Source organism: Polyodon spathula, chromosome 15, assembly GCF_017654505.1.
Source record: "Polyodon spathula isolate WHYD16114869_AA chromosome 15, ASM1765450v1, whole genome shotgun sequence".
NCBI lineage: Eukaryota > Metazoa > Chordata > Actinopteri > Acipenseriformes > Polyodontidae > Polyodon > Polyodon spathula.
Window position 1 is genome coordinate 9,698,396 of NC_054548.1, and position 72,089 is coordinate 9,770,484.

The following is a 72,089-nucleotide window of genomic DNA, read 5'->3' on the forward strand; positions in this document are numbered from 1 at the left end:
CCGAAGCTAGAGTGCTTGGTGATCATCTTGAGGGGGCTAATATCCATTTCCCGGACAGAGAAAAAGCAGTGCTGAAGAGAAGGAAAATGGAAAAGGCTGGGAGAGAATTTATCAAATGAAACCAGGCACACTCACAGAGATACACTCTATACTGACATACACACTCAGCATGAGCAAAGAGGCTTGCCCTTGTAATTATGGCCCCCCCATTATCGCTTGTTGCTATGGCGCATTAAAGAATAGCACGGATCGCTGGTAAACAGGAAAGGTCATTGCTGCTACACAGGAGAGGCGCCAGTTACACTTGTGTAAACTTGAAATTCAAATACGCAGCCCTTTATCAGTTGCTTACTGTAAATGTTCAAATATATCACATATGTTGATCTTAGTGTGGAAAAGCATGATAAAAAAGTACTGTAAACACATGTTGTAAGCAAGAAACACCATTAGCGGCTAGAAAATTGACTGTCATGATAAAGCACAAATGGTAAATGCTCATGTAAAAAATGACATTGGCTCTGTACTTCTAAACTTAACTTATTTGTAATATAAAAACAACAACTACAGTGACTTGTGCTTGCAAGTTCAAGAGATGTGCAGTTTGACTAGTTACTTCTCCAAACACCATCATTAAGGTGCCTGAATAGACTGGTCTGCTTTTATTTCTGTGACCTCCAGACCCAGCAGTTATAACAAGAATCTTAGTACAAAATAATGGGGACCAATAATAATGTTGTCAATGCTAACAACAGGTAAGAACAATGATTTGAATGCCTTGGTCGTCACTCCTTTTAAGAATGGTGGGAGGCAAGGGGATCTGCACACACTTCTGTTATCTGAACAGCCCCTTGTCAACCTGTCTTGATATGTGCTGTGCTCTTCAATTTGGCTGTCATAGAAAATATACTATTCAGCCTTCAATCTGGTATTTATAGAACAATTTAGTATTGTCAAAATCATTGAAGTGTGAAGAAAAATGACATTTAAAGCTACATGTTCTTTAAGAATTTCGCTAATTTCTTAATGTGTGCGTTGAGGTGTGTAAAAGAACATGCATTAACTTTGTTCTTTCACCTTGCAAAATATACTAAAAAGATTTCAAATGATTTCCTATATTTTTTTTTACTTTAGTGTATGATCGATGATGATCCGAGGGATACATTCTCCTATTTTAGCACATACTGACTCCCATTTTACCTGGTGCATTAAACAGGATTCATCTGACTGTGTGTAGTGATGCTTATGTTTTTATGATATCTGAAGCTGAGTAGGTCTTTCTCATAAAATAATAAATAAGAATACAAACACAAACTCCAACCCATGCAAGCAAAAGTTTTTAATAAGTAACAATCCTATAAATTGTTATTAGATTTTAAATACAAATCTTCTTATGCATCTCCTGTCAAAGAAACACTAATGCTGCATTTACTAGAGTACATTGCATTGATTTATTGTGAAGCGATCGTCATCTCTCATACTACCCACAGATAAGCAGAGTGCCTCATAACTGCTTTTAATTCTTGTTATCATTTTAATACAGATACAGATGACACATAAGAAGACACTGGTGCTTGTTAAAAATGACTATAAGCTGCATGAACACAGCTAAGGAGAATGATCCACCGTAATGGGTATTTAAGTTTATTTGGTTTAAAAACAATATCTAGATTAGGATGTGCTAGTGCATTTTCTTTTTTTGTAATAAAATGGCTACAGTTAAGGGTCTTCAATGTAAACCCAATTTAAAGACTACTCTTAGTTTCGATCCAACAAGACACTCTTGTTGTTGTCCTCTGCTACTTTTTAATAGTTTCTTTGAAGGTTCAGTTTGTTTGAAGCACTCAGATCTCTGAAGACTTGTGCCTCACAGTGAACAGCTCCAGAAGTTCTGTGATCCAGCCCCTCTGCAACTGGAGCGTGGAAGAAGGACGAATGTGTTTCTAGTGTACTGTAAGTGTTGAATTGAGAATATGAAGGATTCCTAATAAAGTGGACAAATGGACTTTTGATGGTTCACTTTCATGTGGCCTCCTTTGACCATTCCTTACTTTGTGTTTGGTTCCTAAAGCCTGAGTTGACAACTCACCCTTAGCCCCGAATTCTTAATAAATCCGCACCTCTCTGACTTACTTTGGCTCCTTGTATTATCGTTGAATCACACATGGAGCGTTCTAAGACAGTATTTTAAAGGGGTGTGGTAATGGAAGCCAAAATAATCAGGCACCCTCTATCATTGACTACAAGCAAGAAACCAAGGATCTCTGTGTCATTTGCATTACTGTTTTACAGTGTTTGCAATATTTCTGAGTGGTGCTGGTTTCTGTTGATTCATTATTGAGTTATTGACATGTTTCTCTAAAAATGCCTTTACTTGGCTCTGAGCTCGTCTGAAGAACAGAACAGCCTTCCTCATCCTATTCAAATCGTGACAATATGACCTTTCAACTATGCCAGCCCCACCTACTCTACATATACAAGGTGATGATATGGTGTGTTGATGTGGTAAACTTACTTTCTAATCACCCTGTACATAGACGGAGATGAGGTGGGGCTGAAGTTCACATTGTCAGACCACTTAAATGGAATGAGGAAAACCTATTCTTTGCCGGCACTTAGGATTCTCCAGACAAGCACAAAAGCATAAAGTCAGATAAAGACACATTTAGAGACAAATTATAATAACTCAATATGTGTGTGACAGGACCACTCAGCAAGATTGCAAGCATCATTAATTAGTAAAAAAAAAAAAAAGCAATTAAAATTTTAAGCTACTTACTCTTTCGTGGCCCTCATTCCAGTGTGTTTTTACTGTCCTGATAAGATGGTCAGTAATTCACCATAGGGGTAGAACACCAGGATGATTAAATGCAGAGCTGAAGGATGAGTATTTTGATGTGCCACTGTCACTGTGTTAGACTGATTTTGGAGTACTTTAGTTGTGGATATTTAATGTATTCAAGCTCTGCTTACACTAAACCCCTCGGCTCTGTTGTTAGAGTCTTATTACATCTGATTTAACATCTGTACAGTCCTGTATTACACAGACATCCCTGTCACACATTTTTGATCTCGCCTTTAGTGAACATTGCAACAACAGCACAGAGTTTTATAAATAAAGGATATACAATGGCCTTCAGCCTGGCATCACTGTTACCTCCACACATTGCGAAAGACCTATACTAACGAGTGGTGTTAGCCAAGAGTTAGTGTTCAGGCCTTTCATAACAAGTGGAGTTAACAGCGATATCAAATGGAAGGCCATCATGCAATATGTTTCTACAACATTTATGAATTATATATACTGTGGTTGAATTTCTATTTTCAATAACGTTTTAGCACTATTTCCAAGCAAGGATATTTTTGCTGGCGGAAGATGGTCATTTAAAAAAAAATTCTATGTTTGCTACTGTGTCATATTATAGCAGTGATCGGTGTGATTGGCTTATTTATGTTAGTGGGTGGGACTTATTTTAAATGGTTAAAGGGAATCTAATTTTTTTTTCTACAGCTTATATATATATATATATATAATATATATATATATATATATATATATACGCGGAACAAGACACAAAGTTTGTTCTGTGTTTCTGGCAACTCATTACTAAAATTGTAGCAAATGAAATGTGTCAATCCAGTGGCACTGGAACAATTTTTAAAATGGGGGTGCTGAAAGCCATTGAACAAAACTGTAACCCCTGTATATGATGGAAGGCATGCAAAGACAAGGGGGTGCTGGCACACTTCCAGCACCCTTGTGTCAATCATACTCGATGCTTTCCTTTGTTGACATTGAATGCCAGAATCTCCACCCAACTCAATCACAACATGTCATTAATGAAGCTGGTCAAAAACAACTCATAAATTGAAAGGGTTAAAACCTGTTAATTAACAGGTGTCCAAATAATTTGATTGATTTATTAGTGTATTTTGTAAATATCTGAAAATTCAAAATTCAAGTCTAAAAGCAGCAAGCCTAATTATAAATTTCTTTTATTAAAAAAAAAAAAAAAAAAAATCTCCCATGTAAAGACAAAGTGATGGAGGCTCCCAAGTGGCGTATCCAGTAAAGAATGCACTCTATAGCTTGGAGATCAGCAGTTCAAAACCAAGCTATGCCACTGCCATAGCAGTTGTTGTCATAAAATAAATAAACTTGTTCAACTTTGTAAATTGCTGCTTAAAAACACAGAATGTTATTGTTTCCAGAAACTGTTTTATTCAAAGCTTAGTTATAACCAATGTCATACTTTGCAAAGCAAAGCCTCATTATGTCATCTCTGTGCCAGTCACTCACTTGTGTCTCAGATCTCCCAGGTGTAAAATTGGATACTCAGCTAGAAATGGGATTTTGCATGGCAGCCTAGACTAATAATGTACACATGTGGACTTATCTGTGGATTCCTGTCAGCCTGCTTTCAGGCACTTTTATGTTCAAGCCTGTATACAATTAATCAAATCACCAACAGCAATTGTAACTATGTGCTTTTTATTTTTTAAATGTTCTTGAAAAAGGCTATAAAGTCAAAACATCTACTCTTAACCCCAGCAATACACAAGAACACTTTTGAAAAAACATGTCCTGGAGTAGGCCTGGCTTCTACTTTTTGTCTTGGGCCTATCTGCAGTCTTTGAGCATGTGACTCATCAATCATGTGACTGCAAGCTGGCAACTTGTTTTCACACCAGTTAAACATCCTTTGCTAAACTGGAGCCCTCCACTATAAGGTAACTAAAATGCTGGGTTAACAAATCCAGGTCAGGTGCAGAAACTGGCAGCAGCCACAAACCCCTGTAATGAAGGGAGCTGCCAATAACCTTCACTTGCTTGTGAAGGATCTCTTTTGAGAGCAGGAAGATGAGCTCTTTGAAGCAGCAGCAGCAGGAGCAGGGACTGTGCTGGCGAATTAAAAATTACTAGTGCATATAAAAATAATAATAAAAATAATAAAATGAAAAAGAAATCTAAGAAAACATTAAATCACAAATGAAAGGACCACTGGACTGGCGGCTGGCGGCAGCCACATGTATTAAAATGATTCTGAATTTCCACTTTAATGGGATTCTGCTGCACTCAGGGGTTAATCAACTGGGACACAAATAGCTTCAGAGAGATTGCTTCCTCCATGTTAAAATCAAATGAAATAATGCACTGATAGATAAGCTTTCTGTTTCCCCCGAAGACAAAGGGAGGGGTCCCCATTTTTATAAATATATATATATATATATATACTAATATATTATATATATGTTATATATATATAATATATATATACTTATATATATATATCCTATATATATGTATTATATATATCCTAATAGTATCCATGTGGTATTTTTATAGGATTACTTACTAACAGTTTGTCCATCTTACTCAATCAGTGCACACTTCCTTTAAACACCTTTGATTAAAATCAGCTTTGGTTACATCACTTTAGCATTTCACAAGCTGAAATAAAAAGTCCAAATCCACCTTTTACTCTACTTGATCATGCTTTTAGTGCTTAATCAAGTGTCTTATATTGGTGTCTGATTTAAGAAAGTGGAAATGTCCATCTGTCAAGGTTTTATTATATAGGTACTAATTCTGTGCACAACTATTATAGATTTAAATAATAAAAGCATAGGTATATATAATTTTTTCTTGTATTTTACAGGGTTAATCGTTTGTGTGAGGGGACCATTTATGACTAGGTAAGCCCAAATAAATGTCTTCCAATTTGTGATGATGCAAGACGGAGATAAATACAACATTTAAATGCATGTGATGTCTAATTGTCTTATGTAGATTCAATTTAACTTAAATGCATATAACCGACATGTGATTAACCTCTTTTCAGTAATAACTTGCAAACTGAATGCTCAAAAGGTGGGAAACATGTTCTGTCTTAAAAAAAAATCAGTCTTGAAAAATATTACTGCCAGAAAAGGGTTCATTTCTCTCGTACGAGAGAATCGTAGAACAAAAAAAAGGCTTTATATTTCAGGCAGACATCTTAATATGAAGCTGGAATATCAAACAGTTTAGTGCCTAAGGGTCTACTCCAGTCCAGATCTTTGTTCCAGTCAAGTCCAAAATAAGTTAATTAACCCTTTGCAGGTTCAATTGGACTAATTTAGGACCTGGTTGAAATAAACACCTGTACTGGAATGAATCTAAAAGGGCCAAAGTTGGTAACCACAGGTCTAGGATACTTTCTGCTCACAAGAAGTTCAGCATACTACATTTCTTTCAATTCTCAAATATTCAGTACAGGATAAACAACGATAAGTATTGAAATGCTTAAAAACAATCTACTGTTTCGAGCGCCGTTAGACATGAGAAGCTGCAGATTATTTTCTTACCAATTCAAAGTTGTTTATGTCACTTAAAACATTTCTTCCTAATTTGTACTTTATTTTAACTCAGCCACATGACTAACAGACTCACAAATGATTTGACCTTCCTTGAACGTTGGAGCCTTATCCAGCTGTGAAATTACAGCTGCGAGTACTAGTAAAAAAAGTTGATGCAGCTCAGATACGCAGTGCGCATTTTTAAAAAGGGAAGCAAATTACCATTTCCTAAACCACACATCACTAAGAATAATCTGAAGTTAAAAACCATCAACACAATGACTAAGACAACAGGGTTTTACCCAGAGTAAATTAGAAAATGCATTAACGTCGCAGCAATGGGTTCAGGTTGGTGGGTTTAACAAGTCCAGTTACTGCATGGCAATTCAGAGCAATACAACACTGCAGCAGACAAAGAAGTGTAATCATCACAGGTCACAGCCGCATACAAAAGCCATCAAAAGAAGGGCAACAATCATAACCTGATGCAATATGAAAAATGTAGTTTACCCAGCATGCATTCAGTAGCCCGGACAGTTCTCTCTCTTCAATTAGGATTACCTGCAAGTCTACACTGCACTATATCCTTCTTAAACAGTCTACAGATTGAGAATACAAATTACAGATGTATATCACACAATTTTCTTCTATCTAGAGAACCATATCTTCCACTGTGATGAAACTTGCTTAAGACCTTCTTTAGCACATGTTATGGCGTGCATTATAATCTGGCAATGCATGGAGACTGCAACTATACAACTATTTATTTCTCATTTACATTTTTTACGTATCTATCTAGAGGTCTGCTTATCCAGTTGACAGGCTGGAATTAATGTCACCAACATGCTTGTCAGACGATAGACATACTGATAATTGTTAAAATATATAGTCACACTTCATTACATCAAGTCCTCTCTTCTAAGGTCAGAACAGAATACTACCTTATTCGCCTGTCCAACAGTATAATCATTAGTTTACACATCCTTATACATCTGCCTGTGTTTCAGGGAATGCCCCCCCCCCACACTCTACAGTTTATATTAAAGGAAATTCTAATTGAACAAATAATTTTCAACCTCGGCTTTTAATGCCACATCCTTAGTAATTAAAAAAAATCTTTTGCGGTCACTTCTTGTTGCTCCTTTTCATTATCTGAATTAGTACTGTCCTTCAGAGATGGAAAGGGGGATTCAATAACAGCCGACCACAGCAAAACATGGAGAGTGGAAAATTAATAAATACATACCTGTAAATAAAAATCAGTCAATACCAATCACATCTGAATTATTTATCCTGATCTTGAAAATACATTCATGGCAATACTATAAATAAAGAATGTCTTTGTTCTGAAGGTTATTTTTCTGAGTCTGAATAAAAAAGGTATGATAAATAACTGGAATTAACTGTGAATTTAGAATGGGAAATTAATGATACATAGTAGGTCACCAGAGTGAATGATAAACTCATGATGGAAAATAACAGCAAAATGAATGTTATGAATCTACTGTATCCTTCCACTTGCAGAGAAAAAAAATTGCATTTTAAAAAAGGGCAAAATGAAAAGTAGGAAAGGTCAAGAAATAGAGCACAAGCACTTCCTTTGAAAAACTGTTGAAAGAGCTTCACGCACACTACAATAGCTATTTAAAGATGCACAAAAGAAGCTACTAGAAAATGCAAATGTTTTGATTCCACGTTATTTAAAACTCATTATGACAGCAGAAGAAATGGAAGTAATCAGTTCTCAATATTCAATATTAAAGCAGAACCATAAGCAAAGCTCGACTACAAAAGAGCTCACTCAACTAGGACAGGCAGGACAACCACGGAGCAGTGCCTTCACAACCGTAACCAGGGAGCAGTGCCTTCCGCTGCAATTCTTAATGGTTCAAAAGTTTAGAATGGGCCAGAGGTCTTAATGAGCCCCTTGACATACATTTCAGATTGCACGCTCCTTATAAGCAATCATAGTTTGATGGTAATCCAACTTGTTTCACCAAACTGGTGTTCAACAACGGTTTAGGTTTACTTCGTTCACACAAACCTGTGATGTTAGCTTTTTAAAATGCAGGCAATTTTAGTAGCACTGCATTTCAGCTTTCCAAATCCCCATCCCTCCACCCACAAAGTTAATTTAAATGTACTTCAAGAGTTCTCATTGATTTTATGTCCTTTTATGTTATGAATTGGATCCTTGATTACTATCAGTATATCCTCTCAAGTACCTGCATTAATTTAAATTGATTCAGGGATTGTAATTTAAAAATCACATGGGAGTTCTGATGCTGGATGCTTGAATTTACAATGTCTTCAAATAAATGCAAACAATGTAAGCAAATAATAAACAAAACATTCAAATAAAATGAAAGAGACTGAGGATGTAAAAAAAAAAAAAAAAAACTTAACATAAATTAAACAAATGGCAAACGCACTCATTTATCCAAGCAGGAGACGACTTCATATGCTACCTATGCTCTACCCATAGAGAATTATAAACCAAGAGGTGGCTTCTGACAGCTTTTTCAAATAAGTCCACCCTTAAACATGCAGCAAGAATTACCATACTGCTCACTCCTATACAGTCACTATAACAAAGCACAGCAATGCTCTGCAAAGAACGTACACTTCTTCACACCATACCATGAAACTTCTACAATATTCCTTACATCTATCCATTGGAAAAACAATCAAGAAATACAAAATACAATGTCGCTGCGAGAAACTGAACAGAATTAAGCCCTTAAGTAAAAATTGTAGTACATGGCCTAACCAAGAATTAACAAAATTTGACACTTATGAAATCGTGAATTAACGAGGAAGCAATGGAGAACCAGGTTTTTATAGCCAGGAAAACATTCCTATTTCTAGTACTGTCATACTACTACTTCATACTGGAGATGTAATTAGTGACTCAAGAGCTGGTGATTGATGCAAATGAATATGAGAGGTGCCAGCACCACTCTATTGTTAAAATTCTGGTTAGTTGTAGTGATTGGTTCTGATCTGCACCCATCATGAGAGCTGTAACCACATTACAATTAACAATGTTTAATGGGAGAGGAAAAAAAAAAAATTAAAAAAATCATACAAATGATCAAAAAGGGAAAATAAACTGGAAAATGTTACCACCTGCGGTGGAATAGCTCAGCAATGATTTGTCACTATTTGGAGAGGAACTGCCATGGGTCCTTAAAACAGCAGAAACTAATAAAAAAAACACCAGAATATAATTTGTGAGAGACAGCATTTTGTATTTTTACCTATAATGTAAAACTGAGATGAGACCTGGCTAAATAAGGTTGTTGTATTTGAATATCAGAACTGCAGCTTGCACTGCATGATGACTTTAATGACACGTTGACAATAAACAATCAGTAGCAGGGGAAAATAAACAAAACACCTTTTGATGATTCAAGGTGCATTGTGGGTTGAGTTAGGCTGCCAACTCTGGGCTAATTAAAAATAAAAGGGGTTAACAATATCTAGGCCTGCCATCTCTTTTACAACAGAGGTGAAAAGCTAGTGAATTCATCTGCCGCCAAACTATTGATTTAGTAGCTTTAGAGATTTTTCACCATTGATACCAAGTATTAAAACAAAACAGAATTTCAGAAGCCACTTAACATCAGTTTAATAACTGATCCATAGGCAACATTCACTTAACAGTAAGAACAGTGCATCTTAAAATACTTTAGCTCATGAGTAAAAAAAAACAACAAAAAAAAAAAAAAACACAAAAATCTTTTAAGCATCTCTCAAAAGATTTTGCAATTAGTTGACAATACACTTTTGAGATCACAGTTCTTAATTAAACAAGTTTTATACAATTCACCGCGACCACAATACGATGAACTGGATCCATCTCTAGGGAAATGCATTTAAACAACGTGAGTGCAAAGGACAGCTTGCAGCCTAGGAGACACAAACTTCAGTTGGTACATTTGGCTGTGAAAGGGTGCTGCTGCTCTCAGTCTTTTCTCGGTTTGGCACTTGGCATGCCATCTTCCTCTTGAACAAACGAAGACTCAACTGGAGTAACTCATTGTCCACCACCGGGGGGTTTGTGTACATCTGCTTTGTTGTGCCCTATTTATGCAACAAAACAACTGTATTAAAATCTTACACTGACTTGTATTATGTAACATCAAGTGATCAATAAAGACAGACTATTTTGTTAAGACAAAACTTAACACTTAAAATACTGTGCATGGGGTATTTTTAAAACAATGAATATCAAAACCGCACTCATTGTTGAGCAAATTAATATATAGTACATCTAAAATCGTCTTACAAATTGACCTTATTTTGGGGTGTATCGCACACCATTTTCAAATAAAAGAGGACTAATATAAAATACCTTTTCATTCTTCAGCAGCTGCTTGCGGATTGCAATGTCCCTCCTGGAACACAGTGCTTTACAACAGGGGCCCAGGTTCCTTAGCAGACCAGCTCTCTCCTCCTTCCTCTTCAGTGCTGCCATGTTGAGGGCACCCAGCTCATGCTCAAACAGATTCTCTGCATCTGGCCTTCCCTGTTGGTCTAGACGTTTAGCGTTGAAGTTACAATTTTAATAGTGAAATAATATATAGATATATATAATATATATAATATTAATATTTATAATATATATAATATATATATATATAAGTCTTAGGTTACTACAGATCAATGACAATTCAAGTATTATAATTAGGACTTCTGTTTATTTATTTATTTATTTATTTTAAATTTGGGTATTTCTGACAAAGACAAAACTTAATAAACACATTCAGTAAATTGCGCCATGCAGAAGGTAAGATAGTCATGTCCAGTGTTCTTCTGGTGTTTATAGAAGCACTGGTGAAACTGACTTAAGGGTTGTTTCACTGTGATCTGTTGGTTAAGATCTAACAGGAGAAACTTTTGACAGAAAACCCCAATTGTTACGTCACTACAGGAGCCGTTAAGGTAAAAACATAGCAACTTACTTAAATGCTTTTCCCAACTCCACAGGCCCAAAAAGATACCACTGGCAAAACATAGAGCAGCACAGTTGCACCTAGCCCTTTTAAGGAATTTTCTGCTATTTCACCGCATACCTTTTGGGTCTTCCAGTTCCCCACGACAGGCCTCCTTCACCCTAGAGAAGAGCTGAGGGCCTGCAAGCCTCTTGGAAATGCCAGTTCTCAACAGGACTGCTCCGGGTGTAAACTTCAGCAGGGCTGCCCCGGGCTCTCGAGCTTCTACATGCTTCTTGGGCATCAGGCTAGACCAGTCCACGTCGATTGCATGCATAGGGTCTGCAGCACATTCAATCAGTGTCAAATTAATACTCATGTAAGGGAATACCAGAACAAATGTTTGAGGTTTTCCAATTGTTCTTAAATATTTAACTGTTGTCAAATACATCAGCTGTGGTGTGTATACAGAAAGATATGTACAGTGTATGGTAAGTGAGTAAATCCCCCCCCAAAGGGGGGGGGGGTCAAAGGGTTCATAAAAGGTGTTCGTGTTTCCACCATCTGTGTATCATCAAAGTATATAATGTTACAACATCATCGTAAAATTTTTTTCATAGCGTGATAATATTTTAGCTCCCGAAGGTTTCCCGTAAACTACCAATGTTTTTACAAAATGCTCAATTTGGAATTTGCAAAGTCTTTCAGAAACTAACTTAGAATCCAACCGTAATAGAAGTTCCTATATATATATTATATATATGTTCAAGAATATATATATATATATATATATATATATATATATATATATATATATATATATATATATATATATATATATATATATATATATTTTTTTTTTTTTAAAAGGTGTACCCAGCATCTTGTCATCATCCTGCTGATCCTCCCTTTTTTCAGCCTCTTCAGCCAGGATTTCATCCAGCTCATCATCACTGATGGGCTCATACTCCTCTCCACCTGATCCAAGGGACTGGACATCTGCTTTACCATCATCATCCCCTACACAAATACAACAGTTAAAGGATACATGAGGTGTTCCTTCAGTTTACACACAAATGGTTCAGCTACCCACTGCCCTAGAGAAATGTAAAGAAGCATCCAATGGTCTAGATTACACTGTGAGAAACCAATTTAGGTGTTGCCAGTCCTCATTTGATCATATTCCAAGGACATAATTCAAATATCTCCCTGCAGCTATGTGCAGACATAATGCTATCAGACACTTCATATATAAAAATAAAGAAATGAAATTGCTTCTACAATGTAGCACAATTGATATAGAAACAACAGCAATGACAAAACATATTTGTATGATTTACATAGGATACATTTGGCCATTTTGTGTATCATTTTCTTAGTGCTGCTATGGTTTTTCTGAATACATATTGACAAGTGTCATACATTATGTATTTTGCTGTAGAATTTCATGTTCTCCAATCACTTCCAAATGGAAAATGTCATTTTTGATTACTAAAAACCAATTGAATTCAGTTTATATTATGGGGAGGAGGGAAGTACAACAGCCAAACACTAAACACAAAAAAAACGCATCCCTGTGTATGAGCCATGAATATCAAAATAAACCACAAATAACCTGCAATGCAGAAACACATCCATAATGTGCAGCTTGTATTAATTATTGCATAGACTGACTCACTGTTTCAGGAAAGCCATCATATTTCTGGAAGCATCTCAGTACCCTACCTTCCAAACTATGAGGTTTCTCTGCTTCATTTGCTTCCTCCAGCTCTTGTAGGCTGTCTAGTGTCTTTTCCGTTCTTTCTGCCTCAACGGGTACAGCTTCACACAGTACCGGTTCAAAGTCTCTTTCCTGCTTAGGCTCTACCCTCTTCACCTCCCCATGTAAAGAAATGTCCCAAACATGTCCCTCTGGCATGTGTCTCTCTCGATCAGGGTCTATGTCTCTCCTGCGCAGCTCTCTGTCCCTCTCTCTCAGCTCCCTGTTCCTATTTGCCTCCCGTCCTCGAGACCAGTCCCGGGTCTCAGGCTCTCTGTCCCAGTCCCGTTGCCTCCCGTCCTTACGCTCCCTCTCTCTGGACAGCTGCTCCTGCTCCCGCTCCCTTTCTCGCTCCCTCTCCCTGCTGTCGTAGGATCCTGCTCGGGAACGTGCCTGTCTCTCCGACTCTGGGGAGCTTCTTCGAGAACTGTGGCTTTGAGAGTCTTGACGATCTAGAAACAAAAACAAAGCAAGTGTTTAACTCCTAAAAGACATCTTCCTCCAGCCAACTGCTGCACATGCATTTACTTAGGAAATATGTACATGCACAGCTAGCAATGCTAAGAGGTAGTCACCTGAAGATGTGCTACGACTGGGCTCCGCTCGCTTCAGCTGATCTATACGGGACTTCCTCTCTACAGTGGGCTCCACAGCTGGGTTCCTCTCTCTCTCGCATTCCCTGTCTCGAGAGTGCCCCTGGAGACGCCGCCTTCTGGCACTCTGGTCATCCCCACTGGGGTGTGACTCGTTTGAGGGAGACCTGAGCCGGCTGGAGGAAGTACGGCTCTGGTTACTGCCCAGACTGCTGCTGCGCTTCTGGTCTGATGCTTTGTGGTGGTGCTGTGGGGCTGGAGGCTGTGCTGGGGGCAGCTGCAGTGGGAGCTCTTCAGCTACTATCAAAGGAGTGGCCGCTGCAGCCGCGGCAGGCGGCTCAACCCTATCCCTTCCTTTGCGCTTCTGTCCCTTCTTGGGCATCTCCACAGAGGGCTTCTTCTCGGGTGCTGCAATCTCAGCACGTTCAGGGACATCCTCATCAGACCAGTCACTAAAGTTGGCCCCTTCTCCTTTGGTGGGCTGCACTGCCTCATTAGTACTACCCTTCTCTGCAATATGCGCTGGGAACTCCTCCTTGACGGCTGACTGGACAACCAGAGGTGGGGTCCTGGGCCCTCGTTTCTTTTTGCTCAGCGGCTGGGCAGCAGCGGAGGCCTCCTCGTCCAAGATGTCCGACTCCCCTCCATGGGACCGTTTGCGTTTCTTTTCTACTGCCTTCTTTTTCAGCGCCTTCCTGGGGGACAGCACGACTACTGATTCCTCAGCAGCCGACGGCTCTGGGTTGTACTTCTCGGCCCCGCTGCAGCCATCGTCGTCCTTCCGGTTCTTCTTCAAACCCTTCTTCTGAGACTTTGTCTTCTTCTTGCCGTCATCGTGGGTCCGGTCTGTGGTCCCCTGATCCTCTGCTGGTGGTTGGCTAGCTGATTCTGGAGGGGGTGGTGGCTCCTTGCTCCTCCTGGACCCCACAGCAGTGCCGTCTGAGAGATGGTCCCTCTGCCTTGCAGCTGCTCTCTCCCGGTGCTCTGGCTCATCGTGTTTCGATCTCTCCTTCTTCTCCACCTTCCTGTCCTCTTCTTTCCACCGGCTTGGTTTCTCCTCTGCTACAAGTGCCGGGGAGCGTGAAGATTCTTTCGGACGCACAACCTGGCTCAGCAACCTGTGCTTCTCAGCTGCCAAATTAAAAGAAAAAAGCTCTGCATTTGGTCTTTAAAGGCTTTAATTAGAGCAAAAAAAAATTGGACAACAGCAAATTGTGTCACCTTGTCCAGTCTAATACAGAGCTCAGCAGTAACCCATAGTGGGAACAGCAGTCAGATATACTCTTACTTTTCTCCTCTGTGCTGTTGCAGCCTTCACTGTCAGGAGAGGCATCACAGACTCTTTTTGGAGAAGGATGAGGGCTGGGACTGCTTTCTGCACGGTGCCGCTTCCTGCTTTTAAGGAAACACAAATAAGCTCAATAAAAATAAAAAACAAAGTTGCTCTGAAGCTTGTCCTTTAGGGTGCAGGGTTAAGGCAATGCATTTTTATTTGTTTTAAAAATAAGAAATATATTTAACAACCAACAAATCTGAACGGATGAAAGTCTCTCCAAAGTAATTTAACATTTAAACCACACTTCTCTCATTGTAATGCTACCTTGATCTGTATTAATTCTGAGGACGTATGCGTTATAATTGAGGTAATTAGAATGCAGATGGGACATGGAGAGTAATAGCTTAAATGTCACAACAGAAAATGTAGTTTGAAACTAGAAGACTACACATTGTTAAAGAATAGGTGCTTATAAACCTTATACCTGACCTTGCATAACTGAACAGAAGCATCTACTCATGGAGACCCAGTGTGTAGGAGTCTGATCACTGTCGAAGTTCTGGTATTAAATCTTGCCAGTGTTTCAGAAAAGTTGAAGTAACAACATATAAATAGTTCCAAATAAACTCATATTTTAGATGTGGCTGGGATACTAGGTAGACCCTAAAAAAAGTTACCTGTATGGCCTTGACACATCCTTTACTTTCTTTGCACAGATTAACTTACAAGTTACAGGTGGTGGTCATGTTTTCTATGCAAGTTGGGTAGCAGAATATTTAGGCAGATCTCTCACCTGGCTTTCCTTTCTTCATGTGGGTCTCTTGGGGTGCGCTCCTCTTTCTGGTCGTCCCTCCGGTCCCTGCGCTCATCACGGCCCTTCTCTCTGTCTTCCCAGTCTCTTTGATCTCGCTGCCTTTCCCTCTCTCGTTGCTCACGTTCCCTCTCCCTGGTCCTTTCCCGCTCCCTCTCTTCCCTCTCCCTTTCTCGCTCGCGCTCTCTCTCCCGTTCCCTTTCCTTCTCTCGCTCCTTCTCCCTCTCTCTTTCTCTGTCTCTTTCCCTGTCCCTTGCTCGGTCACGCTCCAGCTCTCTCTCCTTCTCCCTATCTCTCTCTTTCTCTTTCTCTCGTTCCTTTTCTCTCTCCCGCTCCCTCTCGCGATCACGCTCCCTGGTTCTCTCATCCCTCCTGTCATCTCCTCTGTCTGGTCTCCGTTCATCTTTTCTCTCGTCCCGCTCAATGTCATCATTCCGACTCTGGTGTCTTGTTGGAGAGGCGGGTCTCTGATCTGAAACAGTCACATTGTCATACCAATGTGTAAATGTAAAACTAAATTTCAGAACACCCGGTGTAACAAAGAAGCTTTCAGTTACCCACCCCACTCCCCCAACCCCATCCCACATTTAAACAGGAAACAATGATCTATTCAGTAATGCAGAGATGATCAGTAAGGGGTCTTAAAGGACAATTTAAAAGTAGTGCTGGGACCAACACAGGATATTTGCATACGTATTTATTCATTTTCAAAAACTAATAAAAGCCATTATATTGCTCTGAACGCAGGCAGAGACAGCGTAGCAGCAGCAGGGGCAGGGAGACGTGGCCCCTGTGTGTGTACCTTTATTTTACAGTAAGACATTACAATATGCATGAGTAAAGAATGCATTGTGTAGGCCTTACTTTACCCCAGTGAATTAACTACAAAACAAAGGAGTCCAAAGAGCAGTTCAAGTTAAACCTCGTTTTGTTTGTTCCCAAAATAAAACGGTATATAAAGTTGACACTGCATTTTATTTATTTTTTCCATTCCTTACCATAGAAACGTTTTCATACAGTTTCAACAGTTTACTTGTGCCTTTTTGTAGCTGAACAAGCAAACAAATTAAAATTAAACTTAACACTTCAAATAAAACAAAAACATGGAAATGGCATTGTAAAAGGAAGGGGAAAAAACTCACCGTTTTGGTTCTCGTTTATTACATGCCACAAAGTTGCAACAAAAATTACAGAATTTAAAATTTATATCAATCACTACGCAAAAAAAGCAAGGCATTTCAGAAGGATGTGCTTGCCTTTTCACCTGTCCCATGAGATTCTGACTCTGACTGATTCTTGACCCTATGTTTTTTTTTAAATATATTAAATCTCACAAATCACACATAGCTCTTTTCATTTGCCATTTCTGAAACTGTTGCACAACTTCTGTTAAGGCGGTAAATAAGTGCAAGGTATTTCTAGCAAATACGAACATCTGATTTTTGTATCCAAATAAACACATCAAAAAATATTAAACTTGAACGTTCCGGTATTTGTCCCAGCACTAAATAAAAGCCCCAGTTTTTCTGCTTCATGGTTACTGTCTGTAAACCACTTTTGTGAGCAACTGTACTTTCCAAGACTAAGAAATTCCAAACATTCATTTGAGCAAATCTGTGTCTGTACCTCTATCTCTGTTCTCTCTGCGGTCCCGCTCTGCATGGCCTCCTCTTCTGTCAAAGGAAGAGTCTCTGGCTTGCTCTCTCCGATCGCCCTCATATCGATCCCTTTCAGGCACTCTCTCGGAATAGCTGCTCCTGGATTCCCAGTTCTCATTGTAGTTGCTGGTGTTGCTGTCAAACTGACTCCCTCTTGCCCCACGGGTCCCTTAAGTAGGAAAACCAGAAGGTGCATGACGTTTCAAGACTAAACTAAATGTCCCTTTTCTTTGCAAGGGACAACTTTAGAAGTGATTTTAGCCCGATTTGAAAAACATATCACTCAAAGGACGAAATGGTTATTCTAGCCTTTGGGGAAAAAAAAGGTACGACGAAATGAGTTATTTACACCCATTCATTATTTACAAATTATGCATAAAAACGCCACAGCATCGCATTTCATTTTGAATTTACTTTCCTAGATAAAAACTAATCCAAGTCTGAGAGCTTAACAGACTCCTCTGCATTTGACCAAATGATGACACCAGTTTTTTAATCCCATATGAATCATGCAATTATCACTTTCTGTTTGATTCAGTTATTGATTTCATTGGACTCCACTAGTGGGAGGGCACAAAAGTCCAGTAACAACACCAAAAAAACACAGTAAAAGTAACTTGGGATACAGGAAGGTCTATTGGTAACTGCAAAGCCCTTACACGCATGACATCCTGGTTCTGAATCTCACATTAGCCCATGACAACGATGTTCAATTTCCAATAAAACTGAAGAAAATGTCCCTTTTGACCCGCCACCCCCTTTTTTATTAACTAGCACAGTTACAAAATACCCTTTTCTGGTGGCTCGGGTCCTCTGGCCCTTCCTCTCCCGGCTCTCTCATTGCGAGGTTCATTCCTGGAGTCATTCCGAGTCTCATTCCTGGTATCCGAACGATTGCTATCCTCCTTGGTGTGGCCACGTCCGTAGCTCCTGTCCTCTTGGAAAGGTTCATCCTTCCTATGGGCTTCCCCTCGGTCCCTCTCTCTCTCCCGTTCGCGATCTCTCTCCCTGTAATCGTGCGAGTCGCGGGTGGAACGTGTCTCTGCTCTCGGATCCCGAGCGTCTTTGCTGTCCCTGTAATCTCGGGTCTCCCTGGCGTCACGAGTTTCCCGTGTGTCCCGCGTCTCTCTAGTTTCTCGTGTGTCCCTGCGGTCCCGGGCCTCCCTCCGCTCTCGCACCTCTCTAGACTCTCGATCATCCCTTGGCTCACGGGAGGTGCCCTGCTCCTGTTCATAATCCCGCTCCTCATGAGTCTCCTTCTCTCGTTTACCTCGACCCTCTATCCCACAAATCAAGACACTAGGTTACATTAAATGGTTAAACTAGATTCAATTCTGGTGAACGTGCACACATTAAATGGTACACAGTTGTAAAAATGCCTCAAACATGGCATACATTTATTGTTGGAAAGTATATTCAAACAGTGTGTCTGGCAGACAAAGTAAACGAGCAAAACTTCTACAAACATTCTGCTTCATCAATCTAATTAGTTTCTCAATGTTAGAATCTACAATCAAGTGTTTTAAGTCATGAACGATCAGCTTTACCATACCTTCCCTCCGGTCATGTCGTCGGTCATGTGCAGGAGGGCTCCGACCTCTCTCCTGCTTTGCTTTGTCTCTGCCCTGGGAGTGGGTCCAGCTAGGGCTAGCCCTGCGTTGTGGGGAGGATGGCCGGGCCAGGTATGGGGAGCAGGAGCGCCTGGGGGAAACTGCCTCCCGCTGGCAGGGCGAAACTGAGCGCTTGCGTCGGGGAGAGGGAGAATGCCTTTGAGCCGAGGAGCCAGAGTGGGATGAAGGGGAGTGGTGCCTAGTGGGTGTTGGGCTGCGATGTCTTGGAGGGGTGGGTGATCTGCAGGAAATAAACCAATTGTGTTACCAGCCTATATATAGTTACCTTACAAGCACAAGGAAAGTAACTGGGTCAAGTGGTTTGAGCAAAGCATTAGGATCAAAATTCATGCTCTGCCCCCCATTTTTAATGTCAAGTCCCCATCTCTTCCCAGGATTCTAGAACTAGTCCACATAATTTAGTTTTCCAACAGTTTTATATTCTCTGAATGGATGAGGTTGAGGATAACACATGTTGGCGTTCCCCCCCAAAAAAAAAATAAACACCTGCGAGAGGGTGAGAAGGCAGTTTTCTGTGTGGCAGATCTTGTTAGTGATGGTGACGATGATTTCCTTCTTGAAGGAGAGAATTCCCTGGAAGGGGAAGAGTTACTGCCAGAGCGGTCCTCTGGCGACTGGGATATTTTCTGTTTATGGGAGTTCTCTGAATGATCCCTGTACAAGGCAAGGATAGGGATTTGAAATACTGTGCAATCTAACAGTGGGCTTTAATTGACAATTTATTTGGATGGGAGAAAGGTATTGTGAGGTTGAGACTTGTACATTGTTCCCCCTCTCCCCCAAGTACAAGTTTTATATTTCATATGGATACAGAGAAAGTGGCACAGGTTCTCGGTATGCCCAGCTGCTTACCTGCGCTTGTCCTTCCTTTCTTTGCTTCTTTGCTTCTCGGAATCCCTGCCCCTTTCTTTGGTCTCCCTTGATTTGTCTTCCATTCTTTCTTTAGCTTTGTGTTTTTCTTTGTGCTTCTTGACTACAGGACTCTTCTCCTGGACAGTGGGGGGAGGAGGAGGAGGAGGAGGACTTGGGGTACGAGGGCCTTTCTTTTTACCCTGGACAGCCTTAGAAGACCTACAGAGAAATCAAATTCAATCATAAACACACGTGAGAGTTTTAACAAAGAAAATGCACTAATCTCATCTCTTCTCTGAACATTAGCAGGACAATGACTGTGGGAGCTCATCTCTGCAATTACCTGGCCCGTAGCTGTTTTGTACATTACATCAACAGTGTCATCATTCAGACACTGTCAGTGAAAGATGAAAATTTTAACTGTTCATTTTGGGATAGTAACAAGCACAGACTGTTGTACTACAGCACAATCCCAGATAAGATGGTGGTGGTAAATATCTGCATGTGTACTCAATCCATACAGTACATTCTAGAGAAGAAAACAATCCCATCTGTTTCACACGAGGGCTGTCAGTTAAGCCTCCAAATAGCAATCGACTAATTGTGCACACACAATGTTTCATCTAGACACGCGAACCAGTTCCTGCTTTGAACTGACGAACCACATACAAACATCAAGGATCCGGTTCCAGAGAGTACTATTATGTATTTAATAAAACAGATTAAAAGAACATAACACAATGAATTACCAAAGACTTAATTTCTGTCAAAAATACACTGGATAACTATAATGGACACGTTCATACGTTTATCTTGTTTTGGACTACTGTCTGATCACGGCTGTGTTTAGTTTGACTTATTTTTTGCTCGCAGGGGTTGCGAATCTGTGGCACACAGGGCTACTAGCCCTGGCACGCCTTTGTAGCGTCAGGAGAGAAAGAAAACAGACAAACACACATAACATTTGCAACAAGCCTAAAGCAAGTTTAACATACTACAAGTGCCACTAAAATATTTATTCTAAACAGATTACAGTACTATAATGTAATCTGTATAAACCAGACACAATTTTATGAAAAACGTCTTTAGTTACAGCTACAGTATCACATCTTGTTAATACTGTACCACCTAACCGTCACCATCTGTAAAACACACACTGTGGAAATATCTGCCTAAAACATAATAATAATAATAATAAATAATAAATTGATTTACTTACGACATGCAGAACCACTATAGTTCAAGTTGATCTTTACTCCAAAATTGCGTTTAACCATTTTTTTTTTTTTAACATTATTTAACACTGTTAAATATTTATTATGTAACAGTTAATTTCAAAACTTCAAAAGACATGCAAACTAAACACAGTCAGTTCTTCAATGTGCACAATTTATTTACAGGCTGTTTGCCAGGAATACAAACAAGCCTGTTGTCCTGCTCTGGATCCAAGGTGGCGCACTTTTTGTTTACATCGAATACACAGAGGGTGCGTACTTACAAAGCATTTTCAAAACTGATTTTCTGGTTGGATGGGACCAGCAAATCAGACGCTAGTTAACACAAGCAGGAAAAGAACAGCACGCCCACTGCTTGTCTTTGGCAGAAATAGCGTAAATAGCAAGACAGTGTGTTTGTGCATTTTCGTTGACAAACTTAATGTTACCAACTATGCACGTTTCAAAAATGCAATTGCCGAACAAACTATGGTATCGATTTCCAATTCCCTTCCACATTCTATACAGTACATCGATTATAAATACCGCATCATTGGAGGAATCCTATTTCAAGTACAGTTCACATTGTTCACACTGACCTCTGCTGGTCTGTGCCTGGTGAAGATAGCCCAGCTACCTTTTTTTCTTTCTTGCCTGAAGCAGCCTTGGGACTTGCTTTGTGTTTAGGGGAGCCACTGGATTTTCGGGATGAAGGAGATCCTTTGGATTTGACTGGCTCAGGAGACGTCTTAAAACAACATGGAGAAAAGTCAACACATGCAACACAGTGCAGGTATTGCAACCTTGTTAAGCTAGCTTTCCCACCCAAGATGGTCACCACTATGCCTAGAGACTGACAAATAGTCTTACCTTTGAATAGTTGCTACTCCTTCTCTTGCTGATGTGCTCCTGTTAAAAATGTTATAGTGTGTCATTTGTTTGATACTCTACGGAGTGTATTAACATAAACCATTTTAATCACCTCCACAAATCTCTTATGCAATAATTTAACTCTTACTATTCATATTACACATCATATCTCACTATACTGTATTGTTTACTTTACCACTATAAGAAATACTGTTGAGTATTTGCACATACCTGTGGTTACATTTTTTATTAATTGTAAGCTTTGTGAAACTGTCAGTTAACAAGGTTCATATAGAAGCACACAATGGCTTTTGCTGTAATAAAACTGTTACTGTACAAACTGGAGATTATGGATTATTTCGACAACTTTATAGATACAGGGCGATTTCATAGATTGTACAATATCGCTGGAGCTTCTGCTCACACACTGATATAATGACATGTTTTCCCAAATGGTTTTGGAACCAGAAACGAAATACCCGGTTCAGAGCCGATTCCAAAAATCTCCTCAAATGCACATCACCAGATAACAATAAGAATAAACTATAAAATTCAAAGTGTAACATGGCAACAGGCATAAATGGAACGTCTGCTTCGTTGTGATTGGACCATATTACATTTGCATGACAAACCGGATAGCACAAATGGCAGTGACGTTGCTACAAACATTTCTGACTTGATGTGCACAGAATCTTATAGTGCACAAGTCAGTGAGTACATCAGTGGCACACTGTGTCCAAGTAGTTAAATAAACATTTTGAAAGTTTCCTTAATTTTAAATAACACCACTCCCTTTTTTTTTTTTTTTTTTTTTTTTTAGCTAAAGCACCCCCCTCTTGCCCTCTTGGACGTAAACGCCCCCCTTTGGCTTCAGAATGCCCCTCATTGAGAAACACTGGTTTATACAGTACTAGCAACTTTTTCAGCTATAATAGAAAATACTTTTGCGTTACATTTATCCTCAAATAAAATTTTAAAAATTAATAATTTAAAAAAGAAAAAACCTTATTTATGACAATCTCCTCTCTCTTTTCCATGTTCTCCTGCTCCAGCTTCATCAGCTCCCGCTGAATCTTCTGTCTCTTCATTTCCAGGGACAATTCATAATCATAATCGCCATTGTCAGAGTCTGAAAGAACAAAGCAACATTACAGTAATGCTAAACTTCTTGGTTGGGCTTTCGAATACAGAATCCCAAACTATTCGAGTCTATTAATTCCGTGAGCAAAGTGATAACTTAATAAAACTACCTAAACTAGACCATGGACACCGTTTCACTTGCAGATCAGCCTTGTCAAGTATTTTCCTTTAGACATAAAAATCTGCTCAATTTCTTTTGCTCATATTTTGATTATCTATTCACCATCCCACCTTCTCTATTGGCTTCCCACTCTGTGGGTTCATCTTCACTTTCCGGAGTACGCTCTTTTGTTATTTTAATATCTTCCTTTTCACGTTGTCTGCTACGTGACGAGTCTCTCTGTAAATGAAAGAATACAATACGGAGCATAATAATTATTATTCCCTCCCCTCCACCTTTATATATTACTGTTTATATTACTGCTCAAACTTAAATCTACAAAGACAGTCTTACTCCCCCACACACAAATTCAAAACTTGAAGTAATACAAACTTACTCTAGCAACAGGAGAAGTGGGCTTGTCTGGATTTCTCTTTTGAGTATCTGGTTCAGTGTCTTGTCTTTTATTCTTCATCCTCTCTCGAAGATCTCCCGTAGGTCTTTCTGGTGACCTGTGAGGATCATAAAAACAATAGAAATTGTGTAAAAAAAAAAAAAATAATAATAATTTTATATACATACATATATACATACACACACACACATTATATATATATATATATATTAGTTTGCAGGTTTTATTTTTGCTCATGTGATGTCCCTTTAAACATATTGAGCCAATTCGCTTTCTTATTAAAACACTAATTGCCAAAGGAAGTTGTTTCTTTTATCCTCATGTCTTGATTGAGTTAACAAATGACATGCATTGATCTCACCTGATTCTATTTGAATCTGCATTTCGTTCTGGCACTAACCGCAGAATTCAGCTTATTAATTTGCAATTAGCAACGCACTACTAGAAACTGGTATTCAGTTATGGCTTAACAACTATTAATTAAGGTTTAAAGGGAGGGAGAGAGATGGAAAATAAAAACCAAAAACTAGAAGTCCTAATTATGTAAATTTGTATTTTTCATTTTTTAAACAGACAGGCATATTTGACAAAATGTGCACAAAGGAAAACAAGTCTATCAGGAGTACAAGGGTTTAAATTAGTCAATACAGAAAGGAAACTCATCTTCACAAAGACAGGTTAACGTTAGTGTTGTAAATCGACCCCCGAAGTTGACATCGATTATCGTGCAAATTCTAACGACGATTATCAATCATTAACCATTAAGTTAAAGTGTAAAAAAAAAAAAAAAAAAAAAAGTGTAAAAAGAATTTCCACTGTAAACATAACAGTAAACAAAAGATAAATAAATCTATTAAAAAAACAAAAAAAACAATCCCACTGTCCAAAGGGGGGGAAAAAAAAAATTACAATGTATGAATTACGTAACCCAGCTTCTAGTTAATGCAGCCGTCCCTCACAGTGCCACACCTGCAGAGATGAATTTCACTTGTTGCATATTTGAATAAAAAATGTTCATGACTTTGCATAGCCACTTACATTTAGATATCTTCAGAGAATACTATATCGCAATTTTTCCCCAAACAGTACATTCAAGGTAGCCTACCCTTTCCTGCAACAGAACTTTCTACAGCGACATTCTCTGGTTGATCATTTTATTTTGCCTCTCCATACTTGAATATGTAGAATATCTCTTTCATAGAAGTATTTGGATTTATTAATTGATTTACCACATTGCAATGTTTCGTCCATGTGGATTGACTTACATATATTAAAGCCCTACCTATTTCACGACTGGGAAATTCATTATTCACTGTGAAAACTGTCTATCTTGTGTACTTTTACCTTGCACTTAAATCCAATGAAGTTATGTGTATCGTTCCAGGTTCCTGATGCGATTATGAGCTTGTTTTAAATTTAAAAAAGAAAACTGGACAGGCTTTATTGATTGACACTTAACAGCAGCCAATAACCACTCTGGGCTCTCCTCACAGATTGGTAGATATGGGTATCTGGAGCGGGTTTAGTATCCTAGGAGATCTCAACTGATAATGTGAAAAGAATGTCCGAAATGAAGAAAACAAATCTACAATAATTACTGCAAAGATCATGTAGAATAATTTTACAATCTACATTGTGATAGTGGCAAACTATTTTGTACAACCTGCAATGTTTCACTGGATCACATGTCAAGCTACAATCCAGCAACATTTAGACTCAAAAACAAAAAAAGTTGCAGATAGTGCTATGCTTCAAAATGAAAGGTCAAAAAAAAAAAAAAAAAATCTTTTTCTGAAACAGCGGCATGTGATAATATAGTAATGTTAATTATTATTATTAGTTTCGCTTAAGATGGACAGCTACAGCTGGGACTGATTTAAAACAAAATGTATAAAATAAAGCAGGTTTCTCTTGATCTCTGCATCATCATCCTGTATCTGTTCACAGACGCATCACATTCTCAGTAACTTTTAGAAGCAACACCACAGATTACGTTCTTGACAGTAAGTTAATATATACAAGACACATTTTTAATTTTATGGAATATTGGATTTCATTACAATATTATCGATTTGTTATCATGGGGTCCCAATCGATAGATAATTTGATTATCGTTACAAGCTTAGTTAACATACAAGATTGTAGGTTATAATGAAGCCAAGAGCACAAAAGAAACGATCACCAAAACAAACTAATTGAAAAGGACAACTAGAGAGAGAGGAGATACACACTATCTAAGATTTTTAGGATTGCTTATAGAAAATTGTAGAGTATGATATCTTTCCAATACCTTTTTCAACTATTGAATAAGGGAGGGTTTGATATTATAGATCAGACCTTCTGTGGACAACAGTTTTTATTTTATTTAACCATTGTAAAAACAAAACATTACATAGACCTTTTTTTTTCTAAACTTTACACTACAAATGTTTAGTACAAAATATAACTGGAGGGAAATAAATAAATACATTTCTGCCAGCCAGAACGGTGATGTCAACCAGGGTCTCTGATATGCCTGTAGCCACTGCCTAACAGTGGTCTGCTGGAGTCGAGATGGTATTCTTTGCACCAGTCAGGCTATCCAAGAATCGAGTAGCAGAGAAAGAGTGCAACATATGAAATCACTCCTAAAAGGGAAGGTCTTCAGGTACACAGGAACAAACAATCCAACAATGGCAGGAACAACAGAAGCATCGTCAACCTAATCTTCACCCAGGATGAGGCAACGGAGTATGCAAATCTCCAGATTCCATTTTTGTCACAGGCCAGGGTTTAAGTATTTTTTTAAATACGCTTGTTTTCCAAACTGTACCAATGGTAACTACCTTTCACTGCCTTGGGACTAAAAATCAGGTGTCCTCAGAGTTGGTCAAAAACAAAGTACGTCTAGTAACCAAGATGTGGACTTTGTTTCATCAAGGAAAGTCTGCAAATTAAATTTGAAATGTGATGTTGTAGCCAGAGAAGGCACTCTTATTCCTGATTTGTAAACAATAAACCGGAAGTAAAGAACATGTACAAGATGGAAGAAGAACAACATGTATCAACTAAGTGCCTTTTCATTTCACTGTACCTTCTTTTTCAAAGCCTTCAATAACTATTTCATCCCTTGAGTGATATGTAATTCCATACATATCTTCAAATGCATTGTTCCTAGCATTATTTTATTTATTTATTTTTAAATTTTTTTTAAAGAGTTGCCATTATGTTTTGTATTTTTGCCCATCCCTAATCTGGTTATGCCTAATCGTAGCATTTTACTGAACTGTAGAATCTCAGGACACATACTACATATTTTAATATTATATTACAGTTTATTGTAAAGGCTGGTATTTCTTTAAGTTGAATACCGTGGAAATGCTTAAATTAATTCTAACATTACACTGGCATGGTCAACTAAAGACAGGACGCCTGACTTTTTACAAAAGGTCTCAATGTCCTGTATTAAAAAAATAAAAATAAAAAGTTTTAAAAAAATAGGCGTGTCAGTAAAAATTCAAAATCCACCTGTTTATGTGGTGATTTTTAGTCCTGTGCGAATCAGGCTTAAAATGACATGGATTTGTGAATGCAGTTTCCTAATGTCTGTAATATTGCAAAAAACAAAACAGTTGTGATCAGTGACAAAGATTCTAATCATCTCAAATAACATCTGTTGCCATAACTGATCCTCCACAGCACAGGGAAAATAAAGTAATTAAAAAAAAAAAAGAAAGATTGAGCTGGAGGACATGTGATGGCAAAAACAAATTACTTTGTTTTCCCTACATTTGTCAAATATATACAACACTAGAAATGCTTGCGGCAAACTGCAAAAACCGAGCCAACTGACAGGAAAATATTTGTTTTTATACACTTACCATTACACTTAAGGTTACTTAAAACATAAAAAAATAAAAAATAAATTACTGACAATACTTGCTTTTATTGTTTAGCAGACTGTTACTGTGATGAAATGAGAAAGATAAAGGTCCACAGGGATATCCTATTATATATATATATGAAATGCTATTTTATTATTATTTTTAATCCCAACAAATTGTTCTGGTTGGTTATCCCCCCCCCGCTGAAAATTATTACATTGCAGAAAAATGAATGGGCAAATCCTATGAAATTAAAAAAAGCATGTGACACCATGTTCTACTAAATTTACACATGCTTTTTTAGCTCACAGTCAGTTGTCCCAGCTTGGAAAGCACTCCACTGTTGTCATCTGTCCCATCAACTTGTTATTTTGGAGCTACTGACTTCTCTACTGAACATATCATTTGTTAGTTAAACACACACACACAATCAAAACAACTATCTAACTAGACTTGGCTTGGGCCTCATACTGTACTTTACTTAAAACGGTGCTGGTAAGCAACACTTAAAATGTAGCAGATGTTTCGACCCACATTTAAAATTACTGGAACCCTAGACCTATCACTGGTTAGTTGTCTACTTGCTTACCTTTTGTATGAACCACTATTGCCTTTCCCTCTTGGCTGGGGTCCATGCCTGTACCGACAGGTATTTCCATAAACACAATTGCCAGTCTTTTGCCAATTTCGACACTGTGTCTAAAAAAAACAAATAGTAAAAAGAAAAAAAAAAAAAAAAAAAAAAAAAAAAAGCCCCAATTCAGCATACAGAAAATCTTTTTCTTTTGAGTCTCATCGGTCATTGCATTCAACTTCACTTGAAAAACAACAATTTTCAATTATATGCAGTAAAAGCCATCGAGCCTGAAAATAAATGCCTTTTGATTGTATATGTGACTATGCAATGGTAAAGAGTTTCAGGACACGTGCAAGTAAGTGACGAGTTATAACCAAGGTGGGACAAAAGAGTCTAATAAACCCTAACTTGCAACTACATTTTGGTTGACCTACTGGAGACCTTACTGTTGAACCCTGAAGTGTTTTTACATTTAAAAAACAAACAATTACAGATCAATTTCAGACATTTTTCTGTTTCACAAAGTAATTGTATGTTATTGCCAGCTGGTTGACTAAAAAAAGCAAGCTCTGGTTTTATGTCACTAAAGTTTATTCATATAATTTAAGTGAAGCATAGTGTTATTTTATCACATTACGGAGAATACGTTTGGCAAAAACAAAGCTACATAATGCATCTACAATACACATTATTCAGAGTTGACAAAGATTCAAACAAATCCTTGGAGTACACAGCACAAGACAAAATATTAATTTGTTTTGATTACAGTGCTATCACATACCCAGGGTCACTGACCAATTGTGAAATGCAAACTTACAGAGGACAGTATAACTGCTGATCACAGGATTAAACCAAACCATTTTTATGAAACCAGATCCTTATTGTTTATTTAAATAAAATAAATCTTTATTCAATTTATAAGGGATGCTTTTATTCAAAATAAATAAATAAAGCTGAATGGTTCTGTGGTTTGATCTGACTTTCTACAAAGTTATGAAGGGTAATTTTTTCATTTAGAGTCTGCAGCTAATAGTGCTGAGTATGCAAATAACACATTTAAAAGCAAATCGAGATTATGTAGAAAAACACACTGCACGGATACAAACAGCACAGGAAGCATGCCATTAATTTTATTCGAAGCAGTATAACTTCACAATACACAGCCGATCACATCCGATCCTGCAAGACACAATGCCCACTATTAACTGATGGAACTCTGCCAAGCGTAATTTACACATGCTGCTACCAACTGAATGGTGTGGCTGTAGACTGATCAATGCACCATTCATTATGGGTCTAAAACAGTAAATTCAGCCCTTACCAGAACAGAATGGATTCAGATGCAGAAATACGACAAACTGTAAAACAAACTGCCCAGTTTAACCACGTTCAATAAAAGAAAAGGTATTCATGTAATTATCACCATTAAAATGCTGAAACAAGATCTTTTACAAACCTGCAAAGCCAGTTTGAGCGAGCATTTTTTTTTTGTTTTTTGTTTTTTTTGTTATTGTTGTTGTTTCTGTCTCGGGTTAACATGCACGGTGCATGAAAACAACTGCCGGATTACTTTGGCATAGACCGAGTAAGCACAGTAAGCACTGTTTGTGGAATGCCGTTTTGGAATGTTGTTTTGGAATGCATTGGAAATTGCCAAATACTGCATTACAGTGCTTTGTTTCACAATTATTTTCACACATTTTCTTTCTTTTGCAGAGTTACAAAATGTTTACATATCCGATGGACCCCCTGGGACCAGTTAAATCGGACGTAACAGGCTCCACTGTAATCTGTTGAAAACGAATCATTTCTCTAGATAGTTTTATTAAAATGCATCATGTCTTGAATGCAGATCCCTGTGGCTCAGGAAATCCAGGCTCATGCACCAGTTTATTGCTTTGTTGAAATTTCACAATTCTTTTTCCTACAGCTGTTTTAACATTTTACAAGGTTTACAAACTGCAATACAGTCTTTGTATGGAAAACATTCACTAAAATACAAAATAAATTTAAAGAATGAGTGACACATTCGTTGTCTTAAAAATGTGTTTATTTTAATAAAATATGCTACAGTTTTGGTAATTATATATACCTGTGTGTGTATTATAATATATATATATATATATATGTGTTGTGTGTGGTGTGGTATGTATATATATAATGTATACATATATGTATATCATATGTATATCACATATAATATTATATATATATATATATATATATATATATATATATATATATATCCATATATATATATATAATTTGTATTGTTACTGGAAATATCGGTGGTCGAAGTCCACCACTAAACAGTGAGCTGATTTGTCAGTCACATTACGAGATAATAGTACGTAAGTTTATTCTCGTCTTTTCTTTTAGTGCATCAAAAACTTTGAAACGAAGGTAATTTTCATGAAACAAATGTATTCCCCTTGACCCCAGCAAATATAATGTGACGATATATGGCTTAAACACTTTCTTTTACATAAACATAAGAAACTGGTTTCTTATGTTTACGGGAGGGATATATATATCTATATATAATATATTATATATATATAATATATATATACCCCTTATATCATTCTCTGGTAATAATCACACTGGGATGACTTTGCCTAATTGAAAGAAAGCTGGTGTACTGGTTTAAAAATATTCAAAAAAAAATAAATTAAATCACAAAACAGGAAAACATTGGTTTTAAAGACCAAATTTTGTATTTAAGTTAAGGAAATCCATGACTGATGCCAATAAGGGTGTGTGAAACCCTGTCAGAGAGTTAAACAGTTGCTGCACTAATTTTAGGAAAATATTAATACAAAATGCATTTATTTTTACAATCATTACTCACCTCGGCATTGCTTCCTGTGCTTGGCCCCAGTCTCTCAAACACACTTGGTCTGCGGGAGGTACTGTCTGATATGGTCTTTGAATTTTCAACTGTTACCTTCCTCCTGATTTTGGACATTCTGGACACTTAGAACTTGAAACAAACAAACAACAAAGTTTTGTTGAAGTATGATTTACTCAGACCAGTAGGACCCAATTTATTGGGGTGGATATAGACAGGTACTGATGTAACTAGTTATCAATCCTCATACTTGATAAAACAACACATAGTTCCCTATGCAACAGTTGCAGCCTGTATGGCTGCAAAGTGCAACATTAAAGAGCATCTGCCTTCACTTGCATCAAATGCACCTGCTTGTAACTCAAACATGAAAGGTATGACAGTTCTAACCCCAAACATCTACACTATTTTGTTTCAGACTTTTTTTTAAACCAACCTGGCCCTGTGTTTTAATTCCACCTAATTTACAAACTACCAGGAGTATTTTGAAATATGTCACGCTGGATGACAAGTTGATTAACTGCCCACACTTCATAAGGAAAAGGGTGATAAATGAAATGGCAACAACAAGGTATGTTTCTGGTGGTAGATACTGTTGAGCGCCTTTCTCTGCAGTTAACATTCCTTGAATATATACACATTGGACATGGTTGATGGGTGCACTGAAGAAATTATGACATAACGTAATAAGACACCAACAGATTACAATGGCAGCAGGCCATGCAACTTTAAATTTTACATTTTGTATGTGTCATACAGTCGGACACATTACGGTACTATAAGCACGGTGAGTGCAGTGTCAATGAATATAATGTACCTGCTTCTTGCATTTTTATAAAATCTCAAGTGGTAGTCAGAATAGATCATAAGGCAAACATTTTCACCATTTACGCACTCGCACAACTATCTATCACACAGAAAACAAACAACATCAGGGTGATGAATTAAAAAAAAAAAAAAAATCTTAAACTTCACAATACCTGCTACCGCGCTACAGCTTCTGAAAGCATCTTAAAGCTGGGCCGAGAATTACTTTTAGGCCTGCTCTCCGTCGGGGTTCCCAATTGAACGCCAGATTACAAGAACGAGAGAAAATAAATCCTTACCCGTAAAATGTGTCCTACTGTCGCTGAGTCTGAATTCATCAAGTTGGACGGTTCCTCCCCGTTTCAAAAAATGAAATATTGCTCATCTCCCTGCACTGGGTCACTGATGTATGAGTTTGGCAAAAGGGATGCGCGAGGTATTGTGGGAACTTACTGCTGGGTCGAAACCAGCCAGCAGGGGGGCTGGGGGTCAGTACTGAGCACCCCAAACAGGTCAACATGTTGGCAAAAATATTGCACCGCTGTACTGTTCATCTAGATTTAGAATCTGTGTATATATTAGCATACATACAAATACAAATGTAACAGTAATTAAATATCTCATAGTTTAAAAAAAAAAAAAATCTCATAGTTTTCAAAAAAGCGCCAGCGCTCAGCACTGCACTTGGTTGTGCTACACTACATACACTGTAGTACTGATCCAATGTGGTTCTGTGGTAGTCTGACTGACATTCAATATTTGAAACATAGTGAGAATCGTTGAATGTGTGTGTTTATGACTTGTTAGGATTCGCTTCAATCTTGCTCTATGAATGCATTTTACGGTAGCTTTTATAGGTATCCCAGTGACAGCAGTAAAGCTTATCCAAACACGTTTTTACTGAAATGACTTATCCATCAACGTTATGCAGTGCTCGAAAATATTGTTACCAGATTATTATATATTTTTTTTAATCATGTTTTTGTCTCTGTGAGTAACATCAACGCATGTGTGAGTGTATGAGTACAGACTGGAGTCGTGAATTAAGTATACTGTTTGCTAGCTTTCACACACCCATTTATTTTTTTGGGTGGGGGGAGGGGGGCGGGGTTACGTTGTTTACTTTTTACGAAAAGCTATACGCGAATTTATTTTATGTATGTGTTGTTGACCTCACCTGGGAAGCGGAACTGGCAAAAAAACATAGATTAATTTAACGGTTAAAACTGTGTATACATTTATAGAGGTTTGACTTGTTTAAAACACTGTATGTCTTGGACAAGAGTTGGTTGTTTGTGCATACAATATTCATGAATAGAGTTGCATGCATCTGATGCTTATAGGTCTTTTACCATTGTGCCTTTTTTTTATCCCAGTCCTTCCCCGGGGGCCCATGTGGGGACTGAATAAAATAATATTAACTGAATTAAACTACTGAGAACGTAAACTGAACTAGTTTCCTCCCGGTGTTAAAAGGTGGGAAGGAGCAGGGTATTGTGGAAACTTGCTGCCAGGGCAAAAACCAGCCAGTGGTTGATTTTTTTTTTTAAATCAATTTATGATTGTTTAATTGTGAAATGTGGCTTTGCCTGTGCCCTTGCATCATAACATCTTCATAGGATCTGTTTATTCAGGAGGATAACTATGACATCCCATTAGTAAATAATGGTAACAAGTTATCACATACAGTATGTGATGAATTTTTTGGTACACCACTGTTGACAAAAAACATGGTATGTATATGGTATGTTAAACATAAAATGTATAACCACAGGTGTTGCGTATACACTATATATCAAAAGTTTAAATAGTAATGATGACAAACAAACAAAAATAGGTAATGTATTCACAAAAGTGACTGCACTTTTAATAAAATGTTTATCAAGAAGTATAGTTTCAAAGAATTTCTATGTTACAATTAAATATGAGTATGGGTAGCACATAATCACCCTATAGTCAATGAGCAGTACAGGCAGAGCATGACTTATTCCCTATTCTTAATATGACATGGCGTGTGATTGTTTTGATTGCAGTAAGCACCTCCAGGCAGGTTGGCTGGATCAGTTGTGGGGGAAGCAGAAATCCATAGCTACCCTTGTCCCGAAGCTCGATTGTAAAATAATATTTGATCCCCAGGTCATAACCCCAGTCGTCAGAACCGCCAGGGGCTAGGTCTAAAAAAACAAGTATTGAAAAATAAAACACATTTAAGGTACCACCTTGGGTCATGTAATAATGACCAACCTGCATGTGTGCAAACCGCATGTGTGCAAGTGAATGCGCTGATATTTAGAAAACATTTGCTCGGAAGTGCCCAAGCAGCCACAAGAAACCCTCATCCGCCCAGGCTATTGGTGACTATCATGACAAAAATGTTTTCCGAAAGGGATAAAACCATTTGAATGTTATAATTATAAAGAACTTAGCTGTAGGGAAGCGCAGTTCAGTTCTGAGTTCTCAGTTTCTATGGTTTATTCTTAGGATAGCTATAAATCTTACATACCCTGGGTCATTTCACTTGAGCAGTGTGTTCTTATTCAAAGCTTGCTAGTGGCTGATAACATGTCACTCAGTAATGGAAGCAGCTGGTTGGTTAATTACATTAATTGTGTTTTTCTTTCAGAATTGGACGTTTTAGACATAATGAAGTGAACAACCGGTAAAATGATGTGTAGAATTATTCTGTTAGTGTCCCGAGTTTCACTAAACACTAGAAATACCCCAATACTGCCGAAGATTGGACAGGTAATAATAATTGATGCATTGAGAACACTTGATTATTCAAAAATAAAAAGCAAATAAAAAAATAACTAAAAATACTTGCAAATACGTGATGTTTAATATATGCATAGAGAAAACTATTACCAACATTCATTCTATTACTAAGAAGTACATAACATCTGTTTTTTTAATGGGATCCTGCAATTTCTCATCAGAAAATAAATCCGAACAGAGGAGCTTACATATCGTTGTAGCTCCAGGACCACTGGTGTATCTAGTTCTGTAATATATCTGAATCTGGTGGGTTGCCTCATCTGCTAGATGTTGCTGAAAGAAATACAAGCAAGCAGACAATACTAACTATGTGGTGAGTACAGTAAAACAAAACAAAAAAGGTAGACTTATTTTAGCATAGCCTCAGAAAAAATGTATACTTTAAATTGATAAGCTGCAATTGCTATGGTGTGCTGTAAGCTAATTGCATCACAGTATTGATGCATTTATTACTGGAGAATTTTTAACTGTCTGAAACTATCTTAAGGAAGGTATTCGTCTTGTGAAGTATCACTATGTATAATGTTGTGCTTTAGTCATCACATCCTGTTAAAAAGACATATATGGCCTAAATATTTAAGTTCTCAGAATCATGTGAAATCAGTACATCTCGCACACCAGAGTGACCATTCTTCTGTCTTGTAGGTGTGAGAAACACTACATTTGCCCTTTAATTCCAGATTTGTTATATCCATTGGGGACATGGTGCTGCAGGGAGACAGGTTAAAGGTTACACCCTGGTATGCCTGATGTATTTAGAGGTTAGACATGCTTTTGGGAGACCTATTGAGACTACAGGGTGCTTTTAAACACGAGGAGGAATACATTAGTTAAGATCTCTTGATATTTCATTTACCAAGGTGCTCTTTCAGGAAATCTAATCTGGTGCAACAATAAACACAGCAGTCACAGGGTCTAACTACAGAACACTCACCAGTTCATCATGATTTGGGGCCTGATTGTAGGAATATGAATAGGGGAAGAGCAGCATCTGGCCATAGGAATGGATGGTGAGGTACAGCTTCATGTTGTCCTTCTTCTCTCTGAGGAATTTAGCTACTACAGAGACTTTGGGTTCAGACTCAGGGTAGGGGCCGCAGTGGGCGCTGTCACAGGGGTCAGGTGATGCTCCTTTAGCTACATAAAGAGTATAAAGAAACCGACTTTGAGCAGTTTTATCTTTAGATTTGATATATACAAAACAGTTACTAGTTGACCATGGTACCTACAGCTAACAATGCTTAGCCTCCCTTCTCTGTAGCCAGTGTATGTGAGCAGTGTAAAGCCCCTTGTAAATAACTGCGATAAGGAACAGGCTTTATAAGAGAAGGCCCATGGCTTCTCTTATAAAAGTTTACCTGGTACGTTTGTAGTTTTCCCATGCTTTTCCCATGGTTAGACCATAGTTTACCCTGGTTTGCCAAGTGTATTAATATGCTTCACCAAACCTCTATTCTTTTCAGCTTACCTATGCTTTACCATGCTTTTACACTTTGCTTTACTAAACTTTCATAAGCGATCAGCTGTAAGCTTTCCCAGACTTAGTGAAGCACTCAGATCCTTGGTTACACATACTGAGCATATTTCTAAAAACATTTTCCATATATTTTATTTAGCATGTGTATTGCTTTTCTGTGCCTTGCCAAGCTTGCACATGCATAGAACATAAAAAAACAAAAAAATAGGATATGTCAAGACTGAGAAATGCCTGTTTAGACACCTTTTATGTTGCTGGTATTTCAGATGTAACTACTCCATCTGGTAAAATATTCCACAGTCTCGTTACGCTATGCTTAAAAAGTATGCTCTGCTTTACCATGGTAAACTTTCATAGGGTTCTATTAATTATGGGTACAGGGGTGAGAGTGCTATTTTAATTATCTTAACTGCAGTGGATCTAAATACCACCTCAATTAACACTGTATTATTTGTTAATGGATCTTAAAAAGGCAGTATATACTACACGGCCTCTGTCTCAAATTACAAAACATCTGCACAAAGTCAAATATAACCATCCTACCTATTGACGAAAAGATTTTAGTACTTTCTTTCTACTTTGTTGTGACAGGGAAAACTGTGACTCAAAGTTAAAATAAAGTCTGGAAAACACAATGTTGTACACAATTGTATACATCTTTTCTTTTAAGTTTTTATCAGCAGCCTCATTAGGATTCAGTCCATGGTGGCTAGAGTAGGCGACTCAGGGATTAAAAGAAGAACTACAGTTGGTTATCTTACAGGTGTAGTCCACTTTTGAACCCTAAACTCTATAATTGGAACTGAAATTAGATACTCACCGTTGTCCAAGTATACACATATCCATCAGCATATAGATTTTCATGTTGCCAAGCATTTGAGTAATTTCTGGGTTTTTATTATAAGAATCAATAGCCTAAAATAAATAAATAAATAAACAATTAGATACACTGTGGTGATAGTATTGTCTTAATAGTTTTACATTGTACTGTATTGTGCTTTTAATACTGTGGTATCCCACTATGAAACATTCTAAGGGTAATACATTCTATAGAGTCTACTGTGTGTACTTACATTTTGAACAAACCATATACAGAAAGCAGGGGAGATCCACTCTCTGCTGTGGATTCCATAGTCTACCCACATTGCCCTTCTGGCAGAATTTTTCCTTCCTGTTAGCTGGAAATAAGAATAGTTATAATACATGCATGTGAACTGCATTAACTGAATTAACTCAGTTTGCCAAAATATTCGCAAACAAATGGTGTTCTAAAATGAATCGACCAATAGTACAGCTGCATCTTGCATTGCTGTATTTTGTAAATATTGTAGTGATCTCAGTTAACACAGGCAGGTGCATCACACAGGTGGAGGGCAGGCATGAACCCAGGACCTCTTGCACTAAAGCATAGTGTCAATACCGCTGTACAAATGAGCCAGCTCCTTTGCAAAGAGCGTATATCAGGCTTATGTCTCCATATGTGATTATGTCAGCTACCAGCCCTGCTGCTGCCTTCCCCCGTGCACGCTACAATATATTTAGAAATGTTTTTATAATCCACAGATTTTACTGATTATATCGACTAACTCAAGTTCAATTAGTTCTGTTGAAGGGAGAAAAAGAAGGTTTTAAAAATATGATTTGCCAAAGGTATCCTGCTTAAGTATAGATGTTTTTTGTTTGGGTGCTTAAAAATAAAAGAAGCTGCACAAGTGCAACGGGAGCACTAGTATTTTGTTTGACTATATTTTTGTAAATAAGTTCAAAATTGTTTTATTTTTGCAATTTTTTTTTCTTTATATTAATATAATAAAGGTCAAGGATGAGAAATTTGGTAGAATTTTGTGCTTTTGGGTGTGTGAATTAAGTCGTGCCCTTGGTTTCTGTCCATTTGCTTCCAATCGTCAGAAATTCGTGCATAAACTTTTTTTCATTTCTGACACGCGATTCCAGATCTTTCTGAACACTTCTATCTGCCCACAGAAAAACTAGAGCCTGCACTTCCTCTGCATCCCAAGACTGTACTTTTCTCTCACCACACTCGCTGCCAGCCATGTTAGTTGCTTTTCTTTCTGGAGTGTACTGACTGATGCAACATAATGACGAAAATCCTTAACCCCGCCCCTGGCTCGGCTTGGCTCACAGCTGGATTCAGATGTCTTGTGAGGCCGGAGTTTCACGGCTTGTTTCTCGCTCGGCTCAACACATAGGCAGTGGAGAACCACCTGTATTGTACCGAGCCCTCATGGGTCGGATGTGCCAGTGGAAAAGGTTTCAGGAGACTAGGTTTCAGGCCACTATATGGCACACTACGGGAGACTTGGGGTACAGAAAAGTTGCCTCAAACTAGGTCTCCCAGTCTCCTGGAACTAGATTTCAAGCCACTGTTCCTGAAAAAGTGACAGTGTTGCATCAGCTTTAGGCTAGTTGAAAATATTCATTAACATCCTGTAAAAGACTCAGAATGAACAATGTTCTCTTAGTAGGTCTGCCTGACTTGCATGAAACATGTCTTAATTGTCTAGCTTCATGGCTCCACGGAAGCAGCCTTGTTTGAAGGTAAAGAGAGGTGTCAGCTGCACTCAAGGTCAAGGTGTTTCTTGCCACTCACATGAGGTAGATTGGGGTCTGGAATTGAGGGTTTTGTTTGCACTCCTAGACCCACACACTTACCAAGTGAGTGAAGTCTCTCTTTGTGTTAAAAAAAAAAAGGAACACGATTTGGGTTGAAGGATGAGCACAATTTATGTTAATAAGTAATATAAAGAGACTCAAACAAGCAGTGGGCCTGATGAAAAAATAGATAGTGACCGCATATGGGGCATACGTTTTGTATTCCAATATCACCTTGAGTAAAACAGGCAACAAATTCATCTTTCTAGTCATCTGTCCCAGAAGTCGTTGAAGAGTAAAGAGCATATAAAGAAGAATTGAAACAGGAATTTTAGGACAGATTCATGTGCATCCAAAAGGGTAGAAATGAGTAACATACTTGTACTTGATGCCATTTTTATGTAACAGATCCTTTACAAAATCCAAGTCTGATAAGTTCATGTACAGGTGGACATCACTGTTGATTTTAATATTGTGAGCTGAATCTGGATGGCACAACTCAATCTGAAATGAAATGAAACAAACCAGAAAAATAATGCCCACCATCACTGTATTACATTTACTGTTTTGTACCACATATTATAACTAGTGAAAAATAATATTTACAGGAACCACAATAAAGCCTTGCTATAAGGCCACCTTAGTAAATAGATCACTTCATAATTAAGGCCACGTATTTGCAATTCACTCATCCTGACGGCAATGTAAAGTCACCTTCAGTATTAGGCCTACCCTGTATTAAACTGTCCTAAAACTTTTGTTCTCTGCAACAAAACCAATTAGTAGTAAACTTTTCATAAAACAAACTGACAACTAGGTGTTCATTTGTGCTTGAAAGTATACTGTATGCACAAGCTGAAAAGCACTGTTGGTAGTTAAGTCTAGATATTCTAGTTGTTCTGTTATTTTTCTTTTTTTTCATCATTTCTTTTTTTCTTGTGTGTTTGTTTCATCGACAGAAGGAAATGCCCCATTCATTTTCTAAACCTCATTTCTTCTTGCAGTGCACCTTTTCAAGGTAAAAAGCAAGATGCATATCCAAAAAGAGGATAACAGAGGTGCAGGGTTAAGAAAAGGTGCAGGCAATTACAAAAAGGCATTTCAGTTCAAGGCAAGCAAACCAAGGGGTCATTAACAAAGACACACACGTATCCCAAAGCAGGCGCACTGTAGGCTTACCTCGTCCTTCCTGGTTATATTCTTGACAATTTCAACCTCCTCATCTGTTCTCAGAGTAATTGAGAAAACCTGATCGCTGTGTGACGTGGGGGAAAAAAGATGGGGTTAAAAAAAAATATTACCATTGGTACATTTACTTAGAAAATCTGAAATATCACCACAGATTGTGATTAGTGAAATGTGAAGCCTGCCTGCAGAAGTTCATGACTCTATTACAGATACTGCGTTGCCATATAAGCAATGGTATAGGGGTAAATTAAACAGTGCGTAAACTCCGCGTTTGGTGGAGTTGAACAGATAGACTGAAAAGATAAACATGAACAGATGCACTGTTACTGGCCCTCAGCCAACAGCAGCCCCCCCTCCCCCATACAGTTATTTCCCCTCTCAGGTGCTGTTCACGTGTGAACAGTCACAGACCTGGTGGTGCGCGTCATTGAACAGTTCTGTGAGTGTCTTTTCACTGGCTAGGATGAAGGCTACAGGCCCAGTGCCAAAAGAACATTAACAGAACATAAACAACCAATCACAGAATACTCACACACAAAAAGAACACATAGTCCAGAGGCCACGCCCCCCTGCTCTCACCGCAGTTCTGACTGAGAGCTCTCAGCTGTCAGTCTCGCACACAGCAACACAATACAGACATTCACCATTAAAATATCTTGTCTTTAACCCAGGATTTGCATATCACAGGAGAATACAAATGAGTAAACTGTAACGTCGTTTACTTGCGTATACCCTCGACTACACCACTGCATATAAGTTAATATAAGTTATGGAAAAAGCTGGTTAAAAGCAAAACACATAGATAGGGAAGCAAACCTGAGCCGTCAGAGCTCCAGAGTGAATGAGATACAGATGCTCAAAAAGAACCAGGCTCCGTTAGAGGACAGTTGCACATGCCTTTATATCACATCAATCAGACAGTGCATATATGCATCCAGAAACATTACAGCATGATGTATCTGGTGATCCACGATATCTAAGCTATGTTGTGTGCAACTGAACAGCAACAATCACTGGAAATCAGATGGATCCCTGTGATAGTGGGTGCTTGTGCAGACGGCTTGTTCATCTATAGCAAGTCTCTCTGTGTTCCTGGAATAAAAGTATTTGCAAAGAAACACCACTGGAAAGCACAACTTCAGTCGCAAATGGGTCATAACAGATGAAGCTTGCAGATGTGTAGGTATGCCACATAATGTGACAAGTAACAGAAATGCAGCAGTAGCCCAAATCTGGACAAGACAATGGAAGAGATGCATTGTGGGCTCTATTTGGGTTTTTTTGCCAGGCACTGTATGTCAGTCTAAATAGTTTACAATTAAGTGTTTGCCATGCTGTATAAATCCTAAAAATTCAAGTTACATCCTGAGAGTGAGAAATAATGAAGAGTCAGTGAAAATGTGACGTTGTGCATCAACAACATGTGACCCTGACCCGCAAATAATAAAAAAAAAAGCAAGAAAATGCAAATGAAAGAAATATATGAAAGTTCATTCCTTTCTCCTTTGTTTTAACATCAGGGGCAGACATTAAGCAAAACTGAAACCCTCAATAAATTATCCTCATTAACTTCCCATCATACCATATATAATATTTATTCAGGGCAGGGAAAAACCACCTTATTGATTTTTTTAGAGAGTGCCAAATCAAAGATCACTTTTAAATCTTGGTTTAAATAATCTTACCTTTAAACCCCACTCCGGTAAAACCAAAACTAGTTGGACACACAAGCCTACATTTTAAACGTGTGATCATGTCTTAAAACCCAATGCTGGACAAACTGTTTACAGAGGACAGATTTCATAGGCAACCTTTTCAGTTGTAAAAAAAAAAAAAAAAAAGCACAAATACAGATTAACACATGGTTAAGATAATGGTTACCTACCTTATTGATGCGAATGTGCCATCTTCAGTATAAATTGAAGCTAAAAGAGCAATGAGGAGGGGAAGCTTCATCTTCATTCAGAAGTCAGCAGCAGAACAAAATGTATCCAGTTACCAACCTCAGTGAGCGCTATTGATTTTGATAGAGGGTTGTTTGTTCACTGGTTAAAATTTAGTGCACACTCACTGGAAATCTCAGTCCTGTCGGATCAGGGCTGTCCTGGGTGAAATGATATGTGTGTTCTCGTATAATGTTAAGAATTATTTCCCACCATAGTTTTGGGACAGACATTTGGCCAGATTCACAAAGTTTTTTCAAATGTAACAGAAAAAGGTTGAATGTAGGAACTCAACTCCTACACGAAACTTTATTTGAAACTTTGTAATGTTTACAGTTTGTTTTTCCTTTTTACAACAAAAGAAAAAGATGCAGACTTTTCATTGGAATTTTTTGTTTGTTTGTTTATTTATAAAATGTTGCTCAGTTTATAAGGTTATTAATAGGCTAATTTTAGTACCACCAATATTTGCCCCAAAAATATAGTTGTTTGTCTATTTCTTTTTAACAGCAGGAGGATTCAGCAAAGAACGGCCCTCCACCTGGTGATGTAACAGTATAAAAACCACCCCCTTGTGATGTCACAAAGCAAGACAAGCCACCCTCAAATCTAGAAATCCATGAATGCTGACGTTTGAAAACCAGCAAGACATTATAGCACTATACTGCCCCCTACTGGCAGCTGGTTTGTGAAGTTTTTTTCTTATAATTTTCTGGGTTTCTTTTTTTTATTTATTCTTGTTACTTTTCACATATTTCAATTGTAAATCTTGCTATAATAATGCAGATTGCACAGTTGTGGAGCTGAGTTGAATTGTTACACTCGAATAGGAGCAGATATAGCAAAGTAAGAACAGTTAATTCAAAATCCATCTTAATACAAGGGATTTCAGAAGACTAGACTTTCTGGGAAGATGTGTGGTGGCATGCATTTGTAATACACTAGTTTATATGGTTCATTAGTAGGTCTGTCTTGTTTAGGAACACTTCACAGTTAACATTTATTCTTTTAAATTTGGTATATTTTAGATATTTACATAACATAATGTCAAAAACTATTTGCGACCACATTTAGCACATTTATTATGCCTGGATAATTGTTACACCACATTTGTAAAATATGTAAAAAAAAATCTGTTACACCTTTAAAAATAATGAAGCAATGATAGAATATGTACCTTAAGTACAGAATTACATAAACATAAAGTTTGTTACTCATTACCCTTTTGAAAGTACACCAATTTACATTTGTACAGTAATTTAGCAGTTTTCCCATGATTATAATAGTATATTTACAATAGTTTAGCATGGTCTGTCATTTTTGTTTGTATGCTTTACCATATCTGTGCTTTACAATGCTTATATATTTGTACTGTGTTTTATTTTATTTTGTTATGCTTTTACTAAGGGCAATAAGGGGTGAAAAATGGGAATTACACACCATAGGTCACTTACCAAGTTTTAAAATAATTCAATAGAATAAATGCACACTACTCACACATTACTCCTTTTTATAATGCAATAATATTGTACATGGCAATAACAGGTTTAAATGAATTACAAATTAAGTTCAAATTAAGGGTTAATGTGACAACGGTTTGAGCATAGGTTAATTACATTTATCAAACCCAGTCAATAGAACAATAAGATAGAACCATATAAGTGCCACTACACATGTACACAAACACTTACTCAAGCAGTAATCATAAAGCAAAGTAAAACCAAAGTAAAACTCCAATAAAAACTATGTGTCTGTGCTAGCTCATGTGTGTGGTTAAGGTAAGTATAGGTTAAAAAGTAATGTAAGATATAAGAAACTTCATTCTGAGGTGGTTTCACAGACCCTCATTAGCACTACTAACTAACTTACATAAGATATCATTAAGTAGTCTAAAACCTTAGTTATAACTTTGGATAAGTGTATAAATTGCAGAAATAACGTAAGCAACAACATACAATCTGAAGGTGAAATGTTACAATTCCACTGTATGTTGCAAACGGCAACCTCTGTGATGAGTGTTTTAACAGCACGTTGTCAGGGTTCAGCAGGTCTGTCCCCGCTGTTGTCTTGCTCAAAGACAGCGGTTGGCCTCATGTAGATATATGTAGGGGGTAAAGAGTGCTTTCTGGGGCGATTCTTGAAGGATCCACCACAAAACCAGGAAAGTATGGGGAAGACGCAGCTGTGGGAGTATGCCACACATAAAGTGATTGGAAGAGCTGCTTCAATCACACTGACAAGACGGCAATCAGTGATCATTTGACACTTTATTAACTCTCTGAGGAAAGTTACAGCCTGGAATGGCAGCCAGCAAATCAGAAAAGCTAACACCAGGGCTGAAGCTGTCTCCAGCATTCTGCCTTGCTTACTTGTCTCAGGCTTGAGGGTGTGATTCAGAGCTCTGTAGATGAGAAGGTAGATAACTCCCAGAAGCAGAAAAGGGATAACGAACCCCACCATGTTCTCACCCAGGTCTATAGCCATGGTCCACTGTGCAGTGTGGTGTTGAGGATACACAACAGTGCACACTGTGGTGTTCCTTTCCTCGGAGAAGCTGCTCTGATGCAGAAAGACGGTTGGGAGGCTGGCTGCGCAAGCTGTGACCCAGATCAGGAATGAACAAACAATGGCCCTGCCAACGCGTTGCATCTTGAGTGACGTCCCTGGATAGGCCATAGCAAGGTATCGATCAATGCTCAGGCATGTAATGAAGAAGACACTTGAATACACATTGAGTGATGAGGCAAATGAACAAAGCTTACACATAACCGACCCAAAGGGCCATCTATTCTGGAGGGTGTTAAGAGTCCAAAATGGAAGAGTGGATATGAATAACAGGTTGGCTATAGCTAAGTTGACAATGTACATATCTACTGAAGACCTGCATCGTAGGAGACATATCCTCCCAACCACAGTGGTGTTTCCAATCAGTCCAACTATGAAAATAGTTATGTATGAAATAAGCACCAGCACGGAAAGTAAGTTGTCTCTGCTTAATGGGCAATGTGTTTTACTCCATTGCCCTTCTCCAGCAACTGAGGAGTTAATAGGGTATTCATCTTCAGCAAGTTCTGTGCAATTGCTGTAGAATGTGGAATTCATATTTATATTTTATCAGCTTTTCTTCTGGAGTTTAATTTAGTGTATCCACTACAGAAAAACACAAATTAACAAATGTTAATACATTTTGATTATGATATGCATTATTCTCAGACTTACGATAAATAAAAAAAAATTACATTTTATATCTAAGGGCCATATCAAATTATGTCAGAATTTGCACAATTCCTTTTGCATATTAATGGACACATTTGTGACAAATTACAGTAAATGAATAATACATATTTCGTTTTCACATGATTAAAGATCTTCAAAATGAACTTTAAATGTACAGACAAATTAAAAATATGTACAAACTGTAAGTACATGTTTGTATAAAATATGTTCTACTATTTATTTTTTTTATATATCTTAGATGCACAGTTCCATCAATAAAAAAAAAAGGAAAACATCTAGAATAACATAAATATGATGTAAGCATAGGATTCTTACCCGAATGAAGATGCTCCTAACTATTTCTTTACTGCCAACATGCGTTGTTGTCTTGTGGTTTAATAAAAAAGAAACCCTTTCTGAGAACATGCTCTCTTTTTAACTGGAGGGAGGCGTGTACATAGATTTATTACCTTGGTAAGCTGAAGCTTGTCAATAAGGGCAAAAGCTAGCCCATCTGGCGAGCATGAACTTGTTTGTTCATTAAACTGTAATGAAAGCTAGATAAAAAAAACTATTTAGCAACCTGTGCTACGGCAAGACAACACTTGATAATTCAACTGCAGATTGAAACACAATCATGAATTGCACTCAATAATCATAGAGCTATCCCTACGGAGGGTCCCAGCTGCTGAAGTTACACCTACAGAATATATCTCAAATATATTGAATTATAGCTATTGCTTTATTGTAATTACTGCCATATGTTTTCTAGAGAAAAGGTAGAATTATTTATTTACATATTTACAATGCATTGGTAGTAATCTCTTGCAGGGAAGTCACCTGGTGGAAAATGAAACAATACAGTCTGATAAGAGATTGAATGGGATTAACTAGCTACAGCTGTTTCAACAGTCAATACCCAGGGGGAGTAAACAACACTGTTTTCTTGTTTCTTTTCATGTTCGGTTTGGCCAGTGACTCTTTAGACAATACTAATGTCTCTGTAATACAGTCCCACAAAATGACAGCCATCTATTTTGCTGTGATTCTATAACACACTACATTATGTGCTTTTTTAAGAAACAAGATAACATGGCAAAACAAGATATATATATATATATATATATATATATATATATATATATATATATATATATATATATATATATACACACACACACACACACACACACAAACACACACACACACACACACACAGTATCTCAATGTTAGAACTTGTAGCTACAGGAACTGTACTTAAATATGGTATCAGAAACCCACACTTCAAGAAAATATTTGATGGGATGATTGTAAATCATTGTGCTGCATTTATTTATATCTGAATACTTGATGGATAGAATTTTTTTTTTTAACCATAAAATCTTTATATGCTGTTTATCATGCTGCAAAATACCAGTTATTTTAGTACAAAAGTTTATTAAAAAGCTAGTAACAGGGCCCTTATACACAATAATAAAGAAAAAAAAATGGATTTGACAACAATGTGTAAATGGTTTCTTGCAATTTTAATAGAGGACACACTCATTCTTTAAGACCTGGATTGAATCTAAATTAAAACAGAAGTATAGCTATGGCAAAACCATAAACATTGTTTTTATTTAGGTCTTCAGGTGTCATTAAAAAGGCACATCGCTTCTCTTTCTTTGTTTTGGGTCTTATTTTGGGATCTATTATTTTTGTAAATCATAATCTTCTGCACTAATTACAAGGAGCAATGCTTAAAATAATTGTTGCTAAATTTACTTAATCAATGCAGCACATCTACTCAGATCTAGTAGAGATCATATACATTTAACCGAAGCAACCATGCATCATTTTGAGACTCTTTTGAAGCTGAAGTTTATTACTGCCTCATGGTGTTTTTAGTGCATATAAATGTTATTGTGACCCTTATAGATATATATCATGTGAATACTGACAGTCCCAAAATAGCACGTCAAACACAAAACAGTTAATTTGTTTAAAAAAATAATAATACCAGTAATAATAATCAGTGACAGGCTTAAAAGTAAAATTCCAAAGTAACTCATTTGCATTTCCCATCAGCAACCAATGATTTTTTTTATTTTATTTTTTTATCTGAACTGTTTCCAAGAAAGATTAAATATAATGTGTCTGCTGCAAAGAGTTCAATTCGATGGCACACAGTTGTTAATTTTTCTGGTAGAAGCACTACATCTATTGGTTAAGTCCAGTGTGAGGGAGTGAGGGAAAGCATCCGGGGAGAGCGATTGTATTGTCTCTTCACACTTTCTTCAGGCCTCTCCCCATCAGGCAGGCGAACACCGTCATGACCATTTTGGGCTTCACTTCAACCAGATCTTCTGGGAGGGCATATACTCGGGCTCCGATCTTCCTCGCCATGGAGATGGCGTATCTAAAATGAAAAATAATGGAATGAATTATGACACCATTTCAGAGTCTACTTAATATGCTTATCATCATGTTTGCTTCTGCAAAATTTAAAGAGTGGGTTATCAAAAAAAAAAGGATAATCTACAAACATGTCAGGAGAAATCCATGAAAATTGTATTCGATTGGTTATAGAAAGCAAGGATTAAGTTTATCTAAAGCATATTAAACTGGTCAAGACACCCTTCAATTCACCTCCTGGACATAGGGTCTGATTTTTGAAAACTTCTGTTGGGCAAATCTCTGATAATAAAGCTCTGGAATTAAAAAAAGCCTATCCGTTTTATTTTTGCACATTGCAAATTTACAGTGGCTTGCAAAAGTATTGACCCCCCTTGGCATTTTTCCATTTTGTTGCCTTACAACCTGGAATTAAAATTGATTTTTTGGGGGTTTGTATCATTTGATTTACACAACATGCCTACCACTTTGAAGATGCAAAATATTTTTTATTGTGAAACAAACAAGAAATAAGACAAAAAAACTGAAAACTTGAGCGTGCATAAGTATTCACCCCCCCAAACTCAATACTTTGTAGAGCCACCTTTTGCAGCAATTACAGCTGCAAGTCTCCTGGGGTATGTATCTATAAGCTTGGCACATCTAGCCACTGGGATTTTTGCCCATTCTTCAAGGCAAAACTGCTCCAGCTCCTTCAAGTTGGATGGGTTCCGCTGGTGTACAGCAATCTTTAAGTCATACCACAGATTCTCAATTGGATTGAGGTCTGGGCTTTGACTAGGCCATTCCAAGACATTTAAATGTTTCCCCTTAAACCACTCAAGTGTTGCTTTAGCAGTATGCTTAGGGTCATTGTCCTGCTGGAAGGCGAACCGCCGTCCCAGTCTCAAATCTCTGGAAGACTGAAACAGGTTTCCCTCAAGAATTTCCCTGTATTTAGCGCCATCCATCATTCCTTCAATTCTGACTAGTTTCCCAGTCCCTGCCGATGAAAAACATCCCCACAGCATGATGCTGCCACCACCATGCTTCACTGTGGGGATGGTGTTCTCGGGGTGATGAGAGGTGTTGGGTTTGCGCCAGACATAGCGTTTTCCTTGATGGCCAAAAAGCTCAATTTTAGTCTCATCTGACCAGAGTACTTTCTTCCATATGTTTGGGGAGTCTCCCACATGCCTTTTGGCGAACACCAAACGTGTCTGCTTATTTTTTTCTTTAAGCAATGGCTTTTTTCTGGCCACTCTTCCATAAAGCCCAGCTCTGTGGAGTGTACGGCTTAAAGTGGTCCTATGGACAGATACTCCAATCTCAGCTGTGGAGCTTTGCAGCTCCTTCAGGGTTATCTTTGGTCTCTTTGTTGCCTCTCTGATTAATGCCCTCCTTGCCTAGTCCATGAGTTTTGGTCGGCGGCCCTCTTTTGCCAGGTTTGTTGTGGTGCCATATTCTTTCCATTTTTTAGTAATGGCTTTAATGGTGCTCCGTGGGATGTTCAAAGTTTTGGATATTTTTTTATAACCCAACCCTGATCTGTACTTCTCCATAACTTTGTCCCTGGCCTGTTTGGAGAGCTCCTTGGTCTTCATGGTGCTGCTTGCTTGGTGGTGCCCCTTGCTTAGTGGTGTTGCAGACTCTGGGGACTTTCAGAACAGGTGTATATATACTGAGATCATGTGGCACTTAGACTGCACACAGGTTGACTTTATTTAACTAATTATGTGACTTCTGAAGGTAATTGGTTGCACCAGATCTTATTTAGAGGCTTAATAGCAAAGGGGGTGAATACATATGCACGCACCACTTTTCCGTTATTTATTTTTTAGAATTTTTTGAAACAAGTTATTTTTTTCATTTCACTTCACCAATTTGGACTATTTTGTGTATGTCCATTACATGAAATCCAAATAGAAATCCATTTTAATTCCAGGTTGTAAGGCAACAAAATAGGAAAAATGCCAAGGGGGGTCAATACTTTCGCAAGCCACTGTATACTACTGACATTGAAGGTACAAGTGGATATACAGTATATACTGAAAATCCACTTTAAAACGTTTTAAAAATCAGGCCCTTGGGACATTCAGAGGTGTTTCAAAATGTAGGCAACTGAACAAAGGGTGCTGAAGACAAAGGGATTTTAAAAACCAGTGTTACTCCACTGCAATTGGCTGTGTACATTAATTAAAAGAGGAATAAAGACAACTGGATATTTGTTTTATAATACAGTACATGACTTTAGTACAGCCTTCAAGGCTTTAATCACTAGCGACAATATCACCTGCCCTCAATTTGTTGCGCTAGACTATTGTATTCACATGCTAAAGCAGTGTTGTGCTTGTAAATCTGCATGTACCTAATTACAGTAAGGTTTTCATCACAATGAAGCCATGTTAAGAACACATAAAAAATAAACACATACTTGGCATTGTTGAGCTTCTCTTCCTCTGACAGATCCTCCATCTTCAGGAGGTCGTATCTTATTGATCCGGGCTGGATTGCGTCAATTAGATTCAGTACTGGCATGCTGGTGCTGATTTGACCATCCTGCATAACAAAGGCATTATCAGCACTTATTTTATACTGACCCGGTAGGTTTAAGATGATAAAGGGTTAGTAAAGCAAAAACAAGATGATCAAAACTGTGGATGCCTCTTTGCACCTTACTAGTGGACTTAAGAAATATATTTGTAATAAATACTGCATAGAACAGACGTATGTTCTCACTTTCACAATGGGAGGCTGTTGAAGGGGACAGGTTAACGGCTACACCATGGTGATGATACATGTTTCTGTGAGCTCTCTAAGGCCACGCTGAGGTTCTAAACCCCTTTAAAAAGCCACAGGGTTGTGATGACAAACAGAAAATTATATACAAGGTCAATTTAAACAAGGATGCATTACTTACGATAGCTCTGATATTTCATAATGCTCAACTGTACTGTGTATATTTTGTGATGTTACTGTGGATTGCTAGAAACGTTCCACTGTGACATACCTTGAAGCCTGAGATGGGGTCTTTCCCAGCCTCCGACAGAGTTTGGTTAACCCATCTGACAATAGTGTCATCGTTGACCTTCTCACCACCGCCAATATCTTCAAGGATATTCAGGGTGTATCTACAAACAATATAGACTGATGTGGCAAATATGCACTTTCTATAAATATCAATATACATACTTCTTATTAAAACTACTGCTCTTGTGTAGAATGACATGTCTTTGTGGACTTTTTATTACAACTTTTATTTACAGTTAATGACGGTTTGTAAATTAATGCTGTATATCACAGCTGTGCAACTGATGGCTCTTGAGCAACATGCAGTATAATCTCACCGAGGTTCACACTGTGGCTCTTTTGATTACGAGGTTCCATATCTCATTTAAGGCTGTTAATAGATTTGAAAAGAGTACAAAGACAGACGGCTGTCTTTAATAGAAGCTGCTGTCAAAATGCAACAAAACTAACAAGTTTATCGCATTTAAGTGCTAAAATAGAGAGCCACTTTAATCTGAAAAAATAGTGTCTAGCAAAAAAATAAAAATAAAAAGGGTTGGACATCATTGCTAAACATTATAAAATACTTTCTAATAACAGACAGAACTCTAATTACTATTTACAATGTAGTTACACTGTAATAATGGTTTTCAACATATGTAATTACAATAAAATCCAATGACCAGAAGAGTGGCTATATTATAAAACTATTTATATTAGCAATCGTTCTTCTGAGTTATATTTTGTAGATAAAACACCCTTTATTACAATATCAGTAATTTTGAAGTAACTTCTTGTTAGCCATATCATTGTACCTGTTATCTGTTTTTACATAAAGAATTTTAGGTCAGACTTTTTTTTTTTTTTTTTTTTTTTTTTTAACTTATAAAATTTTTACCAATTTAGCTTTGAACACAAATATACCGAGCTGTCAGAATCTCCCAGGATGGCTTTGTGCTGGCTGACTGCTCAAAAGCAGTTCAGAGAATTGCAATGAAAAAATCTCAGTTTGATGTTTTCTTTTCTTTTTTATTCAATAAAATATTCCCGTCAGGCCACAAGGTGAAGTTACCTTCTCATCAGCTGCCACATCAAGGCCAGGGTTAGTTTGTGATTTCCTTCATTCAGGTCCTGCCCGGCAATACCCACTAGGGAAAAGTTGGCTTTGTTTTTCCCCAATTCAACCGCATAGTTGCAGTTTTCCAGCTTTGTAACAATATAAAAATAATCATTATTGTAAACACTGTATTTAAAAATAAATAAATATAAAAAAAACTAGCACCACTGTTATGTAGAAATCTGATAATGTTACTTTTACATTACCATTCTCCCATGCTCATGGCATTGCACCTGCCCTATATGGGGGTGTGGTTTGGCTGGGATGGCAACTTACTTTCTTCATGTTGCCTCCTAGTTTGGGGTAAGGGGGTTTGTTCACTCGGCTCCATTCGACTGGAACCTTGATCTTCTCATACAACTGGAAGATTACCAGAGCATCGGCCAGGTCCCTGCAAGAGGTAAATGAATGTCTTACAACCAGATTACCTTTTCAGGATGTGGTTTTACATAAAATAATTGTGACTTTGTTACAACACCTCTACTGCCCTCATGGCATTCTCTAATGTATTTGAATGCAATTATAAACATCGAAATCCTATTAAGATGTTTAGTAAAAACAGGACAAAGACCAGTACAGTGCTCCCTGACTTCTTGAAATGATGAAAACAATGAATCAGTGAAGGGCACTTACACAGTAGATTCTGTAGTTGTTGTTTTTGTTTTTGTTTTTTTCTTTTGAGTGTGTAACCAGATTTAAAAATGAGGTTCATGAAGATAGTTCTAAACTGTTGTTAAAGAAGTCAGTAAAATTCTAAGACACAAGATGAGTATCGAACTGTATTTTACTTATAAAAAAAACATTTAGGGTGCGTGTAGTGGAAGTAGGTCACGGTAATGTACTTTTTCTTGTCACTGATGGCTCTGTTGTTATATTTGCACCTATTGATGGGGATCAATGGCACTGACATACTTGTTCTGATAACATTAACAGCCATTTTGCTTGTTTAGATAAAAAAAAAAAAAAAAAAAAGTTGCTAATACTGAGCTGGACCAAAAGCCTAGTAATCCGTCCTTTGTTGTGGAAGTGAATAATATCCTACAGTTCTGCTTGTGAGATAAATAAATCAATATAAAACACTGTAAGAGCAAACACGACAAACAAACGTTTCAGAATTCTCAGTCCTCTAACCGGGTCCGACTGGTCTACAATGTCTGATATCATTTATTATATTTTTTGGGAAAAAACAGCAGGTTTCACAGACCCCAATTAGCACTAACCTTGAAGTAATGTAACGTTAGGTAATGTAGTCCAAGACTAGTGCTAATATGGAAATTCAACAACTTCATACTGGTATAAAGTCTCTGTCAGTTACTGTTCAACTCTGAAACACTGAATAACACTAAGAGCTAACAAAATGTCTACATTCCCAAGATTCAAGAGACGTTTAACAGTCTGGCTAAACATATCTGGCTCCTTACCCATAAAGGTGATTGACTCGTGGATTGACGCCCAGTGAATTCACCCAGTTCCTAAAAGTCCTTTCTTCTCTTGTTTCACCTAGGCAGCAGAGGAAACGTTACCCTATTCCATGCATTGACTAGTTACAAAAGCAAAGGAACAACATTTCCAGTTTTCTGGGCGGTTTGCCTTTTGATTACAGAGATCTCCTCACCTTCAATGGAACTCCAGTCGATGTCCTGGTTTTCTGGTTTCTGTAGAGCTGGGTATTTGTTAAACAGGTTGGCAACAAAAGCCAAGTTGAGCTTGGGATTTCCACGCACAACATCAGTGGCCGTGACAAACTGCCGACATCCCAGTCGATCAGCCTGTACCAGCATGCACTCGGCTCTCTTGACATCATCCTGTTCCTAAAGGGGTTCAATCAAGTTTTTGGATTGAATTGAGCACCGGTGACATTTCCTCACTGACCTCTCTGCTGCCTTGGTTACCATCATGGGTTAGTATGTGGTAAGGCAGTGCAGGAGAAAATAACACAAAACATCTCTTCTTTGAAATGACAGATATCGGGTTAAAATCTCAAAGCTTATTATTCTAACTTGTCATAAAAGTCAGCCATTTTATTTAGGGTTTTTGCATGTAGTCTTAAAAGATCCAGAAAAACAACCAGCAAACTTGTATAGCTGCAGGATGATCATTTAAAGACCAAAACATGAACCATGAAGACTTACTCTTAAACCAGTCATGTCAACTTCAATAGCAGGTATTCCATCTTCCTCTCCCTTGGGTGCAATCTGATTGAGCAGCTGATAGTAGGCTTTGGAGTCCTTTAGCAATTAAACAAAGAAAGCCAAAACTTAAATACTTTAAACTGATACAACAAATAATCTTATAAATACTATACAACATAAAGTTAAATCAAACTTGTATATATATATATATATATATATATATATGAAGAAAGATACCTTTGCAAGGTTGCAGAAGTCATTCAGCTAAGTTAAAAGGCAGAAGACAGCGGAAAGTCCAAAGAAGAGCAGAAAGTTCAATACAAAATAAACAAGGATGAAAGGGTTAAGCCATCAAGGAGAGAGAGAGAAGCCAGGGTGGACTACAGCATCAGACATGATAAAGCGGCTACAAAAAAAAACAGTACATATATTAGCATATATTAACACATACTGAAAGGATAAGCTTTAGATTTTTTTGCCCCAAGAAAGGTTCAGATACTAAACACATCTGGATTTATAATATCAACAGATGCTAACAATTCATCAAAAGTTTATTGCATTAATAGTTTTTTTTTTTATTGCATTTAATCATTTCCAATTTGCATCAACTAGATTTTTAGGATTGAGAAAAAAAAACTATATGAACATATTTTTTATTTTTTATTTATCATCATATATTATTTCTTAGCAGACACCCTTATCCAGGTAATCAAATAAACTACAAAATTATATCATAAAAGTCTTCGGAAGCCATAATAGTACAGTATTTCATTTTAGATTTTGAAATGTTATATTTTTCAATTTGTACGTTTTTCATTATGTATGTGGAAAACTACAAAGCAGTATGTAACACAAGATTTTAGTTTCATTTGACTTTATGAAGTAAAATGAGTTAATTCTATAGAATAATGCAAAACTTTTCACCTTAGCTTTCTAAGCCAATTATTATTTTGCAACGTGTGGTATTATTGACGTTTTCTATACCAATGGAGCATGATATTACAGTAGGGACTCATGGAGCGTGGTCCTGGGCTTATAAATGATGCCTTGGGACATTCCATTATTATGTGGGGATTATTTAGGATTCAAAGTAGTTAGCAGTTAAAGGATGTGCAGCTTTTTACTTCGACAGTCATAAGTTTGCACAATCAGTCGTTAAAGGAACATAAACCAATTCAGGATAATCCTTGGAGTAGAATAGCAAGAACATATAAAAACCACAAAAATACAGATTTACATGAGAATCAGCAGAAGCAGACTAAAATAAGATAAAGCAACAGCATGACAGCAAGATGTGTTAGATTCCAGTAGATTGTAAAAAAATGTATAAACTGCAAATCTTTGTGCTAAGCAACAGCATGCATTTTAGAGACTCGGTAATCATTTTCTTTTATCACTGTTTGCAGGGAAGTCATTCAAAATGCTCTAACAGAATTATTAGGTAATGAAATTAAGCAAGTAGACAAAGTTGAAACTGGATCTGCTGTACTGTATAATGTGCACAAAAAGAGAACGCAGTACAAAAAGATACTTGTCATAAATTCCAAATGAGGAGACATGCAGTTGACCGCAGTGGTTACCTTGATGTCTGAGCTGAAGTTGTTGACTTTTTTGCAGCCAGCGTTCTCCAGGTGGTAGTTGGCCCAACGCAGAAGCAGCTCCTCTGGTGACAGCTTCATCAGGTCCTCTAGACTCTCCCCGTCCCGCAGCAGCGCGATCAGGGCTGGGCACAGACAGAACAGTGGATTGATGAGCATATTCTAATTAATGAATAGGATGCCTTTCAAATAAAAAAATACAGTACCATAAGACAATCACGCAATTGCATACTGTAAATAATAAAACAAATAAATTAACAAATAAAGTACTCGTACACCCCAAGACTTCTTTTTTTTAATCTCTTTTCAAATTTGAAGTGCTTAAAACAATGTCCCAAGTTCCAATGTATGAATCATATTTACATATGGTGGTAGTAGATGATATCCACCAGGTGGCATATAGACAAAAAGTAGACCCCTTAGAACCAGATTCTCAGTTTAACACAATCTCTGCTAAAATATCACATAGGGTTATTTACCATTTCAATGACTCAATTATAAATATTCTAGTATAAATTAACACAGTGTGCCAAATCAATCAACAAGCAGTGTGTAGATCTGCAGATTTGTAACTGTATGTCAGTTGCCAGCTTGACTACAATGCTGATAAAAAACTTTAGTCTCTTTGTTGGGCTGAAACACCAGTGGCGCACTTTTATTAGCGGCCAACAGAGTCCTACCTTATATACTGGGGTATTGATGTTTTACAAAACTAACTGATAAGCAAGTAGAGCTAGTCTCAGCTCCTGTAACACAAATTTAACACATACTTGCCCTTTCCACTATTTACAATTTATTACAACACAGTGCATGACATGACCCTCCTCTCCTCTCCTCGTTTTAAAACCATATTACATGTATTATGCAGGTAATTTTACACCAAATATTCAACAAAAGGTAATAAGAAAATGGATTCAAAAAACCTTGGTTAGCATATCTGCTTTACATATTGTAGCTATCTACTCAAAGCTTCTTTTTTACCTTCATTCCTGCTGATTTCAATGTCTGCAAACAAGCCAATCTTGATGACCTGCCACAGCAGACCCAGTACCAGGTAGGGCTTCCCCTCCTTCAGGTCCTCCGCCCCGATATTCACTACATGACACCCAATAGCAGAGGCTGAGTTCAGAGCCAGGTTCAGGTTTTCCTGTCAAATATCAGTTAAAACACACACGATTAAAGCTCTGTAATCGGCTTCTTTGTAGCACAACTGAAAGTAAATGCATAATGCTTGCATGCTGATTTTCAGATTGGTCACCCTAACCATCTAGAGATGCTATATGTAATAAAGAATACTAGAGCTGGATTATGTTTCCAGTACCTGGATTGTAAAAGGTGTGAGTTTCTTTTTGTTGATTGTTCTTTCGTCAATGGTGTCAGGCACTGAAAGGTTGATCATCTTACTGGAAAGAGAAAATTAATCTTAATCTTAACTAATGTCTTCTTCTTGTTTAGATTCACCTTGTGCATCAGTATTGGTTTCAGTCATCACATCCTAGTGACTTTTACAAACTCAGAAGTTTAAAGCATTCCCTCTGGCCTCTATAGAGCTCTCAAACACGTCTTAAGCTGGTACACCTGATTGTGTCCATTAATCTGTGACCTGTACACCTGCAGTATGGCTCTTTCACTGGGGAATACAAAATTCAATACTTTTTTCCCCCCAACAAAGTGGAGCCAGAATTGTGAAATCAGGTGGATAAACCATACAAATAAACACATAAATAAATAAATATTCAGACGTGAGTTAAAAATCGAACTTAAGCATTTATTTTAAAAAGATGAGCCTTTAATACAAAACAGTTCTACCTAGAAAGATCCCATAGTTGTAGCTTAAAAAAAAAAATCAATTTACATTTACAAAAAAGTGTTGTGAAACAAAGCAGTAATGCTTTATCAGCTCAAAGTAAATATAGCAGCCCCTACCAGAGAACAATCCCGTCCCCAACGGCGCTGAACAGGTCGTCTGTATTGGGGTCCATCGGGAGAAGATGCTTACAGTCTGGATCACTTTCCAGCTTTGTATTAACCCAGTTAACAAAGGCGTACTTTTCTTCCTCTATTAATACAAGAACAGGTATTCCAAATTAGTGAGGGTGGCTTTAAACCCATAAACCCTGAAAGGAAGGCTTAAATAGCAGAACTCATTTCAACAAAGGGCCAGTGGGCTTGTCTATAGAGCAGTATACAGAATGTGTGACTGCACTGCAAGAAGGGGAGCACTGAAAATGGCAATGAATCTGGCACATAACATGACAGTTGATTTTTAAACTACACAATGTTTATCTTTAAGGCAGTTTCTATAATAGTCTGATATTGTTTTTATAATATAACCATACTGTTCAAAACCGCTTAAACCCACCACTGCTAATGTCACCTTCTGCTTATTATCACCACAATAATTATAATGGAAATCATTAGCGGCAAGTTCCTGATAATATCACTTTGGTTATTATTACAATTAACAGTCTCTTAATTAATAGTTGCTGTACAGTATTGAAATGTTATGAATATAACGTACAGTAGCACAAAATTGCCTACAGAACACTGCAATGTGTATGTGTGCAGCTTTCTTGCAATGTTTTGCACATGCTGAAAGGACAGTGAAAATGTATTTTATTAATGCACACAACTATACCTATAATGTATTTTATTAATGCACTAGACTATACCTAGTACTTTATTTGAGTTCCACTACAATACACACATATATAATTCAAATTGATGATGCATTAAGAGGACTTTATTATTCAAACACAAGAAGCAAAAAATATGACCTCACTAAACCCTTCAAACACAGCTCAAAACGTGTCTGTGTATATTCGACTTTTTTATTCATTACATTTCACCATTTCTCATCACAAAACAAATTCAAACAGGGGAGCTCCCATCAAGCAACATGAAAAGAAAGCACATGTTAATGGGTAGCTCCCAATAGGGAACCAGGGTGATTAATCAATCAATGAGTCTTTAGTTGAGGCCATAAAAAAAGCAGTGACTGTGCTCTATTGAGCAGTGACTGTGCTCTATTAAGCAGTGACTGTGCTCTATTAAGCAGTGACACTGTGCTCTATTGAGCAGTGACTGTGCTCTATTGCGCAGTGACTGTGCTCTATTAAGCAGTGACACTGTGCTCTATTGAGCAGTGACTGTGCTCTATTGCACAGTGACTGTGCTCTATTAAGCAGTGACACTGTGCTCTATTGAGCAGTGACTGTGCTCTATTGCGCAGTGACTGTGCTCTGGCGTGGCTCTGCTGCTTACCTGAGTAGGAGTGCTGTGTTCCTACGCTAGACTGCTCCGAGGTTCCCCCAATGGCACAGATTCCTTCCTTCTTATTGATTGCCTTTCTGAAGGTTTTGGCAACTTCTGTGCTCTTTAGGCCATGGACAATCTTTTTTTTTTTTTTTTTTTTAAAAAGAAAAGGCCTTTTTTAAAAAAACGTCATACAAGTTTACCATAGTGAAAGCACAGCAAAGTGTAATAAAGCATAGTGAAAGCACTGTCAAGCATAGGTAAGCATTGTAAAATACTGCAAGGTATAGAAAAGAATATTAACAAACATGGCAAACCAGGGTAAACAATAGTAAATGCATAGTATAACCATGGGAAAAGCATGGCAAAAATGCAAAAATATTGTGCAAAAAGAACACCGTAAACTTTTATAAGAGACACCACAATATGCTTTGTTTGCTTTTATTGAACCTGATGTCTAATTATTCAGGAATTCCTATTCATAAAACTTTAAGGGCTGTTTTAAGGACTGTTTTTTGAAGAGTGTTTTATGAACATTATGTTAGGTTAAACAGTGCTTTGAAAAGAGAAGATAAAGTAATACATCCTACCAGTGGCAAAAAATAAATGTAAAGCGTTCTTAAAAAAGTCAGATCAAACTTTGCTTAAAACAACTTTTATTGAATAGGGCCCACTATTCCTTCACTCGAACATTTTCCTCTATTTAACAGTTTCTATGTTACCTGCCTAGAAGGAAACCACTCATTTTGGACATTTGCTAGCATAGGACCACCATTGACTTACATTTATAAACTCGTCAAAGCTGATCTGTCCATCATTATTCAAGTCTCCTGCAGTCATGAGGTTTTGAACAATTTCACGGATTCTATAACCGGGTAAGGAAAAATTGGCTGCCTTGAATAGATCACTGAGTTCATTGGCGGTGATGAACCCATTGGAATCAACATCTGCAAAAGAAAGAAAGAAAGAAAGAAAGAAAGAAAGAAAGAAAGAAAGAATATTACTGCATTACAGTACCCAAACTCCTTAATCAATTTATTGTGGCACATTGTAAAACACATCTTTCATGCATATTTTTTAACCTTTGTTTGAATCCCTTTCTGCTAAAGCATAGCTTTTTTTCTGAAAAAAAAGCTGTTACTGTACCAATGTATTAATCAGTATTGCATCTTATAACATGTTTTGATGATTAGCAACAAGGTTTATCAGAAAGCTACCTATACAATTATCTTTAGTATCATGATGTATCATCAGGTATTTGATAACATAAATTATAACAGATAAAGCGTTACCCATCTATTTTAAATCCATCATTAACACTTTCAAATAAATACAATTCAAACCATGAGTGGACCAGTGTCTTTTAGTTTAGGATTTAGGTAGAGATAAACCATCTGTGCTTGTCATGTGAAAAAGGAAGTTTCAATACCTGTAAACCTGTGAAATAAAACAACGGGGCAGGTAGACAGTAGATATCTGATGCAATAATTAACAAACCTGCCAGGCTGGTAATGGAAAGCAACTGCATTAGCAAACTGAATAGAATATACAGAATATTGCAGGGTTCTGTACACTGCATGATGTCATGAACTTTACAACCAGCTTATAATATATAGAATAATTCAAAAGTATAGTGAGTTTTAATCCAACATCGCTTCCAACAGATACAAGCCATCTGATACAAGCTATCAGAGAATATTTAGAAGGCTGTATCACATCAATATCGAGGTCTTCTATACACACACATTATAAATCATAAACAGCTGAGGTACTGGGTCTCCTCATACATTGGTGACAGGTGTCAGATGTGAGGTAGGTGTGACTTGTCAGGTTCTAAGGGATTCTGAGGGGATCTCTCACCGATCTTTGAAAAAGCTTCTCTCAGCTCCTCTACTTCCTCCTGAGAGTATTGTGTTGGTGCAGCCATCGTCTCAAATGCTCAGCAGCTGAAACCTAAAATCACATATTCTTATTTAGTGCATGTATCCTCTTTCATAAAAACCAGCGAACAGGCACAAGAGGGCAGTATAGCAATACAAAAAGAGAAGCTTATTTCTTTGTCCACATTCACAATGATATTCTCACTAGGTCTATGGGTGTTTCTCATAGCAGTGGTGTTAAATTATGTTAAAACCTTTTAATTGTCACAATTTTGAAGGAAATGTTTGACATAACAAGGGATCATATTCTTGTTTTACTAAGTGACGGACCTCGTCAGTTACAAAGAGAACTCAGTTTTCAAGTTTTCGTTTGCTTTTAATTTAGTTCCCTTTTATTTTTCAAAAATAATGTCTATTTTAAAATCTGGAATGTTCCTTCAACATCAAATGAAATTGCTCCAGACTTTAAACAGCCCTCTCTTTACAATTTTGCAGTGCCTGCAGCATTAACTTCTGCTTGTGTTTTGTTATGAAACTTCCTCTAACAACTTCTACTTCAACAAAAAACCACAAGCACATCTGAAAAAAAATGATCTCATTCAAGATAGCTTGAGCCATATACAAACATTCCCCGCTAAGAGTTTATAGTAATGCACAGACACAGTAAAAGCATTATGTAAAAATCCCCATACAAATTTACCAATCCTAAAATGCCTGTCCATTTCACACCATTGCACAGTAATTAGGGATGTAAATACTTAAAGTTTAAATGCTTACATTTTTTTTCCAAGTGTTAAACGTATAGAATTTTACATCAAAAATATGCAGAGATTATGTATGCTAATACAGGGGTTAGCCATAGTGTCTACATAGTAATACGTGTACAGTGCAGGCCAATTTACTTCATATGCAATTACATTTCTTATACATGTGTAATATGGTGACTTCTGGTTGGTTACAGACATTCCCAATACAATTAAGTTTAAACGTTTAAAAGCATTTAATTCGAAAGTTGTTAGGAAATTAGACAGAAGCTAAAAACCCTACTGGTAATGAATGTATTCAGGCTTGAATCTGTACACAGCAATGGTGCAGTCTGTTAAAACAGGACTCCTAACACTGTATTGTTATAATTTGGCTCTGGAAAGACTACTGTATGTTAAGGGTTAATGCATTCTGAACTGAACTCGGTTGCTTCAGTTTTAATGCCACACCACACCCTATACCCTGTATTTATTTACAGTAACAAGACGCTATCATGCCTAATCACTGGTCAGAGTGACAGGATGGGACCCCTACATGGCTAAATTAGAGTATGAAATTGTTTTGTTAAATATCGGTTTGCTTCTGGTCTGCTGCTTTGAATCTGGTGCCTAGCTGCTCTTCTTGTCTCACGGATTGTCTCAGTCAATCAGGATCATTGTTGATATGTCTAAGGTAGTTAGAATCTTGGCATTCTCACTCTAGCTGACAAATAAGACTAAATTTTAAAAAGTATCCATACACGAAAAAAAAAAAAAATAATTTCACAATAGTACTAATACAACTTGCAGTCATTCGGCTTGAAAATTGCTTAATTATAAACCTCATGAACCTCCAAACCAATGAACTACATGAAGGAAGTGCCCCTGCAATGTTTGTTTCCTTTAACTGAGTTCTATGCTCTTCATAGGAAGTGATGTGTGTGATTTTTAATGCACAGACTTTTTAATGCATTGAAATACATTATTTGGTTTTGGTTAATAAGTCATTGTTTCACAATAGTCAAAAAGAACAAGGTTTCAGTTATCCAGTGTGCCAGTTTGGTAGGCATGTAAACCTTGTTTCAGAAAAAAGAGAACTTAAACATTGAGGACATTTTTAGTTCCTGTCAAGTGTCTCTTAGCAATTTTACCTCAGCCACAGTACATGCCATGTCTTTTGCTTTTTAACAAGCTTTAAAACCACGTTTAAAAATAAATGGCATGAACAACTTGGTTTGATGCAAGGATATATATATATATTATAATATATCTATATATCTATATTATATATATATTATCTATATATATATATATATATATATATCTGTAGTCTAGACTAAAACCCTTTAAAACAAATTATGTAGTGAAATATTGAAAACTGTGATTTAGTGAAGAGCGCTTACACAGTGATATATATACAATTAACTCTAAACATGGCCAATCTGTAAATTAACCGAATTTGGGGATTATCAAATCATGAAATATAGATTGAGCACAGTATGCATATTTTTCTTTTTTTTTTTACATATCCAGCATGTAAATAGCATAGAAACCCCTTTATGTGAACACAGCATGTTCCATACCCATTCACATTGGGATGCATGCAGCTGTCATAGAGTGGCATCCTCTATATACTTTACATCTACACCACATCCTGTGACATCAATTCTCAGAACTGGTAACCTTTAGAGAAGTGTTTAAAATCAACCTTCTAGAGTGATTCCAGTGCAGGTGTATATCTATGTAAAATGAACAGATCTAAAATACTTTTTTTAACTTAAGACATATCTTTTTGCATGGGTTGTTTAAGGTGTTTGATTTCCTAAGCTACAGTAATGGCAATCACTATGTGAAGAAAAGGCATTAATGGTATGGATTTCTTCATTTGTTCCCTTAATTATTATTTTCAATTCTATTTACTAATTCAACTTCATCAGACTCAAGGAGGGAACCTGGCATACAAGTAATTACGTTTAGGGTTTCCCCCTTTCTTCTAAGTTCTGTCAGAAAATTTCCAAGCAAATTTCCATTTCTTTCTCAAGAGGCTCAGGGGCTTACTTGATCGATACTTCAGTATTGTTCCTGTTAAAGCTGAAATACTATTCACAATTAATGACTCATCTGAGCAGAGGGACTATATGTGATGAAAGCACGGCCTAGTATTATATTTCAATTATGGTGGTGCCCTTGCAGCCTCTAAAACAAGAACCAAGGAAAAACTGATTAAAGTCGCTATTAATATAAAGACAAAACATCCATTATGTTTATCTCAGTTTTTGGTAGATGGTAGACAGCTATCTTTAAAACTGCTGCAAGGGTTGAGCAAGGTGCATATTTTAAACTGCGCCCCACCCTCTGTTATATGCACATGCAATTCTTGGTCAGTCACAAAGACAGCAAAGGTGTCAATTCTCACCAGCTGTAATGGTGAACCAGTCTGATAGTAAAGCTCTTACACATTACAAACAGACACAAAGGCTGAATCAAAATCAAGCCATTCAGTAGATGGACAATGTGTAATAGGTTTGTTCTGGTTAACAAACCAAAAAAGAGTTATATCTGTTCAATGAACCACATTGCATCCCATGATGAATCTAATTGTATTTACAGTTACTGTTTTATTTTGACAATAAAACCAATATGTTAAATTTAACAAACAATAGTACAGTATGATACACTGTGATTAAACAAAACGTATAGAATTTTGGAAACTTCACAGTACACATACTGTAATTAATTTTAGGTTCATACTGAAAAGGGATAGCATTTCGTTTTTATACTCAGCTTCGGCACAACAGTTTAATTTAAAGAAGAAACTTTCACTTCAAATTGAAGCAATTAATACATCATTAAATAGCACATTTATGTCATGATCCAAAAAATAGAACGTACAGTTTTAACAAGCAATATTTTCCTGTCTAGTCAAATCCCTTTATGTGAATAAATCTGGTGAGTAATTCTTATTTGCTTTTTTTCGGTGACCAGACTTCAAGTGAAACTTACTTTAATAAGACAAAAATGGATTATAAATATTTGGGTGTGATTCTGTACGACCAACAGTCCTTGACACTGCAGTGAGAATACACCATAATGTTAAATGACCCAGTATAGCAGAAATACAGATTTACTAGACTCTAGAATCTAAAATACTTCAAATTGCAGTATCCCGTGGATCCCAAAAGTATAATATGAAAAGCTGAGAACAAAAATCCTTAAAAAATAGCATCCAGCCCTGTGAATTTTAAAACACATCATAATATTACCAAGATCCCAGCTTAAAAATAATCATACCATGCTCAGTTACTTTTAGAATCTTTTTAGAGAAATTACAATTTATCAGCTTAACGGAAAATAATGCAGGTATATACTGTAGTAAATGCACAGTGTTTGTAACTTGCCCAAGGCAGTTATATTAACCGCATGTGTGAGATATAATCTCCTCATCTGAGCATTAATGCCTGTGTTCTGCAGAATGAGGCCACTGGGTTCCTGTTGATCTGGGGAGCTGTGAAGCAGCATGCAAAAATTTATTGAGCTCAGACAGCAGCAGTGCATTAACAATTTAGCAAACAGACGTGCCCAGCAAAGGTCTCCCTCCACAGTTCCAGGGCCCAACTCTAATATAGACTTTCCGGATAAAAGGCAGTAAATTCAAATATTACCTTGTTAAAATGTGGATCACTCTTGGTTCGCTCTGAGTTTAAAAAAAAAACTCTTTGATCTGCTCTGCAGAAAGGCAACCAGTAACGGCAACAGCAAAAGCGACAACTAAACTTACCCAAACTAAAAGGGAAGGAAGTGACAAATGACACATCATGATTTGTGTTGTGTCTTTATAAGGCAATCTATACTGTTGAACTCCCACCTGCTCACATGTGCAAAGCTCATGCTGATGAAATTAACAGAACATTTCTATTTCAGAACCTTCTACAGAGTGAAATAAGAAAAGACATTGAATTAGCAAGGACTTCAAATTTGGTCCCCATGTTGCCAAGAATTGTATGGTGACCATAATACTCCTTTTAAAATGTTACACGTTATACAGCATGTGCAAAGCTATTATTACCTTAGTTCTTTCTTAAAGATCCCACTCCTTTTGAAAAGTATCAAGATGATTAACTTTCCTCAACTTGTGTCCAATTCTCAATACATTGGTTGTAATAAGACATCTCAATGGATAATAATAATACTTCTTAAGTATCTTCTACTGATATAGATCAATGAATAGTACTATGACAATAACATATATATGGATTTTATAAAACATTTGCTGTCACCAGTATAGAGTATAATAACAAGACAGACGCATTTACAGAATCAGAAAACTAATTCATTAGCTAACGTAATACTCATAATTTGGTTGCATTAATCACAGATGACTTCACATTATTTCTAATATGGGAAGTGACATTGTTTTCTTAAAATTTCTCTGAGATTAAAACATTTGAATTGTGTTATTGCTCACAGTGCTCTCATTGTCCAGTTGCCTACAAAAATAAAAACATCTTATACAAAGTAAAGCCGGGCAATCAGTCACAAGCTTCTGCAAACTCCTGCATATCTTATCACTGCCAAGTACTGCAACAGGCAGTATTTCATTTGATACACTGTACACTTAAAATTGGCTTTTTAAAAGTATGAAAACATTTCTTGCATAATTTAGTGCCGGTGGTGACCTCGCACAAGCTACTAGGAACCAGATGAGCATTGATGGGCCGAATGGCTCTACTCTTGTTCAGAAATATTCTCATGTTCTTAATATTACAAAAATGTCCTCGGCTGGTTGTGTGGAAAACAAACTTACAATTCATACCATATTATGGTAAATCGGGAGCACAATATGTTATATGAACGTATACAAACCTAGCCATTGTTGTCACCAAATACATTTCAAGCTGTGATAGTTGGAATATTTGAATATTATCTAGGCACTAATATTATGTATGGATAATAAAATAATTATATTTATTCTAGAATCATCAACAATAACATTACAAGAAATATATATCAATGGGTTTATACATAGCCACTAAAGAAGAATGGCAGTCCTGATATTGTACATATACTTTTTATGTACTTTCCTGTATTGAGAGGAATATATAAGCATTTGCTTTTCCGAGTGAAGAACGTAAACTTCTTCTGGCCTTTGTTGTATAACGGGATAATGATGTACTTTTCAACTACAGTTGTTGTAAAGTATATGGTCCTAAATTAGAATGATTATAATAGCCACCCCAAATGAATATATCTTTATTTAGAATACTATATGAATATCCCCAAATAGTTTAGAAACGATGTGTGAACTTCTAACTTTAAATATTATACATGAACAGAATATCATTGGAACAGAGTGCCACTGGAATGAAACTCATTTACAGCCACAACTTATAAATAGCCTGTTTATATCTAGTATAAAAAGTAAGGGTTTAATCTTTATGACATCAATCCATAATTGTGTGTCACTTTATTAATAATTCCAAGTGTAACTGAAAATATGGCAAGAACAGTCATTTGCAAATTCCCTTGACTGTGAAACAGTATATGGGCAGCACAAACTGTACATCTGAATAAACAAAAATGTCAATATCACAGAAAAATCAATCCAGTGACAGCCCAGCAGCACCACAGCACTGCTGGTCTAACCATTTCCTGCCTACAGATCCACATACACAGGATGCATTATAGTATTGTAACTGCATGAATACGCAGGGTAAATTCTTCAGACATGCATAAGTCTTTACTTCACCACAATCAACAATACTGCAAATACAAAAAATGTTAGAAAATTACAAAGTTACAATTTGTTTGTAAAATGTAGAGAACAAAATTGCATTAGATAGTTCAGTACTCTGGGAAGTGCATTGTACTATATCCCCCATACCATTGTATTGACATTAGAGCAAACACAAAAGAGCAGTATCTGGGTACTGTATTTTACACATACCACATTTACACAACATCTTTGGATATTATGAGAAAAGTCTAACATATCTTATAAAACATATCTTTAATTTCAGGGATTTGAGTTAACTGAATCAGTCCATGCATTTATTGTGTTCTATATTTCTATATTTATAACATCCTTAGATACTACATCAGTATTGCAGTATTCCAGATTATATAAATTGGCATAGCGGGCACAACACAATGGCCTCTTGGGCACAGCTCTGAGGGACACCGATCAAATTGAATAAATCTGTGACATGAAATATAATGGTTTGTGAGGCATCTGAGGTTATTTGGCATGAAGATGTTAGAAAATAAATTAACCATGAGACATTTTGTTTATGTAATCAGCGCTCAGTACTCTAATCAGCAAATGATGCAGTTGTCTTTAAACTGATTAGACCAGCAGTTCATTGTGCTGCCACAGTAATTCTGACATTCCAAGCTACCTTTAGAAACAACCCAACATCAATTATTCACACAATGTATCCTGTTCGCGTAATGATAGGACCAAGTCATTCAAATACATTGGCATATGCTTTATAAAAGTTGCAAAAAGTAAATTTGCATGGTATGCTTTTCAAAGCTTTTCTCATGGCAATGCTGTGCATTTACTATAGTTTACCATGCTATGTTTTTTTTTTGTTTTTTTTTGTAATATGCTTTACCATACCTCTGGACTTTACAATACTTAACTATGCTTCACCATGCTTTCACTATGCTTCACTGTGGTAAAAAGGATTATACTGCATACACACCTATGCTGTGTGCCTGTGCGTGTTTCTGTTGTTTAGTTCTTATGTGGTTCTGGTTTCTAGATCTTGCCTGTAATTTCTCATTCCAGATGTATATTTAAGCAACCCTTACCCAGCTACCAAAGGAATGACATTTGAGATCAAGTAAACTGAAACATCCTGATAACATTTACAAGCAAGAATATAAAGCACTTCATTGTAATAAAACAGCATACAGTAAATATAGTACAGCTTTTAAATTGAAAAACAAGATTCAGGTTTTGTAGATTTAGGTTATATTATTATATTAACAAAGTAGACAATAAAGCCCTAATAAGGCAATACAGACAGACATTCACCTCAACAAATTTGACTAGGGCTGAATTCAATCAATCTCATTTATTGCAACACTATAGTTACATATTATCATGGCTGTTTCAGCACCATAATTGTATTTAATCCAGGACTTGGATACTCTTTATAATTATAAATGAAATAACGTCAACTCATGAATTTACTTAGTAATACATTGGTATACAATTAAACACATTGTATACAAAAACACATATATATATATATATATAAAACAACATACAGAACAGTCCACTCCTGAACCCAACACATTACAATACACGCGGTATCGTATTAAATCTGTGAAATATATGCTAATTACTTTGGTGAATAGTTACTGTAAAATGTCTATTTGGTCCTACTTGCCATTCGTGGAAAACTATTGCAACATCCTTCATTCTCGCAATAAGCAAAGTTTAAACCGACCGGTACTGTACTTTACCTAGCATTCCACAGTGTACCGCTGCAGTGAACCAGATGTACCGCTCGTGTGCACCCGGCAGAGCTACCTTCTCTTATTTGCTTTGCACAACCGCAGAGCTGTCGATCAGGCAGCTCAAAAGTAAACTGGTGTTCAGCACGAATCGTCAACGTTGCTAGGGCCGTCTCTAAGGACTCCTGCGGACCAGAAACTAAACGTGCACAAAGCACTGGACTGTTTACAATTTCTGTACGTTTTCAGTCGTAAAAATGGAAATGTAACAAAGTCTAATTTTCACATGTTTTTCTTTGTGAAAGATTGATGAGGATTTATTTTTTTAAATAACATCCCATTGTTATTGGAACCGGTAGGTAAACCAAAAGTTATATTTTCTTCTTCCTTTAGTGATTATTTGGAAGTTATTTGGGTGTTGTTGGTCACCACACCCTAGTAATTTATTTCTTATTATATTATATTGTGTAATTATTATTAATAATTAATTATTATTACTTGTGTAATTTTATTATTTGATAAAATAACTTTTGAGTGCGTTTTTTTTTTTTTTTTTTTTTATTTTTTTTTACAGGTTCTTGACAGTGGAGGCGTAGACGTTGAAGCAACCCGCCAGTGACACAAAAACAAATCTGTTAATATACCATGTTTCATTACCTTTTCGACAAAGAGGCCATTCTCAGACCCGAACGTCCGGTCTACATGGAGTAATACATCACAAGAGGGATTGGTAACTTCTGTAAATAAAAAGAGAAATAACATTATATGCCTAATTACTTCAAGGCAAGTCTGAATGTGAACTGTTCGGTTTGAAAAGCAAAAGAAAAGCGTATTATTACTTTTGAATGTAATACAAGTGGGTAGTAGTTTATGTAGTTACGTAATCAAATTACATTAACTTAGTTTTGAAAATAACTGCCATGTTGTTTGCGTATTTTAGACATTAACTAAAGGCTACCCTTTCTCATATGCAATTATGTTACCATAGTGTTTTTTTGTTTGTTTGTTTGTATGTTTTTTTTTCCATGATTTTATAATATGTTTTAATATACCCCTCTGGACTACAGTTCTTATGCTTTCAGTAATTTATTACACTTTGCTTTTTCGATGGGAAACGTTTATAAGGCAGGGCTGGTGTACCATCACAATATGCCTCCCCATCAGAATTTGCTTCTGGTAGCAAAATGTTACAGCTATGGATGTCACAATTTGCCTCACCGCCAGAATTTGCTACCTCTGGTTTTTTTTTACAATTGGAGAAAAAATGGTAATAAATTCTGACAGGTGATATTGTGGTCAGAAACTGCTCTTGAAGTAGAAGGCTAATCTAACAGGATCCACTTTTTCCTGTTTTATAGGACATGTGATGAAGGCATAACATGGCAGAACATTCAAAACTTCTGAGGAGGCCCTTGCCACCTAAGATCCTGCAGCCATCTCCAGAACCTACAGCAAGTTCATCAGTGGGTAAGTATCCATGTTTCTCTACTAAGGCTTAGAACGGGAGGGGAGGGGGAGAGGTATAAAATCTTTGCCACATGTTATCGCATTCTACTATATGCATTACAGAATAGCTGCTGTTATTCTTTTCCCCTTATAACTCATAACTGTCAATATTTGTATCTGGCTGTTGTGTAGTAGTCAGCAGAAATTCGAGTCTCTGGTTTTTCCATGTAGAGTGCAGTGCACAGCAAATTTGGTAGGTTTCCCATGTGTTTCTTATCATTATACTATGCATTCACCATAGTTTACCATGTTTTTTTGTTTTTTTTATTATTATTATTTAATATGCTTTACTGTAACTCCTTGGACCAGTGCTTACCTAAACTTTTAGAAAGATTCTCATTCAAATACATTAATGGCAGTGTTAGGAAGTAAATCATGTTCTCATTTTTCTTATTTTCTTTCCTACTTTTGTTCTCCAGTGTCACTATTTGGACCTTCTACACCAGCACCAAGCGCAATTCCAAAATCTGGCAATAGGGCAAGCCACCAGCTTTACAGCCGACACAATAAGACGCTCAACAGTCCGAGGATGATTTTTTTTTTTAAGCCCTTTGGCTCTGGTGGGTTTCCCTCCCGACCTCCTCCAAATCCTCCCAGGGTTCATCTTCAGCACCTTCTTTGGGATGAGCCTCGCTTCCAGTCTCTTCCTGAGTTTACGCTGGATGATTTTTTGTTAGACCCTGCATGCTGCCCAACGTTTAAAAAGATGGATCTAAAAGAGGTTACACATTTGCGCCAAACCTACAAAAAGCTGATAGAGAAGGGTGAACTCCATAAGGGCAATCAGTCTAAAATAAACACACAAGTACTGTCCCTCAAATCCATCCCTGTGGCTTCATCAAGAATCCCACAAAGACAGGTGGTCTATGGTAAGTTTGCATTAAACTTTATAGTGACAAAGTTATTGGCACAGCACATGTTATTGTTTTGATTTCATTTAAGATAATATGTATGTTCTGTTAGGTCTGTGCTTTTAATCAAAAATACATTAGAGCTCAGTTTTTGTCAATGAACAAATGCAGTCTATAGATAGAGTTTAAACATTTATGGGATTTTATTTTATACGGAGTCCCTTTCAAAATGAATTTAAAACTGTGGGCTTAATTAAATACCATGTAAGAATGACTACTGAAGCATGAATTCTTAGCATAAAATAGTAAATGTGTGTGGGGGGCATTAGGTGTCACTTTTTTATTTCTTTCTTTTTTTAGAGTTGACTGCTTTGATGAGAGAGAAAATGCAAGAGCACAATACTGAGGAAGAGGCGGTCTCACCTTTCCATAGTAAAAGACAGGCATCGGACAGAAGAAATGCTGGCAAGTGCTGCAGCAGAATCTGCATCTGCTCTTTACCATTATTCATAAACAAAACAAGCATAAAGCTTTATAAAGATCAAACATGTTCTTTTGTTTTCTATTTTAGAAAAAATGGGTTATCATTGTAACAAACCTTAATGAATTCTACCACACAGCTTATCACATATTGGGATTCCTGTGAATAAATAATGAACACAAATGTTATTATGCTTGTACCTAGCAGATGCTTTTAGTTTTTGCCAGAACACACGAAAGAGGAATGGAAAATTCCTGAAGCATTACAACCTGCCTTGTTCCAGCAGACAATATTGGATTTAAATAGTTGATCCTGTGCTTTTACAGTTCCAAGCACTAAATGGGTAATTAAAATAGGGACTGGATTAACTTGCTTTTAGTAAAAGCAAAACCTGAATAACATCTATAATGTGCAAATCATATGTTCATAGATGGAGAAACTGCCTTTATATTTGCATTTTAACATGGTGTCTTCCCTGTAATCAATTTTAAATACAGCTCACATTTTAAACCTCATAAGTGTAGCATGCCATGTAAAAATCAAAGAGAATCCTACTGTACTATAAGTTACCAGAATTGTTTTTATAAGATACAAATTATCAATCCATAGTACTTCATGTGATTGTTGTTCAACTTATTATTTCCTCATACAGTAACTAAAAGTGTACTGAATGATAACAGTGTCCTGAGTGATGAGAAGTGTGGGATCATTACTCCGGCAGAGCTAGAAATACTAGACAGCCTGGCGCAAGGTGGGGTATTACTTAATCTTAAGGTAA

The 72,089-nt window shown here is 37.0% G+C and overlaps 3 protein-coding genes across 4 annotated transcripts; all 3 read right to left on the minus strand.

Annotated features, from left to right (window-relative positions):
• Positions 1 to 9,248: 9,248 nt before the first annotated feature.
• LOC121327879 (zinc finger CCCH domain-containing protein 13-like) lies at positions 9,249 to 32,281 on the minus strand. 2 transcript variants are annotated; one of them, XM_041272177.1, is made up of 21 exons: positions 31,990 to 32,281; positions 30,884 to 31,015; positions 28,045 to 28,154; positions 23,575 to 23,689; positions 23,309 to 23,417; positions 22,942 to 23,066; positions 21,938 to 21,976; positions 21,667 to 21,815; positions 19,854 to 20,072; positions 19,488 to 19,655; positions 18,923 to 19,221; positions 18,161 to 18,649; positions 17,339 to 17,539; positions 15,695 to 16,184; positions 14,914 to 15,020; positions 13,608 to 14,756; positions 12,999 to 13,484; positions 12,150 to 12,293; positions 11,415 to 11,615; positions 10,694 to 10,857; positions 9,249 to 10,422 (listed from the first exon to the last, which is right to left on the minus strand). In XM_041272177.1, the coding sequence occupies exons 2-21, from the start codon at positions 30,998 to 31,000 to the stop codon at positions 10,249 to 10,251; spliced, it is 5,055 nt and encodes a 1,684-aa protein (XP_041128111.1). In that variant the 5' UTR covers positions 31,001 to 31,015; positions 31,990 to 32,281; the 3' UTR covers positions 9,249 to 10,248. The 2 variants fall into 2 exon arrangements, with proteins under 2 accessions (XP_041128111.1, XP_041128112.1); XM_041272178.1 differs by lacking the exons at positions 28,045 to 28,154; positions 31,990 to 32,281 and having other exon boundaries at positions 30,884 to 30,964.
• Positions 32,282 to 33,583: 1,302 nt separating this feature from the next.
• On the minus strand, positions 33,584 to 41,724 carry LOC121327503 (carboxypeptidase B2-like). Its single transcript, XM_041271574.1, has 9 exons — positions 41,629 to 41,724; positions 39,735 to 39,810; positions 38,901 to 39,059; positions 37,016 to 37,120; positions 36,763 to 36,857; positions 35,695 to 35,753; positions 35,400 to 35,602; positions 34,654 to 34,738; positions 33,584 to 33,864 (listed from the first exon to the last, which is right to left on the minus strand). The coding sequence occupies exons 1-9, from the start codon at positions 41,703 to 41,705 to the stop codon at positions 33,647 to 33,649; spliced, it is 1,077 nt and encodes a 358-aa protein (XP_041127508.1). The 5' UTR covers positions 41,706 to 41,724; the 3' UTR covers positions 33,584 to 33,646.
• Positions 41,725 to 46,413: 4,689 nt separating this feature from the next.
• Positions 46,414 to 64,804, minus strand: LOC121327974 (plastin-2). The gene is made up of 16 exons (XM_041272369.1): positions 64,672 to 64,804; positions 60,247 to 60,339; positions 59,170 to 59,333; positions 58,396 to 58,525; positions 57,058 to 57,190; positions 56,453 to 56,534; positions 56,113 to 56,278; positions 55,114 to 55,256; positions 53,534 to 53,629; positions 53,017 to 53,212; positions 52,823 to 52,901; positions 51,678 to 51,792; positions 51,357 to 51,490; positions 50,286 to 50,406; positions 49,710 to 49,834; positions 46,414 to 47,300 (listed from the first exon to the last, which is right to left on the minus strand). The coding sequence occupies exons 2-16, from the start codon at positions 60,311 to 60,313 to the stop codon at positions 47,168 to 47,170; spliced, it is 1,884 nt and encodes a 627-aa protein (XP_041128303.1). The 5' UTR covers positions 60,314 to 60,339; positions 64,672 to 64,804; the 3' UTR covers positions 46,414 to 47,167.
• Between the last annotated feature and the right edge of the window lie 7,285 nt (positions 64,805 to 72,089).

Excerpts from the sequence above, each read along its gene's own strand:
- LOC121327879 (XM_041272177.1), bottom strand. The coding sequence starts at position 31,000 with ATGTCCAAAATCAGGAGGAAGGTAACAGTTGAAAATTCAAAGACCATA. Across the intron at positions 23,067-23,308 it reads GTGGGAAGCCAATAGAGAAG|ACTCTGACAATGGCGATTAT; the intron begins GTGGGATGGTGA and ends TTGTTCTTTCAG. Across the intron at positions 21,977-22,941 it reads AGGAGATTGTCATAAATAAG|GAGCACATCAGCAAGAGAAG; the intron begins GTTTTTTCTTTT and ends CATTTTTAACAG.
- LOC121327503 (XM_041271574.1), bottom strand. The coding sequence starts at position 41,705 with ATGAAGATGAAGCTTCCCCTCCTCATTGCTCTTTTAGCTTCAATTTAT. Across the intron at positions 39,811-41,628 it reads GGCACATTCGCATCAATAAG|CGATCAGGTTTTCTCAATTA; the intron begins GTAGGTAACCAT and ends CACGTCACACAG. Across the intron at positions 34,739-35,399 it reads CCCCAAATCATGATGAACTG|CAACATCTAGCAGATGAGGC; the intron begins GTGAGTGTTCTG and ends TATTTCTTTCAG.
- LOC121327974 (XM_041272369.1), bottom strand. The coding sequence starts at position 60,313 with ATGGCTGCACCAACACAATACTCTCAGGAGGAAGTAGAGGAGCTGAGA. Across the intron at positions 59,334-60,246 it reads AGAAGCTTTTTCAAAGATCG|ATGTTGATTCCAATGGGTTC; the intron begins GTGAGAGATCCC and ends TTTCTTTTGCAG. Across the intron at positions 50,407-51,356 it reads ATGTGGCAGCTGATGAGAAG|ATACACCCTGAATATCCTTG; the intron begins GTAACTTCACCT and ends TATTGTTTGTAG.